This window comes from Salvia miltiorrhiza, chromosome 3, assembly GCF_028751815.1.
Source record: "Salvia miltiorrhiza cultivar Shanhuang (shh) chromosome 3, IMPLAD_Smil_shh, whole genome shotgun sequence".
Taxonomy (NCBI): Eukaryota; Viridiplantae; Streptophyta; class Magnoliopsida; order Lamiales; family Lamiaceae; genus Salvia; species Salvia miltiorrhiza.
Genome location: NC_080389.1, coordinates 55,041,506 through 55,097,064, shown reverse-complemented (window position 1 = coordinate 55,097,064; position 55,559 = coordinate 55,041,506). Strand labels below are relative to the sequence as shown.

Sequence of the window (55,559 nt, the reverse complement as noted above, 5' to 3'; positions counted from 1 at the left end):
GTGAATTTGCCATGCAAAGTTGGCAAGTTTTCACGGGCTTCCTAATGCTGGGAATTCCTTGGTTAGGTGTTCCTTGCGTTGTCATAAATTTCTCGAACATATTGCATAGCTTGTCAATCTTCTAATCTTGGGCAGAAGGGTTTGGAGTTGGTGCATTCCTGACTATTGTTCCTTCTTCATCTCTGGATTCTTCGGCCATATCAGCTATGAGTTTGAAAGCCTCAGCAGCAGATTTGTTCAAGATTGATCCTCCGCAAGAAGCGTGTAACCATTGTCTATCTTACCTTCGAAGTCCTCCCACAAAATACCGAATAAGATCATGATTCGGTATTTGATGTTGTGGGCATTTGGCAAACATTTGTTTGAACCTCCCCCAATACTCGTAAAGGATTTCTCCTGACCTCATCTTGATGTTGCTTATTCGAGTTCTCAAATTATGGATTCGGGCTGCTGGAAAATACCTCTCCAAAAACTTACTCTGCAACTCCTGCCAGGTCCTGATGCTTCCTTCGGGCAAATTGTACAGCCACTCCCTCGCTCCCTCTAATAGAGAGAACGAAAAAGTAAGGAGTCGGATGTATTCCCTAAAGGCTTGGCTTGCAGTGCGCACTGTTCCGCATGCCATCTCGAAATCCTGAAGATGTCTTTGAGGGTTCTCACCGGGCATATCACTGTACTTGGGCAAGATTTGAATCAATGTGTGCTTCAGCTCCCAATTTCCAGTGATCTCCGGTAGCACGATGGCAGAAGGCCGGAGGTTGAGATTGTTCGGAAACATCATGTCCCGAAGAGTTCTGTTGGGGTTGGCATTGCCATTCACTACTTCTGGGTTTTCTGCCATGTCCATTTCTTCTTCTAACTGTCTCTGTCTTTCTCGTGCCTCTTGTTCTGCCCTTCGTCTGTTCCCATTGTTCTGTCGTGCTAGTCGCTCAATCTCCGCGTTGAACAAGAGATCGTTGTTACCTGCACTCCTGGTTCGACGAAGAAACATGCAATAAGGCAAAAACTCACACTTTGATCAGAAAAGAAATTACTAGCGCTCTCAGTTCCCCGGCAACGACGCCAATTTGACGAAGCCGTCGTTTGAGCTTCGCACAAATAAAATATCCTGTGCCCACAACTAGACTAGCTAGTGGTAAGTCCAGAGTCGAATTAACAGGGAACTGAGCAGTAACTCCTCCTGCAATGGTATCACTAAAAAGTGTTTGTATTCTGACGGTTCTGACCATAACGTGCTTATGGGCAGAACAGGGTTTCCAACTAAAACTGAAATAACAAAGGTAACTTAATCAAATAACAAAATAATCCTGACTTGGGTTCGAATCACTAAACATGAACTAGGCACTCGATCATCGGTGCAAAGCTAAATTACTATACTCGCATACCAGTGGTTATAGGCATAAGAATTGTTGCGCCCCTATTGTCACTCGTCATGCACGCAAAAAATCCTCGCCCAATCTATCCTTTCAGTTTATGATCCCTTAGAAGTTATCCCTAATGAAAACCAACTACCCCGGACAACATCCACGTCCTCTGCGATGGCCTATCGCTGGTTGTGCTTTGCCTAGAATGCCTTAAGAACTAAATAGACCCACTTGACTCTTACACAGATATTTCACCGCAGTCACGGCTCCAACACTCGTTGTAACATTTTGGAGGTCGATGGCGTCTCGCCTTTGCCCAAAGTTTACTTGTGGCCAAAACTCCCTAGTTAACTATTGATCAATTAATTAACCAAGTTGTTACAACCTTATTAGAATCAAACCTAGTGTATCGGGAATATGCTCATATAGTTGTTATGCCCAAATTAGACATCTCAAGTTAAGTGTTTATGCTTAGATCATCTCGCCCAAATCAGAATATAAAATTAGCTAGACATAAAATAATTAACAAAAGCAAAAGACATTAAAAAAACACTGAAAATACTTAGATAAATAGAGGAGTACTTACGGCCAAAAGTGTCGCTTTGAACATAAGCAAATAACTAAAAACTACGCCCTCAGCCTGGGCAAGCTTGTACTTAAGAACTGGTAAAAATTAATGCGCATCAACCGATTTTTCCAACACCCTTGGCTTCGGCTGATCCTCGGGTATTTATAGGCGCGACTAGGGCAACGAAAGGCCCAGCCCATGTTGTTGCAGCCGGATCCATGCAAGGCATGGAGATGCTATCCACTTTCAGACCTAGTATCTAGAATATTTCTTTCCTTTTGGATAAGGCAATGGTTTAGCCTTATCGGTCTCTTCTTGGATGCTGCCGCCTTCTGCCCATATCAAGTGCCTACACCACAATCATACTTCGCTCGTCTGTTGCGCTGCTCCCTTCCTTTTCTACTCTTCTCCTAATGCCTGCCAGCTTCCGCGTGGTACTTTTGGGCATAAGGGATGATTTTGCCTCCGAATCCCTCTTGCTTTCGGCACATGCCTCTTTCACGGAAGGTGACAGCAATTCTGACCTCTAACGCATCTTTTGCCCACAAGCGGGCCCTGCCAATGAACTACGCCCTCCCAGGAGACCAGACGCCACAAAACAAAAGGAAATGACTCTATCTAGACCTAAAACAGACTCGAAAACATAGCACAATCTTGGGCTCATCACCTCTTGTAGTAGCAACAATGACCAGCTTGGCATCTCGTGTAGCCAATCTCCAACATAAAACTATCAAACTTCTTATACCACTGCTTCGGAGCTTGCTTCAGGCCATACAAGCTCTTCTTCAATTTGCATAAAAGATTTTCTTTACCCTTCACCACGAATCCCTCAGGCTGTGTCATGTACAAGTTCTCCTCCAAATCACCATGATGGAACGCCGTCTTTACATCCATCTGATGTAACAACAGGTTTTCTGTAACTACCATGCTCAACACCAAACGAATAGTAGTAAGTTTCACGACATGAGTAAACACATCAGTATAATCAATACCGTATCGTTGCTCAAACCCTTTGACAACCAGCATGGCCTTGTAGCGCTTGCTACCATCGGCTTCAACCTTGATTCGATAAACCCACTTGCAGTGCAATGCCTTCATTCCCTTTGGGAGCTCCACAAGTTCCCAAGTGCCATTTAGGAGAAGAGATGCAATCTTATCATCCATAGCAACTCTCCACCTTCGCTTGTTACTACCAGTACCTGACTCTGCATAGCATTCAGGCTCACCACCGTTAGTAAGTAGCAAATAAAAGTTAGAGGGTGAGTACCTATTAGGTGCGCGTCGCTCTCTAGCCGGTCTTGGCAGTGGATTGTTCGATGGTGGGGTGGTTCTTGGCTCCTCATCTGGAACCTCTTGAATATTCTGGCTCTCCTTACTCCCACTCAAGTTTGAGATGTCTAACTTGACTACTTGGGAATCAGAATTGCCAGAGCTCGATGCCTTCAATCTGTCTTTGTACAACACCTGTTCATTGAAAACCACATCTCTACTTCGAATAACCTTTCGGTTCTGCTCATCCCAGAGCCTATAACCGAACTCGTCTCCACCATAACCAATGAACGTGCACTTAACAGATTTAGCATCCAACTTGCTTCTACTAACGTGATCAATATGACCATAAGAAACACAACCAAAGATACGTAGGAAAGATAGGTTCACCTCTTTTCCCGTCCACTCTTCCTCGGGTATCCTATTCTCCAACAGAACGGATGGACCTCTATTAATTAGGAATGCAGCTATGTTGACTGCATCTGCCCAAAACGACTTAGGCGACTCACTTTTCAACCTCATGCATCTAGCTCAGGGGCGGACACACATAGAGTCAAGGGAAGGCAATTGCCACCCCTTGTTTTTTGATTTGAAATACCTATATTACCCCTTATTTATTATTTATTTATAAATATGTCCTTAATATTTGTGTTTGGTATTTAAGATATGAAACATATATAATCCATCCTAGATTTTAGTTAAGATTAAAACTTGTCATACTATCTTAGGGTGGAGATGAGATTTGTTTTCTAAAGATGAACAGTAAACTTAAGACCTTTACATTAAACGAGTCTTTTCTCTAATGTATCTATGATACCAAACGCTTAGTTAACTCAAAATATGTAAGCAATATAAGCTTTATCCTACCTACCAAACATGTGTTTCTAAATTTCTAATAATGCTATTATATATGAGTTTCAAATTATGAAGAATCATCGCCGTCAAATATAGATTGAATTTGATAGATAATTTGTATATATATATATATATATATATAGTTTCGGTTGATATAATTTTTTTTGCCTCCCCTTGATCGAAATTCTGCGTCCGCCACTGATCTAGCTCACTCATTCAGTGTCCTATTCATACGCTCTGCTACTCCATTTTGCTGGGGAGTTCCTTTCATAGTTTTCTCCATGCGAATCCCATTCTCGGCACGATATTATTTGAACTTCTTAAGTTCATATTCTCATCCATTATCGAATCGTAGACACTTCACCTTCAGCCATGTTTCAGTTTCTACAAGGGCTTTCCACTTCCTGAAAGCATCAAATGCATCAGATTTATTTTTAAGAAAATAAACCCATACCTTTCTAGTGGAATCGTCAATAAAGGTCATGTAGTATTCCGAGCCACCAAGGGACTTTACAGGCGCAGGTCCCCATAAATCACTATGGACCAGCTCCAACTTCTGCGTCTTCAAGGTTCTGCTGCCTCTCGAGAAGTTTACTCGCTTCTGCTTCCCGAACACACAATCCTCGCATAGGCCAACTTCAACAGTTTCCATGCCAGACAGCCTACCCTTTGAACACATTATCTTTATCTCCTTTTCGCCCATGTGGCCAAGTCGACAATGCCACAAATCTGCATTGTTCACTGCTCCTCCAAGATCAATGCAATCTTTGGAGTTAGTTATCATATACAACGTGCCCTCCTTTTTCCACGAGCTATAGTCATAGCTCACTAGGTTATCTTCCAATTACTACAGCCAAACGTCACTGTGTAGCTCTCTACATCAAGCTACCCAATCGAAAGCAAATTTCTTTACAGCTCGGGAATATGTCTGACTTGATTCAACTTCAACACGTATCTATTGGATGTCACAACTCGCACGTCTCCATTTCCCATGATTTTCAAGGGTTCATCATCAACAAGATACACCTATCCAAAATAGCCAGAGACGTAGTTTTCCATTATTTCGACATTATTGCATGAATGGAATGACGCTCCAGAATCTAACACCCATGATTCTATCGAACTGCTCACACTCAAGACCAGCGCATCATCTTCATCGTCTGATGTGATTGCGTTTGCTGTCTTCTTGTCTTCCTGATCCTTATTCTTATTTTTCTTCGATAGTGCTTTACACTGACTCTTATAGTGCCCGTACTCCTCACAAGTCCAGCACTGAATTGAACCCTTATCCTTTCTGGATTGGCTCTTTCCTCTGGACTTTGACCTTCCCTGATTCTGCTTTCTCTTCGACCTGTCTTTGTTTTTCGTGCTTAGTGCTGATCCCGAAGATGAAGATCGAGATTGTTTTCTGCGGATTTCTTCACCAATCATCAGATCCCTTACTCTGTTGAATTTCAGTTTCGCATCTCCAGCACTAACTGCAGTCACTAAGTTCACCCAACTGTCTGGCAGAGAAGATAACATAACTAGGGCACGAAGTTCGTCATCGAACTTGATATCAATCGAGTCCAACTGCGCGGTGATCATGTTAAATTCGTTCAGATGTTGCTGCACCGGTGTACCCTCTGACGTGTTCATATTAAACAAACGCCTTATCAGATATACCTTGGTCGCCGTGGACTGCTTCTGATACATCTCCTCCAAGATCTTCAGCATTTCCCTCGTCGACTTTGCTCCAGTCGTGTGATAAGCCACGTCCTTGGACAATGACAAACGAATCGCGCTCATTGCTTTTCTGTCCAGCAGCTCCCACTCGTCCAATGATATCTTTTCTGGTTTTGGTTTGAGGGGCAAGTACAAATCTTTACCATAGAGGTAATCTTTGATCTGCATCTTCTAGAAGCCAAAATCTGATCCATCAAACTTCTCGATTGCAACCTTTCCGTCGTTCATCGTGACTGCTCCCATCGAACCCGATGCTCTTGATACCAGTTGTTAGCAAATAAACACAACATCAATCACGAAAGAAGAACGAAACACACACGAGAATTGTTTACCCAGTTCCTTACATTGTGTAACTACGTCTGGGGGCGATGCCAAGCTAGGGTTTTCACTATATGATTTTTCGGATACAGATTACAATGGGAGAACAACTATATATATATAGCAATATTAATGAAGCCCTAACCCTAATCAAACTAGGAGACATGCTTGGGACCCAAGAATACCACGGCCCAAATCCAATCAGGCTCTATACTCAACAGGTTCATCATTCGAAATAACTTGGGTGAGATCTTGGTTGCAGGCTGTCAAAGAATTGGCTATACAGTCACGGTCCTTCTTGGGGAATTACATGCTATTATGATTGTCGTGGGGTATTGTTTGGATAATGAAACGGGTCCGGTTGTGGTGTACACGGACTCTCTTCTTGCCGTTCACGTTCTGCACGATACACATCATGGTTTGGAGTCCCTTTGTGATGAGTTTTCGGAGGTCATTATGCATGCTCGCAAACATATTGTCTTAGATTTTTCTTCATGCGCGTTGTGAGGCTAATCGAGTAGCTCACGAGTTGGCTTGTTTTTCTCTTTCTTCTACTCATGTATTGATTTGGAAGGCCGATTTTCCTAATTGGCTTCTAGATATTGTTGGTTCCGATTTGATTTAATATTGTGACATTCTTTTCCCCTTAAAAAAATTATTATACTCCATCCTCTTCAAAATATAAGTTCTTCTAATATATTTGATCAATTTCATGTTATATGCCGTTTTAATTTTGTGTACCAAAATTAACCTCACACTAGTGTACCTCCCGCACTATACGCGGTGAATGTGATTTTAGACTCGCATATATATATTTTATAATATTAATATAAACTAATAAAATTAAAATTTGATGCCAAATTTATTGTTTGCAAAATGATCTAATATTTAAATATAACCAATATAATTTAAACCAAAGTGTGCATGTGTTAGCTTAGTGGTAGGATGTTAATGCTCAAGACCTGAGGTCATGGGTTCGAGTCATCCGTCGCGCGGTCTTTGAATTTCTTTATTTATTTATGTAATTTATCAAAAACAAAATACAACTTAACCAGATTTATCATATAAAATAAGTTGTGTATGAATTCGCTATGTGACATCATGAAACTATTTCACCAAAGTTCCTTACAATTTAAGTGATGAAAATGGTTGCTATTAAGCATATTGGTCCTTGACATCCCATATTTTAACACACATTATTGAAATATTAATTGACACATAAAGATATTAGAATTTAATTTAATACCTATTAAAGATAATTATATGAATACAAAAAAATACATACATTAATAAAAAATAAAAAAATAAAAGCTGTAATATTTAGTTGGATTAAGTACCAAATTCTCCCTATCGATGGCGTCTCTATCGCGTACAGGACCCTTGAATAGGCGTATTTATACGCATTTATTTGGAGATTTTGATATGATTTATGTGCTTAATTTATGCTAAATATTATCTTTAGGATATGAATTCTGGTGTTATATGAGTTTCGATGGTATTTGATAGGTATTGAAAATAAGACTTGATTTTGAGAAGAATTATGAATTACATAGTGTTGTGAAGAAGTACCGAGAACAAGAAGAATTTTCTTTGAGGCCGTGAAGAATAGAAGCTTAATTGCGGTGTGATTGCATGGATTGAAGACTGAAATTGGCGAGATGATTTATGGGCTGGAGTTATGTTTCTTTTTACGTTGACTTTTGTTGGTTTATTTTGATTTGGGCTTTATTTGCCCAAGGCCTATGCGCCACTTATTCTATAGTTAGATTAGGTTATTTTATTAGTTAAGGCATGCGCCACTTTTTAGGTTTTATTAGCTAGGTTAGGTTTAGTTTAATACCTTGACACATTATTTCACGCAAATTCTGGAGCAGAATTCTGGACGTGATTTTGGAGCTTTTGAATTCAGTTTTATTTCTTTCATTTGTTTCATGCATTTATTTATTTATTTTATTTAATTATTATGTTTTTTAGCTAAATTTGTTTATTCAGGCAACAATTAAGAAAGTACTAGTAATATAATTATGTGAGATTTAATTTGTTCTTATACTTTATTTTATACTTGCATCTGTTTAATGATATTATTAATTGTTTTAATCCTTTAAATAGTTGTAAATATTATAATTAACTATATAGCCAATTGAATCGGCCATACGTAATCGTGGTTTAGGTTTAATTCGTGGTAAATTGACACGTTAGGGTCAAGGGAAAATCAGTCTTAATTCAATAATCGTGCATCGTAAGAGTTTATTGGTTTTGAATACCGGGTGAAATTCCTAGTTCAGTGGAATTAATTGAGTTCATCAACGTCGTTAAGGCAGCCTGCATCATGTGTTATAGAGACTATCAGTCATTGTAATTTGATTAGGGACGTTGAAGTTGCTGACCACTTGTAAGATTTTGTCTCAAGTAACAACAACGTCTTAATTCGTGGAAAGATCAATTAATTTTGACATTTTGTTATATTTCAGTAAGTGTGTGTTTCTAAAAAGAATAAAATTATAAAAAAAATAAAGTGTTTTTGGCACTCGAACAGAAGACGATATATAACTCGGGAAAGGTATCATAACTTTCTTGAATAAATTTGGAAATTAAAAAAAAAAAAAAAAAAAAAAAGAGTTAGATAATGTATTATTAACAAAAACTGAAACCGGAACAAATGGTATAATTACATTTCCTGAAGAACTCCTCCGATCCATCTCAACTATTAATTATAAGCACAAACCTGCAATTGAATCTGCATAACATGATATAATCATATATCTTCCTCTGTGTGATGGTCGTATTCTTGATCATGAGTAATATAGTTTTGAATGCGTATCTCTGTGTTGCTACTATTCTTGAGCCAGGCCGCCACCTCCAGCATGCTGGGCCTATTCTCAGGCTCCCCATGGGTGCATCTGAGGGCGATGGCGATGACTCTCTTGAGCTGGTCCCGGTCGAAGCGGCCCTTGAGCCTGGGGTCGGCGATCTGCTCAAAGGCGCCCTTGTCGAGGAAGGGAGTGGCCCACTGCACGATGTCGCGCTTGACGCCCCCGGGCAGCTTCTCCAGGGGCTTCCTCGCGCTGATGATCTCCAACAGTAGAATCCCAAAACTGTACACATCGCAGCTCTCCGAGACTTTCCCCCACATGGCGTATTCCGGGGCTAGGTAACCTAGGGTTCCTTTCACCCTCGTCGTCAGATGACTCACCCCTTCCGGGATCAGCTTCGCGAATCCGAAATCCGCTACTTTCGACTCCAATTCCGAGTCCAGCAGCACATTGCTCGCCTTTATGTCTCGGTGTATGATGTGAGGGTTCGCCTCGTGATGCAAGTATCTTCACAATAATCCAATCAATAATCCAATCAATTTCTCAACTTCACATTTTTGGATAAGATTTGAATTACTTACGCTATTCCCTCGGCCGATCCAATGGCGATGCTCATCCTTCGAGGCCAATCCAATAGGCTTTCGGGAGCAAGTTGTCCGTGTAAATGGGTGAGCAAGCTATGATTAGGCATATAATCATATACTATTAGCCTTTCATCTCCGCCGGCATAGAATCCTCTTAACCCTAACAAATTCTTATGCCTAACCCTACCAAGTATCTCCACCTCAACAGCGAACTCCATCTCTGCTTTCGGACTCATCGCCTTCAGCCTTTTTACCGCCACCTGCAACATCGGTATAATTTTTTTAGGGTTTCTCTTTGAGCTTTTCTATTTGTAGTTGAAGGGTGATGAAATTTAAGAAAATTAAGTAGTAAGAGATGAAATGAAATATCAATTGCCTCGACTCCTTTACTTGTTCGGCCCCAATAAACGCTTCCAAATCCGCCTTCACCGATTTTGTTATCGTTGTGAAAGTTGTTTGTGGCGTGGACCAGCTCTTTGAGTGTGTACATCTCCCATGGATAGTCTCTCTGCCTGCTTGAGCTACTTAATTTTTATATCAAAAAATTAACAAGAAACATCTTGAAAATTTTAAAGGAGCACTTAAGATTATAGACATAAAAGGATATATATCAATCAATAATAGAAGAAGTGAAGTTACGTACCTGCTCGTAGGTTGTTTCTCAATCGAGACGCAAAAAAGACATTTGCAGATAAAGTTCATCATGTGTCTGATTTCTGTGGATGAACTAAGCTGAGAATTGAAGGGCTAAGCCCACAAAAAAATGGAAGAGGTTAGGTGTATGGGAATCTAAAGGAGAAGGCAACAAGACGGCAGGCTATCGAGTAAATCAATGCCAAAGTTAATGAGAAGAGTTCCACCGTCAAGGACAAAATGCAGCCTTGGAAGTCAAGGACGACCATATAATAATATACTCCTATATCGTAAGCGTATGGAATATATTTGTTCATGTTTTCGGACCTTTTCAACATGACTTCACTTTCTTCTTTGTGAAATACCTTTGTTTATTTCACAAATTTCAGTTTTTATTAAGGGAAAATGCACTTTGCCCATCTGTCGTTGTTGGACCGTCAGGCCTGTGCAAAGTTAATTTTAGTCAGAGTTGAACATGTATGCATAGTTATTTTAATTAATTTTACAAGAATAAATACATAACCGGAAATTTGTATGTACGTGTTCGTCCGCACCATGTGGATTAAGGTTTATGAGTGATTTATTATTATTATTATTATTATTATTATTATTATTATTATTATTATATAAGATTAGGTTATATTAAGAATGCTAGCTTTCGTGAGAAATAAGAATACTGCATAAGTAAATATATAATGTTGCATAACCTATAATATAATACTGCACAAATTTTTACGTGGGCTCGAATCTTGCAAGGAGCAAAAATTTTATCTAATTAATTGAATTCCGTTATGCAGTCATTACAACCAGCTTATGCAAGATATTCAAAATCAGGTATTTTTTTTTTCCTCCAAATAAATATCAGTCATAAAATATATTAAATCACCGCTTATAAATCAATATAATTAAGATCTCATCACATATAGGGATCTCATTAGAATGCTCATCTATATATATACACGTGTCTTAACATGTCCAAATATTTAAAGAATACACTATAGTTAGACTCTACCTAAGCTCCAAGATAATATAATCTAGGTTTCTTGACAAATCCTGTGCTTCGGCTATGCAGAATTCTCAACTACAATCCAATTGTCACCTTGTCTTCGTCTAAATGGACTGGATGATATCATAACCCATAAATAATTTTATTAAATAAAGTTGTTTCATGTTAAAGAACACACAAACACACACACACATATATATCTTTATCTTTCTACTTTCAACTTCATTTATATTTAATATTAAAAAAAAAACTCATCTAACAAACCATTTAAAAATTGCCTAGTTAATAAATTAATTAACTTCCACACTTCTGATGGATGATGGACGAAGGAAGTATATATATTAGTTTAGTACCATTATTTTTTAGTAATATTAATTTAGCATCATTATTAAGAAAAATAAAATACTACATATGCGAAAAATAAAATATTGGAGTTAATTTAAATGTGTATATTAAATTTAGAGTCAACTTTTGAGATAGTCATATTAAACAATGAAACTCAATATTTGGCCTCCCATCTTAAAAACACAAATTTTGGCAATTTTTTACAATTTCGAATTGTCCTATCCTTAATTTGGGTGAACTGGATCGGATTGGGCGTGCGGGTTTGAGTGGTACATTTGGCACTAATGTTATCATTTGTGCCAAAAGTACCAATAGAAAGCAAAATAAAAAAAATTAAAAAAAAATACTAAGTAATTTGGTACTTTTGGCACAAATGAAAATATTAGTGCCAAAAGTACCAACATAAATAATTAAAAAAAACTAAGTAATTTGGTATTTTTTGGCACTAATTTGATACTTTTTGCCAAATGACAATATTAATGTCAAAACTACCAAATTTATTGGTATTTTTTTGTTCTAAGTAATTTGGTACTTTTGACACAAATTATAACATTAGTGCCAAAAGTACCACCCGCACCCAACTCGATTTGGTAGAGTTCGAGGGTTTTTTAGGACAGTAACTTAGATTGATTTGAAAATTAGGACAATAACTTTCGAATTTGTAAAAATAGGACACTAATTTTTTTTAAGAGTAAAATAGGACACTAATTAATAAGTGTTGCATCCGCAGGACATTTTTCGGCCAATTATCGGCCGAAAAATGTCCTATTTTTACGCCGCTTATTAATTAGTGTCCTATTTTTACTCTAAAAAAAATTAGTGTCCTATTTTTACAAATTCGAAAGTTATTGTCCTAATTTCCAAATCAACATAAGTTATTGTCCTAAAAAATCCTCTGACTCCGATTTGGTATGGCCAAATTAAGCGTAATACAATTGAAAATTATAAAAAAAATGACTAAAATTTGTGTTTCTAAAATAGGGGGTCAAATATTAAGTTTCATTACTCAATATCGCTATATGAATGCACATTCTCTTCAAGTTATTTGAACTATGTATGCGTCAACCTAGGTTGACCTAATTAATTTTGGGCGGGTTCTTTACCAAGCAAATTAAGATATTTGACTAACAGTCTTAGATTCATCTGCAGTCTAAACATGTTATATGTGATCATACTTTGATCCTGACCTCATATCTAATTGGAATTTTGGTTGTCAACTTGACGAGACTATGAGAAAAAATTGCGGCCCAATTAACATACTTCCTAAAAACACCATCTTTTAACTAAACTATTTGGGCCCCTATATGTCACTTGAAGTTATAGATCCAATTCTATATATTTTATTCTTCTACGCAAGACTTTGGGGACTCAAAAGTGAGAAAAATAATTAATTACCCTTTTCTCTCTATTGAAAAGTTCAAGGCCGACGGAACCCTTTCGAGCACAATAAGATCGGCCCGTTTAATCTATGTTAATATAAGAAATATCTTATGTATAAAGTATAGATGGCCTATTATACACTTAATCTTTTTTTTTTTAATGGAATTATACACTTAAAATTTAGAAATAATTATATTATAAAATAGCACTACCTCCGTCATGTAAAAATAGTCCTACAAGGAAGCGACACAGGTTTTAATAAAAATAGTTTTAATAAAAATGATTAAGTATGTTATGAGTGGAAAAAAGATCTCACTATAAAGGTAGTGTTAATAATGATAATTAATTGTATTGTGAATGGAGATAGAGTTCACATGTGGTAGATAGGTAATATATAGAGGGTTGGTCTTAGGTGCGACCGTCGCACAGTGTGCGACGGGTCCGCCTCGGCCCGCGCCCGACCCGGCCCGCAATCCAGACCCGAAATCCTAAATCCTAAATTATTACATTTGTTTATAATAATTATTACTTTTAATAAGCATGAAATATACATTTGTTCGCACAAATGTATACTTATATAAATATAGGTATTTTTCTTCATTTAATATACAGTATTATATTTTCTAAACCCTAAATTCTATAAACTAAACCCTAAACCCTGTAAACTAAACCCTAAGCGTGAACACTAAACCCTAAGTCTGAACATTAAACCCTAATAGGAGTATTTACTTTTAATAAGCATAAGATATACATTTGGTCGCACAAATGTATACTTATATTAATATAAATATTTACCTTCATTCAATATAAAATATTATACATATCAATATATATTTATATGAACAAATGTATATATTATGTTTATTAAAAGTAACCATTATTATAAACAAATGTAATAATTATGAGTATGGGTCAAACCCACGCGGGTCAGGAGGGCGGGTTTGGGCCGGGTCGACCCGTCGCACAGGTGTGCGACGGTCGCATAGGAGAATTAGCGATATATAGAAGGTAATCTATTGTGGGGTAGTATCCATAAATAGAATAAGACTATTTTTTGTAGACACTCCAAAAAGAAAAATTATGACTATTTTGTAGGAGTGGTGGAATATTTTCTCTCTCAGTCCTTCAATTGAATGCTCCTTTAATAATGGCACGTTGTGACGTGGATGTTAAATTGATTAAAGTGGAGTAAATATTCCAACTTTTTATGGGATTGTGTGAAATTATTTTACTAAAAATAGAAAGGGGTAAGAAATTGGGGACAAAAAATGATATGAAATTGGGGGATTGAGAGAGTATATGCATTATGCATATTCCCTTTAATTAATTAGTTGTAAATTTTCATGAAAAAATGAGGGATAAAATAATATGTTCTTTTAAATCTCTTATTTCTTTTTTTTTTTAGAAAAGATAAAAACAAGATAACCATTTCTTCTTCCGCTATTTTAGTCTAAGAATGAATAATATTATCACATCAATACAGCGCGATAATACCATTCCTTATTAAAATGAAAAGAAGCAAGAAAAAAATGGTGAAATGAGAGAAAGAAGAAGACAGACTTAAAGGTAGAAAAAGATTGCATCCCTTATTCCTTATCATAGCTACAGAAATTTATTATAAAGGATAATTCATCGCCTTTCTAGCAAGATTTGATCCAGATCATTTTTTAGCAGAGTAGCCTCCACAAATTTGAGGATTTAACTACTAAAACAATATATAGAGAGAGGAAAATATAATATATGAACAGTTTTTAATATTTAGATTCATCAAAATCTACGATTAATTCATAATTTTATTGGATGAATTTTATGTTCGAATCTTATAAATAACGAAAATTTTAATTTTCACAATTTTGATATTTATACGGAGAATTTATACGTATTTTTCATAGAATTCATATATATCTACATACGATTTTTCTCTATGATTAAATCTCAACCGTTAGATTATGGCTAAATTAATGGTGTAAATTTATTTATTTTATACTCGAGAGAAAAATGATACGTGTATTGACTTAATAATAGAGTGGTTAATGTCTAAGGTTATAGGTCTTGGATTTGAGTCAATCGCAGCGCGATGTTTAAATTTATTTATTTAATTATTAATTTATATAAAAAAAATGGGAAAGGTGGGAGAAAATAAACCTAAAACTGTAACAAATGCAACCAAATTCAATTATTAATTAAACTAGACGGACACAATTGATCTTTAAATTAAAATTAGGAGTAATTTGTAATACCTAATTATATTTGCGTTAATTAGTCATTTCCGTGCATAAGGTCGCATGCAGGAATACATTATACATGCATGCATAAGATAAATAGTTGTATGGATAAGATTTAATTATGTGAGATTATTGCGTAATTAAAATATGTAAAAATTAGGGATTCAAATTTTAATTGTAACTAGTGGATTAAATGGATCATGGGTGATTATTAATTCTTAATTCTCATTAAAGATGTAAATCTCATTTTATCTGCATTAATTAAATCCTTCAATAAAATGAGAATGGAGAAATACTCTAAACCTTTTTATCATAAATATATACAATAAATGCATCATCTTGATGGATGAATGCAGTATTTAGAATCGAATTCTTGAGGGAGCGAATATTCTATTTGTTTTGGATGAGTTGAATTTATGAGTGAATTTATTAATTTATAAAAAAATACATTGTTGTCACCTTCTCAGTATTTTTTTTTTATTTTTCACCACATTTGTTCATTCTCATTTGATCTTCTTTATAAGAAGATGTTCAAATAAGAACCACAATAAGAACAACTATTTTGAACCATTCGATCATCAAGATCTACGGTAGATGCATTACATAAAATTACCAATGACACTTTTAATAACATAAACTTATATTTTCTTAGAGTTCAAATTTTTTGTAAGTCACTAACTTAGGACGCTTTGCAAAATTAGGCCACATTTTTTCGAGCCTGCAAATTTGAGCCATTTATTATTAATTTCGGCATAACTAATTATAAAAGCAAATTAATAATGTGGCTCAGTTACGCCGAAATAGCCCGATCGGTCCCAAATATGGCTCATTTACGCCGAAATTAATAATAAATGGCCCAAATTTGCAAGCCCAATAAAATGTGGCCTAATTTTGCAAAGCGCCCTAAGTTAGTGGCCTACAAAAATTTTGAACTCTATTTTCTTATAAAAGCAAATGATACTTTATATTAAAATAAATGATACATTACCAATGACACTTTTAATAACATAAAATTATACTATTAATATATGCAAATGATATTTTTAATAACATAAAATTATAAAATTAAATGATAGTTTGTATAAAAATAAATACTCCCTTTGTCCCATATAAACATGCATAGTTTTCATTTTTCGTTCGTCCCATAAAAACATGCAAGTCCATTTATAATAATAATTCTCCTACTAAACATCACAATCAATGTGAGATCATTTCTCCACTCACACTAAACTTTATAAGATTTATTCAAACTTGTGTCGTCTCATACTATGCATGTTTTCATGGGACCGGTGGAATAATACATTACAAATAACACTTTTAAATCAAAACGATACTCCCTCTGTCCGTCTTCAAATGGCCCTAAATTTTTCGGCACGAAGATTAAGGAATGTGTGATAAATTAAGGTGTAAAGTGGTGGTGGGACCATCCAAAAAGTAGTGTTAAATATTTCTAAATTTAGGTTAGGTCATTAATTTGAAGTGGGACAACCCAAAATAGAAATAGGGTCATTTGAAGCGGGACAGATGGAGTACTTTTCAGATGGCCGAGAAGGGTGGGGTCAGAGTGAAAAAAAGAAGTAAATCGGTACCAAACCAGGCGAGCTGAGCCGGACATGACCTTCCGCTCCGAATCCGAATGTATATGAGAATTTCCCTAGATAGATCTATAGATTATTGACTAGAATGGGCAGAGCTATATTTTGAACTGGATTTGGCACGACAGTCTTGACAAAGTTTCCTTAAAACAAATTTGCATGATAAGTGGAAATTTCAATATTATGTCTGTTTTGATCGAGATGAAAGAATAAATGAAGAGTGGGATCCTCGGTGTTCGCTTCGAGATATGCTTATTTCCTTCTCTATGAGATGTTCTATAGATCATGGAAAGAGCCATTAATTAATACAACTAATTATTTGAGTGAACTGCAGCATGTACTTAATATTCAATAACGTTTTTTTTTTCTCTATTTGAAAGGTCAAATAAAAATTTATTCATTTAACATGAGTAGAGTACAAGGGGGTCTTAGTTAATTAGCATTAAGCTCTGCCTCTTCGTTGTGTCCATTCAATGTGTAACCAGCAAGCAATGACATGGCTATTGTCAACCCATATTTGATTTAAACATATATAAGATATTTTTTCCCAATTGAATTAATGGGCATAAATTTCACTTAAATTAACAGTGACAGTCCAAGATATATGGTAATTAAGTTATGTAAATGAAAGAGGACTTATTAATTAGGTGAAACCCACATTGCTCCCCCTCCCACAACTGACGACATAAGTATTAATTTTTGATTGTTACTATATATGAATAACATTAGGGTAAAGAAAAATAAATCTTTAACTTTTAAAGCCTAACAAGTTAATTTCTAGATCAAAGTTTAAGGCCCATAACACCAGTATGCATTGATGATCCCATAACAAAATAGGTAATGTATGACATGATTTGTTAATCAATAACAAATGAACAGATCAAACCACTATCGTCTCCATGAGCAAGAAAAACAATGCCAAATCAATGCTGATCCCACTTATGCAAACTTACTCGAATAACTCTTTCAACAGCTCATAAAAATGATGCAAGAATCTTGCATCATACTTGATCACTAAATTTGTCAATATTACTCGTCAGCTTTACTTGCAGCATCTGGAGATCGATACTCGGACTAGTTACATCCTAAAAATGAAATGAATATATATATTATTAATTGGAAATAGCTAGGATTTATTTAATTATAACATACGCGTACCTCAGATTGGATGGTGCAATGCAACCTTCCATCAAATTTGGTGCAATTACAGTGGACAACATTGAGGCCTTCATCGAGCAGCAGCTCGAGGATTCTCGATAGGTGAAGGCTTCGCCCTTCCGCCAAGATCAACACCTCGACGCCGGCCGTGCATCGCTGAACCCTTACTGTAATAGGCAAAGCCTTGCTAGAACTCCCTCTCTCTCTCAACAAACCCTGTTTTTCATATTCTGGCGATTTCTTTATGCTATCCCTCTTCATTTCCAGCTGTCTAACTTTATTCTGCATATACCTTATATACTTTGTAGCCTCATGAATTTGATCTGATGCCGACCGCATGCCCTTGAAAATTTTAAAAAATCATGAAGATCAATTTATGAAGTGGTAGTATAATATTAAATTTAATGTTATTCTTTTTGTGGTTTACCTTGATACACTTGGAAGGGAGGACTGAACGGAGAGAGGCGTGAAGGTCGGCCATTTCTTTTCTCCTTTGCCTCTCAATTTCTCTGTGCACTATTTTCTTATCCAACCGCTCACTGATTCTTGCGCCTTCGATCTCTTGTAATTTACCTGCAATTTTATTTCCTTTATGGTTTTTTACTTCGAGATTGGTTGGATCATTGTGAAATAAAATTTGATCAAAACCGACGTCCCATATCGAGAAATCTGGAACACTAATTGGAATTTCATCTTGTTGTCTACTGTCTCTTTTCATGTCGGTTTTATTCAAAATAAGCACATATAGAGGGAAATATGTATTATGATTTGTACTTGGTATGATTGATATATTTAAGTAGGTATTACTCAGACATTAGGGATTGATCTTTCAAATCTCTAAATATAATTAAGTAAGTAATCCAGTATTTTATTGATATCACTATTGATTTGGCGAATGTCACGACCGGACCTAATTAAGGATAATTAAGCCGGGGAAACCGTGACTAATGGAGGGAGATTAGAAGCGGGATAGAAAGGGGAATAATCAAACAAGAAATGATCGCATTTCATCATTGTTAACAACATGGATATTTATAATATAACGGAGTTTTAGTCGTATAGACTCAAATAACTAGTAAGTTCGGATAACTCCGACTTATCCAAAATAGCATAAAACTTCTGAGTACGCAGCGGAATAAGGTTCTGATTACATGTATGAAGACATGTAACCCTAGAGTTCATTAATACATAATAAGACAAAAGAATTCCGCTCGTCACTTCATCACCATCGGCAGCTGCTCAACCTGCACATTTAGAAATATATGCAGGGCTTGAGTACAAAAGTACTCAGTGGGCACGTATGCCTAAGTATAAAAATACATGCTTCAAAACTGTAAATTGTCATGCCATCATAAACAGTACAGCAAGGGAGTTTTTCGCTAAAAGGCCCAAGCTTACTAAATTCATTTGTGATTCTTAAAGTTCGACTGCAGTCTAAGTTCTGTAATCTATCATATCTGGAACTGTGTGCCGGAGAGGTGGCCACCTCTCACGGTCACTTGACCGGCCAACCCGCTAGATGACTCACGGTCACTGGTGTACACTAGCCCTGACAGGATAGCTATCAACTGCTCAAGACCCGAATTCGATTACATGATAAAAGCCACATCAGATAGATATCATACTGAAATTGAAACATTTTATGGCAAGACAATATTTGAAATAACTTCAATTAATTTAGTCATGAAATAACTTGCTTGAACGTAACATTTAAACTCATTTGATATATATGAAAGTAATGCCCACCTGATAGTGATTTTCTGTGATACAAAAGCTCCTCAACAGATTATCAATCTCGCCCTTGACCTTTATTACGAGAATATATGTACATATATAAGATATTTGCTCGAATAAAAATCCTCAAATGAGAATGTATATTTAACTATGCATGATCCTTATGCATGAATTATTATTCTGAAATAATAATCAGGGAATTTCTATTGTTAATCCAGGCTATCGGATTTAAACAAAAGGTAAGTCTCGTCTCATGAAGCCGGATAATTAATAAAAATTAATCCGTTCTCTTAGGTTGTTCTAATCCGCCAATTAAATAAACCCCGCTCCTCGTAGTCAATAGAAAATAAATAAATACTTCAACTTATTCGCTTTATAACCTCATAATTAATCGTGCTTAATAAATAGGAACAAGTAATATTATAAGATTAAATAATTAAAAGGCTCAACATAAGGCAGCCTAATAATTAATTAAGTAGAAGTGGGCTTGAATAATTAACATGAGAGGCCCAATTGAAATAACTCATCGGCTCAAGTAATTAAATAAATCTTGGCCCAATAAATAAATAATTTGATTAGCTGGGCTCAATTAAATAAATCAAACGAGGCCCAACGAATATAATATAACAGCCCAATTAAAATAAAATAGATGGGCTTCAATTTAAATAAATTCGGCCCAATAAAATAATTTAATAGAGGCCCATCTGAGTAAAATAAATAAGGCCCAATTGATATGAAATAACCAAGGCCCAACTGTAATAAAATAATCAAAGGCCCATATAAATAAATTCAGAGGCCCAATCAGTAATTAAAATCGGCCCATATAAATAAAATCAGAGGCCCAATCAGAATTAAATAACAAAGGCCCAATTACAATTAAAAGGAAAAAGCCCAAATATTTGGCCCAACTTAATTAAATTTAAGCCCAAGGAAAAAATAAGTGAAAGAAGCCCAATTAACATACACTCAGTTCTCTCTCTCTCGACATAATTCTCGTCTCTCTCTCTCGGTCACACTCACACGCACCCACACAAAATAGATCTCTCTCTCTTCCTCTCAATTCTCATCTCTCTCTCTATTTAACAAAACAGTCGAGCTCTCTCTCTCTATTTCTTCCTCTCGTTCCAGCCGAGGCGCCGCCGTCGCCGCTCCGAAATCCGGCGAGTCAGCTTCTGCCACGCCAAGGTCCGACGCCTCCTGTTCTTCTCTTCTCTCTAAGCAAACACGCTCTGCTATCACGCACGCCTCTCTCCATCTCGCTCTACCTTCAGCCGAGGCGGGTGCCGCCGCCGCTCCAGAATCCGGCAGGCGGTCGTCGACTGGAAGCAGCTCCGTCCAACCTCGTCCTCAATTCCTCCTCCGAAGTTCTCTCTCTCCCATATCTGTTGAAGGAAACAAAGAGGAGCCCTAACTTCTGGAAATCGTTGCCGCGTTCTGGTCTCGGCCGCCTCCGTCGATTCTCCGAGTCCCGACACCGCTGCTGTTATAACTTCTTCTCCGGCAAAGCAAACTCGCGACGGCATTTCTGGAGATCCGTGAGCGCCCGTCACTGTGCTCAATTTCCGCCGAGCAGAGGTCCGCCGTTGCTGCTATTTTCGGAGTCGAAGGTTCGAACCACGCCTCCAACTACAACTGCTGTTTCGCCGGGTCGCGGCTTGGAGTTCTATCGCCGGACGTCGCCGCTTGGGAGCGCCGCCGCCAGCCGCTGCTGTTAACAGCAAGAGTCCGGCAGCCGCCTCTCCCGGAGCCGCCGTCGCCGTGACTGAGCAACCGGCGAGCAGAACCGCTGAGGTCTGTACGTGCGCCCCTCCGACGCCGGTGAAAGCTCTGCCGTCGCCCTTGATTCACTGAGCAGGGCAGTTGCCCATTCCCTCTCAGAAGTTAAGTTCCCTACTCTCACTTTACAACTACTACGTATGGTATGAATTGTCTGAGGTATCTTATGTACATGGTTTATCAATTGTGAGATGGTAAAGCTATGGTGTGAAGGTCAAAATCTGTTAAAGGTTATATGTTGCTGGTTCTACATGCTGCTATGTTCATTCTCACATATTGGTTTGGTTTCTATTTCGTCATGAATAACACATAAAACTGACTTTGGTTGATTGCTATGTCCATTATGTAAAATATACTCATCTTCTACTCTGTATTCTTTATCCAAAGTGTGTTTGATGGATGACGCGTGAACTGGAATTGAAATAAGGGAGTTTAGTATTTACCTTGTAATGTGTTTGAACTGGGTTAAGCTGAGGAATTTGTTGAAAAAAAATCTGAAATTGAATTGTATATTGTTCTTCTTAATAATTGTAGGCTAAACAAGAAGTTGAAAGGATTTGCTTCAAGGCTTACCTCTTCAAGGTACAGTTTGGAGTTGGAGGAAACTCTCTCTCCCTTTCTCAGCTTCTTCAGCACGTTTTAGTGAGGGAAGAAGAGACTTGATGGCTGGAACAAATTTGTGTTGCTGCATAATTGAGTGGTGGGGAAAATGGTGGTGAAAGTGGTGGGGAAAAGTGATGATAATGGTGTGGAGAAGTTGGGGAACAAAAGTTGATGGAAGAAAAAGAAATAAAAAAAATGTAGAGAAGAATTAATGATGTATTTTCTATATCTCGGTGATTCTGTAACTGTAATAAAATACTGGCTTCGATTCTGCTTGATACTGTATTTACATAAATCTCGATTTCGACATGTGATATCTCGCTAAAATCTATAAGTTATAAAATGAATCTAAATTAAATGTGTAATTACCTAATTATCAGTAGTAACTATAATTTTTATGTAATTTCTTTGACATTATTTTATTTATGGTATATTTAATTAGAATCAAATTCTCTCTTTTTCCTTGTCTCTTTTTTTTTCGTTTATTTTGGTAATTTGTATATAACTCTCTCTTTCTCACTCTTTTTTGTTGTCATGACATTTATTATGTTGGATTATATTAGTCAATTTTTTATTTCAACTTAATCTTGAGGATTTAAATGCGCTTGTATTTGAATTTTGACACACATATATAGGCCATGTTATGTACATGAAAGAAGTCAAAATTTTTGTCAATGTTTTTGTTTAAATTCTTATTCGTCATTTTTAGTACGTACGTATATTCATAAATATCTCAGTTAATATTCAATAATTTGCCATGTTTGTTGAAGTGTATTTTTTACATATATGATACAAAATTAAAATTTTAAATAATGTTATTTTAACCACACAACATAACTTACAACATTTTTTAAGTTACTTATTGATCTTTAAAATTTTAAATAATATTATGGATTCTTAATAGGTGTATTCAAATTTAATAGTAACATCATAGTTATTATGATCTCAATGTAATAATACGTTGTTCAGTAGCAATTCATACGATATTCAGTTTCAAACCTTTAACATTCATCAAAACCAACTACAATATTCCAAAATTTATTTGTTCGAGTTTAAAAGTGGAACACATGATAAAATTATTATAAACAAATTAATCATGTTTCAAATTGTGCATAATCGTAAGTCATTGCACACCTAATGAATAATATTTAATATGTACTGAATACGACTATAATACAAGATGCACATAATCAGTTTTAATTATGCACTGAATACGATTACAATAGAAGTTGCATATAATATGCCCATGTTCCAAATTGTGCATAATCGTAAGTCATTGCACACTTATTCCAAATGCCTAATGAATAATGCATAATATGTACTGAATATCACTATAATACAAGATGCACATAATCAGTTTCACGCACTGAAGACTACTACAATAGAAGTTGCACAAAATCAGCCTTACACTATGATGATATGCTGATAAAACATTAGTTAATTTTAAACCTTAAATACATGTTGCATAATTCTTTAATAGTTTCAAGTATGAATGACATAAAACACATAGACTTAGAATTACAAGCATTTTCAACAGGAGTCATTAAAATGCTGTAAATGATGAAAACATCCAATCATGTATATAAGCTCCTTATACCGAGTCTATAAGAACCAAAAGTAAAAACAACAGCATTGGCATATTCCACCATTTCATCAGTGATAACCCCTCAACCGAGTAAGTTCTTTCGCCCAATCTTTCACTTCAGTAGAGAAATTAAGAATATACATTGAAATAAAGAACACTACTGAATGTATAAATAAATTTACAAAAATTTGTTATAGAAATCGTTTTGATTTACAACAATTTGTATATATTCAACAAATGTTATTGAATATATATGTATATTGAAATATTATGGGGCAAGTCATAGAAAAAACTTGTTACACATAAAAAAATACAAGAATCTTTGTCATAACATGGTCATTTGTCCGAAATTTGCATAAAGGTATCGAAATTTTGCCAGCAGCAGAGCTGCCAGCAACATTCAAATTCTAATTCACAACGGACCTGTCCATCTTCTTCTCGAACTCGGCATTAAGATTCCTATGTTCAGTACTGATTTCTCGTGTAAATGGGACGCCCTATATCAGGCGACAACCTACAAGAAATCCTACATTGCTGGAAGAAGGCTAATGCATTTCCTCCAACCATACCAGAGCAATAACAAAAAATGCACATTCATAACAAATAGCAAGGCTTAAAAAAAGACATAATTAGCCAGATTAAAGACACAATCGATCATCAGCCATAGAGTATTTTTACGTTTTGCAAGATACTTGCCCAACTACAGGGCCTACTTGCCTTTCTGACCAATACAACATAATAACACAACAAAAACACACAGAGAAGCTGGTGGACGTCGTATCCCACCAAATAATTTCTGTAATAGCTAAGAATTAATATAGTTTAGTAGCAAGCAGGGTCGAACCACAGAGAATGGGTAATTGCAATCAATTTCCTGGAGATCTAAATTGGTGTAGCTAGCACGCCTTAATTTTGAGAGAGAAAATACTAATAAACTAAGAAAGCAAATAAATCAACAAAAATTGCAAATAGAAATTAATCAAAGAAAGGTAACTCGGCTGGAATAAATCCATACTAATTTAATAACTCTGATCATCAACGCAAAGATAAATTAATCCCTATCAACCAACCAGTTATAGAATACCGTGAACGCAACGGACGTACCCCAATTCCTACTTACTGTGTCGATAGACAGCTGGAGACGCCAGACCTGCCTATTTCCCTTATTAAAATATAACCTAGCTGGAGACGCCAAACCTAGATTTAATATTCTAATAGCATTAAGATGAAGGAACCCAATTTAGATAAATTACCCAAGAATGCAAGTAATAACTCGTCTACCAATTTATTCCTACTACGAACATGGTAGCTTTATCACTAATCAGCTCTATTCCAACAATTACGAATTTGCAGGAACCGATTGACTTCCTAAGTTGGCCAGACTTAAATAAAATCATAATTGTCGCCGAATTAAATCGAAATCAACAGGAATCAATTATATGCTCAATTAGGTCTCACATATTATTAAATCAATACTTCATTATTCTCGTCGAATTAAAGATTTAGCTACTCATAATTAAACTAGCAACAATCAAATAAATAAAAGCAAATATAGAACAATAATTAAATTGCAATTGAATTAAATCACCACTAAAAGAAATTGAAAGAAATCGTCTGCTCCAATTTTGATGATCCAGCCGCCTTGTTCCAAAGTAAAAACAAGAGAGAGAATTGAAAAACTGAAACTAAAATCTTAAGAATTAAAAAACGTGTAGCACTTAAAAAAATAAAACCTCTATTAACTAGCGGCTGTGTAGGAATTATAAAAATTAAACCTAACTTCTCCATTCTAATGCATGCGGCTGTCTTTTACTAACACTACAAAAAAATATATCGGACACCGACGGAATTACAGATCGAAAATAATCCGTTGGTAATCACCGACAGAACAACGGCGAAATTCCGACGAAGATGTTTTCAAAATTTTACCGACGGAATAGCGACAGAATTATTAGCGACGGAAAATAATCCGTCGTTAAATATTATTCATTATTTTTAATTATTTTTTTATTTACCGACGGAATAGCGACGAAAAATAATCCGTCGTTAAATATTACTCCCTCCGTCCCATTGATCTTGTCTTGTATTCCTTTTTTGTTTGTCCCACCATCTTGTCCCATTTCTATAAATAACTCTCCTACTTTATCACTTTATCACTTTCTCTCTTCTACTTTATCACATTCTCTCTCCTACTTTATCTACATACTTAATACTACTAATACTCTCCTTAATAACCGTGCCGAAACCAAATGGGACAAGCCCAATGGGACGGAGGGAGTATTTATATTTTTTTAATTTATTTTTTAATTATTTTTTTTAATTTACCGACGGAATAGCGACGGAATTATTAGCGATGGAAAATATTCCGTCGTTAAATATTATTTATTTTTTATTTTTAATTATTTTTTATTTTCTTATTTTTTTTATTTTTTATTTTTTAATTAATAATCCATCGGTAATTCTGTCGGTAAATATTATTAATATTTTTTGTTATTTTTATTTTTTTAAAAATATTTTTTATTATTTTAAATTAATATTCTAATTTATTCTTATTTTTAAATTATTGAGAATATTTTAAATTTATTGTTATTTTCAACAATAATATATAATTTTTTTTAACTAACTATAATATTAATATTTTTTATTATTTTAAATTCGATCGTATATTTACCGTCATTTTTTCGTCGGCACCACAAGTCTTAGATATGACTTCAGCATATTCTAAGGTTATGAATAAATGATATTGTATATTAAAATAGAGTTTAAATAAATTAATAGGTGATAGTTATATCAATAATATGCGTGTTCTGTACTGGTGACCACTCGAAAAGAACTTCAAGGTTAAACGTGCTTGAATTAGAGCACAATTAAGATGGGTGACCCACTGGGAAGTTCGTCTTAACGTATGCAATTAAGTTCAAAATACATTAGAAATTACACAATACTTGTGGAGAATAAAGTTAGATTGATACTCCCTCCGTCCCAAACGAAATGTCCTATTTCTTTTCGGCACAGAGATTAAGAAATGTGTATAAAGTAAATAAAGTGGGTTGGTGGAAATTATTTAAATATTAAGTATAGAGAGAGAGAGTGTATTGCCAAAAAAGGAAACAGGACATTTCGTTTGGGACAACCCAAAAAGGAAAACAGGACATTTCGTTTGGGACGGAGGGAGTATTACAAAAAAAAAATATTATTTTTCGTAAAAAAAAAATAGCGACGGAAATGAATTCTGTCGCTAATACCGACAGAATTTTTCGTCGTTGATTTCAGACGACGCCGGCGTCGTCGTGTGCTTACCTACGTACGGTCCGTCGGTATTTTCGTCGGTAATTATCGACGGATGCAAAATTCCATCGGTATTTTTTTACCGACCACTTTTACTGCGACGCACGGCGGCCGTCGTTGATCCGTCGGTGATCGAAAATAGCGACGAATTTTTTGCGATTAGCGACGAAAAATTCTGTCGCTAATCGCCCAGTTTCTTATAGTGCCGATCACCCCTATGTAATGGGCTTTTCGACCTTAATCAAAACAAAAACCCAAAGTTAATTATAACATGAATTTTGGGTATAATTAAATCTAGAATATAATTAATCCAAGCCCAATCTCTAATTTTCTTCCAAATCAACGTCATCTTAATCAAATTCACGTCTTCCTCCATCTTTCTTCATCCATGAGCTTCCAACCACACTTCATGCAATTCCTGCGCCAAAACACCAACGAACTTGGACAAAATCAAATAAAATATACGATGATTAACACAAATCTAGACAGTTAAATTGCACACATCAGAAGCGTAAAAAACCCATGAAGAATGATCTAACATAGAGACAACTAGGGGTGTAAATTCGGGTTGCGGGTATCGGGTATACCCTCACCCGCCCCGATACCCGTGCGGGTATCGGGTACCCGATACCCGCAAAATCAAGGAAGAGGGTTGGGTGTGGGTATTGTTTTCCTAAAAACTGCGGGTATCGGGTACCCTCGGGATACCCGCGGGTACCCGCATGTAAGTTTTAATTAAATAAATAATTTTTAAAATTATTAATTAATCTTTAGGAAATATTTTTTTGTAATAATCACCAAACTACATAAGGGAGGTAAATTTAATTTACGACAAATTATAAATCACTGGTAAAATTTGACCTAGAGAACTTTTAATTATAGGGTTAACAGTATTTGCAGAAATTGACCTTCAGAACTTTTGAAGCTTTAACTCCTTTTATGATTTAATCCGATATTGTCGAATGGATGTTTGAATCAAGTTCACAAGATAATTAATAATCTTTATCGCAATATATCGAATGAACTCATTAGAAAATGGTAATTATGAGAATACACACTAAAGAGTCATTTGAGGACTCTTGTGGTTTACAATTCAGGTCTCGGTTTTAATATCAACTCGTGCAGTCCCCAAGGGGACACCAAGCGGTGCAACCTCCTGTGTGTAAACAGTGAGGTCTTGGGTTCAAACCCCACTGCTCTCCCTCCCCAACTCCCCCAAGTCAAAAAAAATATCAACTCGTGCACATTAGTTGTATAACTCGGCGACATTATTGAACGATAAAAGAATTAGGAATATTTTTACCTAGATGAATTTACTATAAAATAAAATAAAAATATCCTTCCTATTTTTTTTTAAATAGAAATTATATTTTTAAAAAAAAATTGTGAAATGAGGGACAAAATACCCACGGATAAATGAGGGACAAAATACCAATTGGTGAAGGTGGCTTTGACCAACATAGAGATTTAGTATGAAATGAGAGAAATCTAACCTATAAATGAGACGCCGGTCTTCTTTAATCAGTAATAGACCGAATCAGAGTCTTCGCTAGAATTAGGCTGCTTCCGGGTTCCGTGATATGATTCAGATGGGAGATAATGGTTTGTTTTAGAGTGTAACAGTAAGGAATTCAAATGCAAATAAATGCCAAGTGTTTTTAAAACTAGAAAACTTGTAAATTAAACTAGCAAAATTTTTCGTGTTGAAAATGCAACGTGCCTTTGATAAATATGGAAATAGTACGACCAAAGGTAATTCCATCTTTTGAACTTCCTTCTTGATGTTAAGGGGTAATTTGGTATGTTCAACCTTTTCTTTTTTTTCAAATGTGCCGATAATGAAATATTCTTCTTCCTCCCATCTTTTTTTTTTTTTTTTTTGGTCAGGAAAGGAGAAAAATTTTATAAAAGACAAACAAGGTACAAGAAGTACCAAAAGGAAAGGAGCAGCATCAAGTTACCACCCACGCAGGGGAAGAACACCAGAAGAACACATGGGGAGAAAAAACAAGGAAAAAGAGCCACTCAAGAAGAAGCCACTAAAATTCGAAACAAGAGCAGCCGCAACACCTTCAATTCAGGACCTTTGGAGAAGAAACCCATGAACGAAAATCTGAGTTCGCCGCTCCCAACTTGTAAACTTTAGACCAACTCCATAATCTCGACTTAATCTCGGCCACCATTTTCTCAATGTCACCTTTCCCTTGGTTGAACACAAACTCATTCCTCATCTTCCAAATACACCAAGTAGTACAGATCCAAACACTAGAGAGAAAGTTGGCCATCTCTTTCTTACCAATATTAGTGAAGGCAAGAAAATGCTCGATCGGAGATTGCTGAAGCACCGCTTGAAAGCCAAGCCAGTCCAAGATACTTTTCCAGATGTTCATCGAGAAAGAGCAGGAGAAAAGTAAATGCTTCAAGTCCTCCGGATGAGATTTGCAAAGGGGACACAGAGACGCCGCTGTTGGAACTTGAATCTGTCTTTTGTGGAGGTTGTCCCACGTCGCAAGGCGGCCTTTGAAAATTCTCCAAGCCGTTGATCTCGCTTTGTGGGGGGCTGCCGCTTTCCAGATACTCGCAAACTCCTTCTTCGTTGTTTGGGAATCACTCATTCCAGTGGCCTCTCGGATAGCAATGTAGGCGGACTTAACGGTGTAAACTCCATTGGTGGAACGTTTCCAAATCCATCCATCCTCCAGGCCAACCTTTAAAGAGAAATTATTTAAAAGGTTCAGGAGGTCGTTGGCTTGACTTTCCTCTCGTCCTCTAAGCCCGCGAGTCCATTCCACCCTCCAAGCCCAATTATCCTCGGCCCACATCCCCATATCGCTGAGCATGCCCCTTTGATTACGAGATCACTCTCAGATGCACTCTTTTTTTAACTATAAATTATTTCTTATCCTCTTCCTTAGATCTGCTGCATTTAGGTGCTCCTATCAATCAGCTCTGCCTTGTGATGATTATTATTTTACAGAGTCACTTGAACAACTCCTTTCCGTAATTTGCTTGATATCTTCTATTAGCTCTACCGTGCCTTCATTGCTTCTCAAACTATTCTTAAGTTATTTGTAATGTATCGAAATTATATCATTTAATTATGAAAATATTGTTCATTATTATTACTATTATGTTTATTTTAAAAAAAATCAAAATATACGAAATGTTCAAAAAAAATTAATTCAGAGGCTATCACCCCCAAACCTACTTAAAAGTTCAATTGAGTAACCCATTTTATTTGTTAATTTATTGTTTATGCCTATTTTATTTAATTTTCATTTTAATATTGCGTTTCACTGCAAATACATAGTAATTAAAAATTACGTATTGTGTACTAATAAAGTTTTAATCTATTATCGGCTAATTTGACATATAATTAATATGGAGATTCACGGAAGTACGAAAATATATACAAATGGCCATTAAACTAATGGTTAAACGTACAAGAAACAAACGTGTTGCCAACTCTAGATAATCGAACTATACCGTTTACGGCTGAGTTTGTTTGTTTGTTTTTTTTTAACTATTTTCTTCTTTCTTTTGTCTTCTTTTTTTTTTTTTTTTTCTTTTTCTTTTTCTTTTGAGGCATTCTATTTTTTGTCTTTTGTTTTCCGGTGTGAGTAGATTAAAGTCTCGAAAATTAAAATCCAACCGACAGCCAAACGTACAATTGTCAACCAGATTCGTACTTGACTACTATAGTGACAACCAAAAACTTATTAGAGTCAAAATTTAAAATACTCACCTCTATAATCTATCTATAAAAAATATTCATTTTCATAAAACATATATCAAACCTACTCAACTCATAATTAATGATAAAACTATCCTTTAACAAAATCCTCTAGTAATTCATCATAATACAATTCCATAGTCAAATTGAAAATAGTCGGTGAAAACTTATCAGGCCCAACATGCTTCCGTAACATTCAAAATTAATCTAAACATAAACCAACATTATACATTTAGTCGAATGGTCTTCTTCAGAAGTCAGTACTTGTTGCGTTTTACGGACCGTCTGCCCCCAGCACTACAAAAAAAGCGCTGATTACCGACGGCTAAATGCCGTCGGTAAAAAAAGACGGCCGCCGGTAAATAGTGTTACCGGCGGCGATAACGGCGGCAATCTCCCGCCGCTAAACGGTTCGTCGGCAACGACAATAACGGCGGCGAACATCCGCCGTCGGCAGTTAACGGCGGCGCTGCCGCCGGAATTGTCGCCGTTAAACGGCGGAGCCTAGCCGGAGAAATAGCGGCGGCAGACACCGCCGCTAGTTACCGAGGGCTATCTTGCCGTCGGTAGAGAGCCACCGGAGTCCGGCTGACCTTGCCGGAAAACTACCGACGGCGATTACCGCCGCTAACTAGCGGCGGCGAATCGCCGTCGGTAAAAATCTACCGCCGGCCGGTGGTTCACGCCGGAGGATGGCCGGGTATTTACCGAGGGGAAATTGCCGTCGGTAACTACCGACGGCGTTTTGCCCACGGTAATATTTTTTATTTTATTTTTTTATTTTATTTTATTTTATTTTATTTATTTATTTATTTATTTATTTATTTATTTTATTGTATATTGTATATCCACAATTTATTTCCGTATTTATACGGTATTGCATACTTTAGACGAACTTCCCAGTCGGCGACCCGACTTCCCAGTGGGTCACCCATCTTGCTTGTGCTATGTGTCAAGCACGCTTAACTTTGAAATTCTTTTCGAGTGATCACCAGTACAGAACACTCGTATTATTGATATATCTACATCTATTAATTCATTTAAATGCTATATACTCACTCATATAATTATAATCTTTGAATATGTGGAGATAATACCTTAAATATGTTGTTAATTAGTGAGCGAGTTCGTTTCGGTCCTTATTTTTATCGTCGGTAAAATATTTAATTAATATTTAATAATTAATTAATTAATTAATTATTATTATTATTATTTTTTTTTTAAACATTAATACACCAAAAGTGTTTTAATTTGGTTATTATAATGTGATTTGAATTTATTTGTTTATGTTAAATGCAATCATCATCATCATTGCCATAAATATATAAAACATTTATAGTTTTAATAATTAAAGCACTTGAAATATATAGTTCAATAAAACATAAATTTGAAAAGAAAGTGCAAATGTAATTTTGTTTGAAAACATAAACATAAGTCTAAGCATCATCATCGGCATCAGGGTGTGGAGGTGGCGGAGCATTATACATCCTCATAAACGCCTCCAATTGAGCCACGCGGTCCTGCATCTGTTGGCGTTCTGCTTGCTCTGCCGCCATGCGCTCCTCTATCTGTTGGCGTTGTGCTTGCTCTGCCGCCAATCGCTCCTCCAGCGTGGAGATCCGTGTCTCATAAAGCTGCTGAGACACCGCAGAAGTGCCCGTGCTGCGGATAGACCCCCTACTAGCCTGACTCTGCCCGGCACTCCCGACGCCGTAGATCCGTGACCTATCAATTTGCACCACCTCCAAATACACCTCGTCTAGCCGCTCCTGTCGTCCTGTGGCAGCGGCCAGTCGATGAACCTCGGCCTAATACATACATAACAATGCATAATTGTTAGAAAATAAATACATTCACTAAATATTTGAATAAACTTAAACACTTACGTCAATTCTAGCATCTCTCTCCGACGTATATCTTCCGTCGGCGTACGTGTGGAGGCGGAGGAAGGTGGCATAGTTCGGTGCATCCTGGGGAGTACCAGGATCCAAGCTCTGTATATGCATTTATATAAGATAAATAAGTTATATTAGTCAATATATTAATTTAATTTATATACTTAATTATTTGTTAATTACATACCATATACTGCTGCAGGATACGAGTCGACTGGGACCCGCCCACGTGCCTACTGATCCATGTACCCTCCCCATCGGGCTCGGACATCCGGTTGGCACGAGCTCGAGTTGAAACAGCCTCAACCTCGGGCTGATGCCAGTAATCCCAGAGTCCAGTCCAAAAATCGGGAGTCATCCAGGCGGGCCTAGACATCTCTCTCCCTTGGCTGATACACTGCTTGAGAGTTGTCTTGTAGTCACTCATCATGTCGGAGTACCTTTTGCGGGCTTTTGTCTCCCACATGATCCTCACGTCATGCTCATCATCGGGCTGCCACGTAAACTCTTTCTGTTGAAAGAAAGAGAATTAATTTAATATCAAACATTTTAACAATTTAATATGATATATTTATATGTATTATAAATTTAATTGTACCTGTAATTCATCAAAAAATTTATCCTTCATCGCCGGGGGCGTCAACTTCCATGTGTACCCGCCTGGGTTTTCAAACATCTTAAATGTGCACGTGCAAGCTTTGGACAGGCCAGTGGGCTCCAACAAAACACTGTGTACAAGTAATTGATTAACTTAATCATGGTGTACGAGAAACAATAATTTTAACTAATGTACTTACCCAGTCTCAGGATGCCTCTGAAATACCGTCCTCCCATCAGGTGCCTTAACCTCTCTCTCTCTGATAGCGGCAGCTGTAGGGCCCCTAGGCCTTCTAGCCCGTGAACTACTAGAAGCCTGGGGAGTCTCGGGAGTCCCAGAAATATGCGTCCCAGACCTATCAGATGTATCTGCTGTAGCTTCTGGCGCATTAACGCCAGATCGCCTCCCAAATCCCAACAAACCTCGAGAGGTAGACATGATGTTTGTTGCATACAATTAAATTAACAAATATATAGCGACACATAACATTAACAGTAACAAACAAACATAACAAATTTGCAATCAAATTCAACCAAAATGTGCATTTACATTTATTCATAAGCATCACTACTATCATCATCACTATCGTTAGATGTCAACGGGGAATCATCGTCTTCTGCTTCATCGTCATCTTCAATCTCAACGACTCCACCGAGGGGATGAAGGAGAAGTGGTTGTTCAATGCCTACACTTGTGTGAGTAGGCATAATAGTAACCACTTCTTCTTGAAATGGTTGATCTAATGTTGATGTAGATGCTGCAGTAGACACTTCAACCTTAGATCTTGCGTTGACTTTGCATGCTGACCACCAATTTTTCTTTGATTGGTTCGTACTGGGATAGGGACAGTAAAACACTTGAACTACTTGACTCGCCAAAACAAAGGGATCATACTTCTTATATCTTCGTGTGTGGTTCAGTGAAACTAACTTGAAGTCTGTATCAATAGAAGTTCCCTGAGCCGACAAGTCAAACCATTCACAGTTGAACAAGACTGTCTGCTTAATTGGATACCCCGGATACTCCAGCACGCAAACCTCTTGCAGACGCCCATAAAAGTCTAGCACATCTCTATCACTACCATAGACCGAACCTTTTATGCAAACGCCACTGTTCACAGTCGCACTCTCTCTATCATGATCAGTTGTGTGAAACCTGTAGCCATTCACGAAATAGCCGGAGTATGTTTCAATCTCCCTTAATGGTCCAGCTGCAAGCGATCTAATATAAGGGTTCAACTCGTCGTTACAAGGACGACAAACCTGTTTCACACAAATATCATTTAAGTTTGCTAGCCAATTTTAGAGTAAGTAAATGTATATTTAACATAAATTTATCGTCTCTTACGTAATGGTTAAACCACAGAATAAACTCGTTGTGAAACGCGACTTCAAACTCTGCATCAGTCATGTAAGGATTTGCATATCGTTTTTCCTCCTTGAAGATCCTTGGATACAAAGAATCAAATAAATATGTTAACACCTATATATGATGAACACTTCTTATACGTAAATTGAACGAGAATACTCACTTGCTATATGTCTCTGCAACCTCTGCACAATTGCTCAAAATATACATGTGTGCAGCATGCCATTCGCGCTCATCCATGTATCTCTTCGTCCCTCGGCCAAGTGAACGCCCAATAGGTTTGAATATGGCGAGACAAAGAGGATCATCATTTTCAGCAACGGGCATCTCAATATTGCGAGGCAAAGTTGTCCACTTTGTAGATATTTGATCTTCAAAGTAAAACGAAGAGAAGGTTGACATTTCTGCAAGTAAGTATGCATTGGCGATGGACGCCTCAACCTTGGCTTTGTTTTTTATATGATTTTTTAATGTCCTCAAATATCTTTCAAAAGGATACATCCACCGATATTGCACTGGACCAGCCAATCGTGCCTCATCTGCCAAATGAACTGGTAGGTGCTCCATTGAATCAAATAAACTAGGCGGGAAGATACGCTCAAGTTTGCAAAGAGTAACAGCTATCTTCTCACTCAGTATTCTCATGTCATATATGGCCACGTTGCGGGATGTTAATTCTCTGAAGAAGAAACTTAACTCTGTAATTGCCTCCCAAACATTCTTAGGAAGAAGTTCTTTAAATGCAACAGGCAGAAGGATTTGCATGAACACGTGACAGTCGTGACTTTTCATGTTGTGCATCTTCAGGGCGTTCATGTCAACGCATCTACTAATATTTGACACGTACCCATCGGGAAACTTAAGACTCTTGATCCATTGGAGTAAGATCTTCTTCTCTTCCCTGTCAAGCGTATAACATGCTTTCGGATACCCTCGAGTTCCATCCACTTTCTTCAACTCTTTCCGCTTGCAGAAGGTGTTCAATTCTTCTCTAGATTTTTCTGTATCTTTTGTCTTCCCCTTCACATTCAGGACAGTATTAAACACGTTATCAAACACATTTTTCTCAATGTGCATAACATCCAGATTATGTCGAATCAAAAGATATCTCCAATAGGGTAGATCCCAAAATATGCTTTTCTTTTTCCACCCTACATCTTGATATTTGGCGAGTTGAGCGTTCCTGCCATCGAAGTCTTCGGTAACCTTCACGAAGCCTAACCCCTCGATTTGATTCAAGATTTGTATTCCTGATCTTTGTTCTGGTGGATCAACATTGCATGTCTTATTCCTCAAGAATGAAGTTTTGTTTCTCCTAAACACATGGTTAGGAGGTAAGAACTTCCGATGATTATCAAACCACGATTGTTTTCCACTCATCGGCAAAGTGAATGCTTCTGTATTCTCCATGCAATGTGGACATGCCAATTTCCCAGCTGTACCCCACCCAGACAACATAGCGTACGCTGGAAAATCACTGATAGTCCATATCAGAGCTGCTCGCATCTGGAAATTTTGCTTCAACGATATGTCGTAAGTGTTCACACCAACCTCCCACAGAGATTTTAACTCGTGTATCAATGGCTGTAAGAATACGTCCAACTTCATCTTTGGGTTTGATGGGCCAGGCACGAGGACTGTGAGGAACATGAATTGTAACAACCCGCTCTTTTATATTTATTTAAGTCCAATATTGCGTGTTTATTAATTTTTTTTAGTAAATGAAACGCTTTATGAATTCCAACTATGTTTCTGAATTACGTAATTTGGAAACAGATTCGCTACACTAGCAGTATGCATTTATTTATCTTCGCGTGTTTAAAATCGCGACGTTAATCTTTGAATCAATGAATAATTATTATTCAAAGTTATAACCAACTTAGCAAAGTTGTGTTATTTATTAATCAAGATGGAGTTTATTTTATATTGTTACTTAAGTCGTGAATTATTTCAGACTTTGAAGCCAATTAAATCTACGGATTTAATTTAGGTATTAGAATGACGAACGAATTAAATCTATGGATTTAATTTAGCAATCTCGATAATAATACAAATTAGATTTTTACTACTCCACCACCTGCCACCCCCCCCCTAAGTTCAAGAAAATGGGAGACATGTGCTGCACACTCCCCTATCCCCTCTTGAGCTTGCTGCACCTTTTCTTTTCCCACGCCTATGCAGCAGGCTGCCATGCCCAAGTACACCTAAATATGTCAATCAGCCACCCTAGAATGTACCTCCTCCCATGTATACAAGCTCCCAGCCAAACCACCTCGTCATTCAAAACAGCCAACATTGTTGCATTCTCTTCATTCTTCATTTGAGGACTGCACAAGGAGAAGTGAGCCTTTAATTCATCCTACCAAGTATTCTCAAGGTAAGCTTGTCTTCAATGCTCCACCTTCTTCCCTTATTCCACCTGCATTAATGCAAGAACAACTTTATTATTTCAGTTCGATCTGCTGCTTCATTTAATCCAACCACAACAGCCAACAAACACCAAAGCAAGCATCATTCAAGGTATTTATACTACCTCAGTTATCCAATCGAGTTCGCATTCATACCAACGAGCATAATCATGTTTTACCACTACATCAAACAGTCCATGTTATGTATAGCAATAGAAAGACTTATGTGTATACTGCCACTGCACTCTAGAACACAAACCATGAGGACCTCACACATAGCACATGAATGAACGAACAAGGATAGCGATAGCATGCTCACTGACAGAGTGTTAAACCCTGATTCTTTCTTACTCATAGAAGCTTAAGCTTATCGATACTCAGACATGGTAGGAAGAAGACGAGTCAAGGATATAACTTAGCTTGATTGAGAGGGAGCGGGGCTACTGCCCTGCTCAGGAACTGAGGCCGACTGTTCTGTTCGGTCGAGCCGAGATGACGAAGTTAACGACGACGGTCGAATGCTGCCTCGCCGGACTCCAGACTGAACGAACGGCGACCCACCGGAGTAGAGGCAGCGGCGGATCGAGACTCAAATCAAGAGAGAAGAATTTGGGCTCCTCTTCGTGTCCTTCAGCAAATTCGAACGGGGAAGATGACGAACTGCCGAGACCTTCGCTACGACGAACGACGACTCCGGGAGTCAGTTTTGGGCGAGGCAGCGGCAGCCGACGGCGGCGGCACCAAACGGCGAGATGGCCTCTGTCGGCAGCAACAGCCGCGACTCCTCGACGAACAGCAGCAGTCAGCGGACTCCTCGACGAACAGCAGCAGTCATCGGACTCCTCGACGAACAGCAGCAGTCGGCGGCCAACTCCAGAACAGCAGCAGTCGACGGCGATGGACTGGGCGATGGCGGAGCTGATGAGGAACCCGCGAGCAGTTGTCTACGACATGTTCTCCGCTGGCACAGAGACGTCTTCGACGGCGTGCTTCATGTGGAGGAAGAGAGAGGCGACGAATAGAGAAGGGAAGAGAGGGAGAAAAATCGAGCAAGAGAGAGAGAGAGATATACTTAAATATGTGTGTGCATGTGTTTGTTGTGAAAAGAGAGAGAGAGATGAAAAAGTGTGTGTGCATGTGTTTTGATTAAAAAGTGTGTGTGAGTGTGTTTTGATAAAAGAGAGAAAGAGATGTCGGTAGAGAGAGTGAAAGAGGCGTAAATTTGAAAAAAAAAAAGGAGAGGGTTTTGGACCGGTTTGGGCCGGGTTTGGGCGAATTTTTGGGCCCTCTTATTGGGCCTAGTTCATTTTATTTGTTGGGCCAGAGATTAATTCATTTTGGGCTTCCCATGGGCTTCTATTAATTTTCTTATGGGCTTCAAATCCATATAATTGGGCACCTATTATTTATTTATTTAGGCCCAATAAGAATTATTATTTTAGGCCTCATTATTAATCCTAATTATATTTAATTAGTGATTAATTTTAAGACTTACTAATTATTAATTAGTAAGTGAATTAGATTATTTTTAAGATGAGTAGATTATTAAATATTAATAATCCGACCTCATAAGACGAGCTTTATTTCCTTAAATAGGATTAGCATCTCATAATATTATTAAAGGAATATGAGTCACGCATAATCATTTCACGCATCCTCATTTATTGAGATTTTTCGAGAATTAGAATCTTATTTTATTTTCTCGGATTAAAGGTCAAGCACCAGAGTTAGAGCTAAACCGTGAGTCTGCTATTCAGGTGGGCTTTCTTACGTATAAACTAAAACCATATAGTAGAATTGTTAAGACTTTATGCTTATGAATTTTGAATAATATTGTCAATGCCTAAATGCTTTATGTTTTGTTATTAATTGCCTATCTGATGTTAATCGAATTCGGATTCTGGATGGGACCGCAAATCCCTTCGGAATTAGTGTACACCTTGTGATCGTGAGTCATCTAGCGGGTTGGCCGATCATAGTGTCCGTAGAGGGAGGCCTCCCTCTCGGCACGAGTTACTGATATGGTGATTAATGATATTAAAATGCCTGCGCGGGTTATTGATGAAAGAAATGATATTATTTTTGGTAAATACGAGTCTTTAAAGGAAAACCCTCGTATCTTACTACTGTTGAAAGGCTTGACAATAAAATATTATGCATGTATGTAAATTTCGGCAAGTGTCCACTAAGTACTTCCGTACTTAGCCCTGCATGTATTTATAAATGTGCAGGTTGAGCTGTGATCGAGGATGTAGTGTGCAAGCGGAGCTTTTGTCGATCTAGGATGAGTACCTCAGAGTAGAGTATATGTCTTCATACATATACTCAAAATGTTATTCCGCTGCGAACACTGATTTCGTTATGATATTATGTTATTTGTCAAACAATATGTATTATTTAACAATGTTCTCAAACTCATTGAGCACCCTTTTTCTGGATATTATTATGTACGGTCCCCTTGTGGCCTTCTTGATATCTAGATATTTCGATTGATTTCCTTATACAAGTCGAGTCATTAAGAGACTGAATATACCCCTTTCTAAATCCCGCTCCTAAATTCCCTCCCTTAGTCGCGGTTTCCCCGAATTTGCTATCCTTAGCAAGTGCGGTCGTGACATGAATTGTTCTTTCATGCACAACCACGGAGGCAGGTTATACGGCGTGACAATAACTGGCCAAGAAGAATATTGACGCCCTGATTGTGCAAATGGGGCAAAACCATCTGTAGAGAGGCCCAATCTCACATTTCTGATCTCATCGGCGAATCCAGGAAAGACTGAATTCAAATGTTTCCATGCCGGAGAGTCGGCCGGGTGGCGCATTATCCCATCGTCTGTGGAGGTCGCATGCCACCGCATATGTTCAGCAGTTGCAGGAGATGCAAACAATCTCTGCAATCGGGGCGTCAAGGGAAAATAGTGCATCTGTTTAGCGGGCACTTGTTTCTTTCTGCGACTCCCAGATGCACGCAAACTTTGTAATTCAGGACAAATCCACGCCTACTAACATGTTCTCTGACCGTAGGTACATCTAAATACGCTTGATTCTTGCACTTCTTACACGGGCACCTAATGTTACCTTGTCCATCTGTGTACGCCGTTTGATTGAACGCCCACTCAAGGAAAAACTCAAGCCCCGTTTCAAATGCGGTACGATCATTGTATCTCGCGTACATCCACGTACGATTATCACTCATTCTTGCAAATTCTAATTGAAAAAAAACAAATAAAACATAATAAATTACTTGAAATCTAACAAAATTTCGACAGCATAACCCCACTATCCTAACTACCAAGTGCTCGACTCTACCAGCAACTATAGTGACCATAGTGGTCCTAATTTACTAAGCCTATACTAGGTCTACCCGACCCCCCAATGTCGAAGCAATAATACAATACAAATAAAAGCAATAAAAATCATGGTAATTAAATTAAAAACAATCATTTGTAGGGAGAAGATCCTTAAGAAATAATCAATTTCTATCCCAAAGGGAGAAGATCCTTAAGAAATTGATTAAATCTATCCCACAATATATATATATATATATATATATATATATAATATAACATTTCATAAACACATAGCACATAACATTGAATTTAACAAAATTATCCAACATATATAAATTATTCTAACAAACAACTTAAACTAATTGATTAAAATTAATATAATTTAAAATTAATCATGCTTCATAATTTAAAATTAAACTAACAACATCATATATTAAATGGATTAATATAATTTAAAATTAATCATGCTTCATATAATTTAATTATAAACAAAATCTATTATAAATTAATTAACTATATATAACAAATAATTAAATCTATTTAATTAATATATAATTAAATACATAAATAAATTCATAATTAAATAATTAAATAAATAAATTAGAGAGCGTACGGTGGTGGTTTCCGGTGGGTGTCGTGAAGAAGGCGGTGAAACGAGGTCGTCGAACTACAATAAATAATATAAGTGAAATTATATAATTATATATATATAATTAAAATTAATTAGATATATATATATAGGAATTGGTTCAATTGAGATTTATATATATTTTGAGATTTTGAGATAAATGAACATATAAGTACATTTTGATGAACTTGTCAATTAATTTTTATGAACGCGCGTTGGTCTGGGGTTCAATCCCTACAAGTGGCATGTTTTTTAAATAAATTAAATAGATTCATATGTTCATCAGTTATATTGGTTATGTTCAAAGAATTTATTGATATGTTCATTTATCTCAAAATCTCAAAATATTTAAAATCTCAATATAAGCTAACCCTATATATATATATATATATATATATATAGATCTAGAGAGAGAGAGAGAGAGAGAGAGATACCTGCTGGGTCGGCGGCGGTCGGCGGCGGCGGAGGCGGCGGCGAAGGAAGAGCAGCAGCAGCAGGGGAGGGGCTGGGGGGGTAGTTTCTGTGCTGCGTGGGGGGGGTTGGTTGCGGCGCAGATACTGAAAAAATGGGCAAACCCGCTGCCCTATATTTTAAAGGTTACCGACGGCAAATGCCGCCGCTATCTAGCGGCGGGGATTTTGCCGCCGCTAAGTCTATAAATTTAATTAAATAATGCGTATTTTAACATTAACGGCGGCGACGCCGCCGTTACATACCGGCGGCGAGTTTGCCGTCGGTAACTGGCCGGTAATTTCGAAATTTCGGGTCGCCTGCAATGCCGCCGCCTTGCCGCCGTTATCTACCGACGGCAAAATCGCCGCCGGTAGTTTTCGCCGGTAAATACGCGCTTTTTTGTAGTGCAGGCTCCGTCCAACCACGCGTGTTCGGGAGGGATTTTGTTGGAAAATGATTTTTTTTTTACTAAATCGAAAAGTTGAGCAAAAACAAAACGTTTAAAGATGAATTATAAAATACTTAATTTATTTCATAAAATCTCCCTAAGGGAGGAGACAAACTTGTTTAGCTACTCATTAGTAGCTTAACATTTGTGTACATAAAATAAAAGAACTAAAATTAAAACTTTGAAAACTAAAATTTAAATATTACAAAGATAGATTTCTAGAGAGAGAATGTGTTGTGTGAAATTGTGATGGTTTTTCGATGCCCTTTTTCCTCTCCAGAGCTTGGTTTATATAGAGGTCTGATACCCTCTATTTCCCTCGGCCTTGGATTCTTTTTCCGAATGGCCAGCTTGTGTTGAATGTGATGGCCATTTTCTTTTGTCGGCCATGATTGCCAACACTTGTTAGTGCCTTCACATGAGGCTGGACCCTTCCTTTGTTATCTTGTGATAATGCTGGTAGGGGCCGGCTACTTTTATCCTACACTCACCTCTGTCGTCTGCTTTTGGTGAGTGGCCTGTATTTCCACCAATTTTTGTCGTTTTCTTTTGGTGGGTTGTCCGCCTGTATGATGGCCCACTCACTTTTGTCGTTTTCTTTTTGGTGAGCGGGTTTCTTGTTGTGAGTCACATGACTCCCTTTTCTCTGTCGGGCATCTTACTTTTTTGGTACCCGAGGTGCTCGTCCACGTGGATTTTTGTGTTCCTCGTGTTCATCAGACCGAAATCTCCTTCGGTCAGGTTTCGAGTGGAAACCCTTTCCGAACTCCGGCTCCTTCTACGTTGGACATTCCGCGCAGATATGCTCGATCCAATGACCCAAGTGAGCCATGTTACAGAACTTGCGACGAGTTTCTTTGCTCCCCGTGATCTTATTTTGCTAAAGTGTTGGCCTTTTTTCTTCAAAGGCCTTCTCGGCAAATTTGGTGGTGGTTCCTGTCATAGAGTTTAACAGGAACGATTCCAAACTTGAATTCTATAAGATTATAAAATTTGGTGGTGGTGGTTCCTGTCATATACTTGAATTTAATAGGATTTTTGGGTACATGTAAGTTTCTTGTTTTGAAGAATCAATAAGATTATAATATAAGTAATTAATGTTATCCCTGTAATAAACAACTTTTTTTTAAGCCTGTAATAGACAACTATAAGGGAGAAAATGGGATCATGGAATAAACCACTTTTGCATACTTTGACAAATGCGATCTTCGTTTTGACTTCCAAGATTTACTTAAATTCTTGATCCTTTTTTTAAAATAAAAAATAAAAAAACAAAGAAAAAATCTGAAAGTTTTTATATCTATTTATATTGGAAGTGGCTAGTTTTAGTTTTTTGTTTGTAAGTGAATCCTTTATCGTTCCATGTTGACCCTAAAACCGAATAATGGAGAGCCAGGTGGCCGGCCAGCACACTAACATCAGCATTTAGCAAGTTATGATGGAACATCAAACAATTTTTGGAGCAACTTGCTGTTTCTAAATGACACATATATATTGTAAAATTGTCCATTTATGTCTTATCAAATAAGCTATTACATGAAAACAGCTCACGCGTATGAAATATATTAGTACATTTATTGAGGTGGGGTATAAGTATTCACTCTTTTATTCATATGTATACTGTAAAATGTATATGTACCGATGCAATTATATATAAATGGGTGAACAAGATCGTATCTATAGAAATTAATAGTATAGAATGAAAGTATGCATAAATAATATAAATATGCTATAATCTATTTAGTCTAATGAATTCAATGAGGATTTGAAAAATCAAATAAAGAAGCTCATATAAGAAAGTACTTAAAACAAATGAAAATTAATTAGAAGATTTATTCTTGGAATAAGATTTCAAACTACGTGTGATGCATCGAAAATAATTTAATTTTTTAAAATTTTAAATTATACCATAAATATGAATAGATTTAGAAATTATGATTTGCAGTAAAAATTAATAATGTGATATTGATTTAATTGTTAAACTACCAATATATATTGTATAATTTTAAGTTGAAAAAATATTTTAGAACTACTTCATCATAGTTATATAAATATAAATGAGATATAAATTCATATTCATTAAATAGTTAAAATATTGTACGAAAATAATCAATATTTCATTGCAAAGAAGAAAAAATTGAAATACAATATGTTTCAAAGTTCGTAACATACATAAAAAGTACTAATAAATATATCTACAAATATGTGTGGACGTTTATTTCACAAAAATCTATTCAAATAATATATAGATATACATTTATATTATATTTATAATATATATATATATATATATATATATATATATGTTTAAACTTTATAATAACATTTGTCATACAAAAAATAAAATTGAGTGAAATGAGTTGGTTAACTATGAATATGTATGTATATATATATATATATATATATATATTTAAACTCTATAATAACATTTGTCATACAAAAAATAAAATTGAGTGAAATGAGTTGGTTAACTATGAAAATTCTTTATGCAAATTAATTATATATGCATATAGCTACATACATATTAATTTAATTAATAAATGAGTTAATTATTATTAATTAATGATTATATGGTGAATGGAAAATATTGTACTCCCTTCGTCCCCAAAATAAGTTCCTCTTTGGGGACGGCACGGGTTTTAAGAAAAAGTGGTAAAGTGTATTGATAGTGAAAAAAATATGTTATAATTAGTATTGAGATTGATGAAAAGGTGAAAAAGTGTTATAATTAGTATTGAGAGTGGTGAAAAAGTGAAAAGTAAGAATAAATAAAGTATTATTAATGGTGGGGTGGTTTTCCAAAAATGGAAAGAAAGAAAAGGAAACTTATTTGAGGGACGTCCCAAAAAGGAAAAAGATGAACTTATTTCAGGGACGGAGGGAGTAATAAGTAGTTATATATATATATATATATATATATATATATATATATATATATATATAGGGAGAGGTTCAAGAAAGAACCACAAATAAAAAAAGAACGGAGAACCAATTTCAGCCATTCGATCATCAAGATCTACGGTGGATGCATCATCTTGTTGGATGAATACAGATCCTGAGTTCGAATCCTGAAGGGAGCAATTTTTTTTATTTTTTTGAGTGCATTAATTTTAACAACGAATGCATTAATTTTTACAGTGGATGCATTAGATTTGATGGTTCTCACGTTCTCACAAATAATGTAGTTCTCTCTAGAACCACACCATATATATATATATATTGAAGATCTACGGTGGATGTATCATTTTCATGGATGAATACAACATTTGGGTTCGAATCGTGGAGGGAACGAATTTTTTCTAGTGTAGTAAATTTCACTATGAATACAGTAATTTTATATGTCCAGTGCAGTGTTCTCACATTCTCACTATAAATGTAGTTCTTATAATAATCAACTCCTATGCATATAAGGATTCTAGAATTCATTTCCTCTAGAACTTGTGAGAATTCAATTTTTTTTATGAGAACGTGAGAACTCTGGTGCTTGTTATCGTGAAGACATGAGAATAATGCATATTTCCTATAAAAACTAATGCATTCACTGTTAAATTTAATACATTCGAAAGAAATAAAATTTTCACTTCCTCTAGAATTCGGACACATGTGTTGCATTCATCCATCAAGATGAAGCATCGTCGTAGATCTTGACAATAGAAAGACTGAGAATGGTTTCCCTTTCTTATTTGTAATAAGGACACCAAGAGATGTGTTACAAAATTTGTTACATCTTTAATTATAACAAAGTTTAGCTACACCCACACATATATCTATATAATTAGTTACACATAAAAATATAATTAAAAAAGTTTGTTACGTTTAAAAATGTAACAAATTTGTGACATCTATCCATATAAATATTTTGTGATAGTGACATCTATCACAAAATATTTTTAGTACTACACATATGTGTCACAATATATTTTTGCTCTCTCTTTGTATATGTGTGTGTCACATACACTCACAAAAACCCAAATATACACACACAAATATTATTACTTACTTTAATTATTAATAAAATTATTTTTTTGTAAATAATCAATTATAAAATATATTGTCATAAAAATAGCTACACTTTCATATCACAAAAGTAACTACACTACATGTTACAAAAATAATTACACCTATAAATGTCACTCGTGACGTGTACTACAATATGTCACAATTTTATTTAGTGACATTTATAAGTGTCACTATTTATAAAATATTATATCACTACTGAAACGTTTTATTGTAGCGCGAAAATCTTTTTTGTAAACAAATAATCTTGACATTAATAAACGATTTTATATACTTTCAGATTTTTGTGTGATTTTAATAAATATAAAGATAATCCGCACAATAACTAATAATCAAACTAGTATAGAGTATATCAATTAGGGTGATTCTATTAATAGCCTTCATTTTACTCTTTATAACTCTCATATTTAAATAGAGATGGTCTTGGGTGTAACATGTTGCACCATGCAACATAATAGTGTAAAGGGTCCGAATCGGAGCTCCATGCCGCGGATCGATCATGTTGCATGGTGCAATATGTTTGCACCCAAATTTTTATCATTTAAATTTAAAATAAAATTTTAATTATTATTTTAAATAGTGACTATAAAGAATAGAATGGAGGCAATGAATAGAATGGAGGCAATGAATAGAACTACCAGTACCAAATGAATGGAACCAAAAACTCTGTTAAAAAGAGTTTTTTGAAGCCCCATCTAAATTTGAACCCATTGGCTCATGGAATTTTAACTTTCATTAGGCAGCTTTCGTTAAAACGGTGCTAGAATTGCAGCATATCGCTGAAATGCCTCATCTTCCAAGGTTTCTATTGAGACTAGGGCAAAGATGATTAAATATTTTTAGTACAAATTTTTTATGTACAATATGAAGATATATTTCTTACAAGCTGTACTAACACATTCTTGATCGACGACGATTCAATCGAACTTAATTTCCACTAAGAACTCCAAATTAATAAAAACCCAAACATCCAAATATTTACCTCCAGCAGACTATTTAGAGAACCCCAAGCAAATTTCGATTGATCTTGCCACAAAAGTCAAAATTGATCCCCAAAAGATTCAACGACTATTAATTGATCTCATACGTGAGCCTCTGCTGCAGCTCAGCCAGATTAATATATGCCAAAGCATTTACCTGCAAATCGATGATTCCCAGAAATGAAAAAATGTAAAAATAAAATATATAGTGTACGATAATAGAGTTACCTGAGTATGGATTTTGTACAAGAATCTGCCATTCACTTTGTTTGAAATGCAGGTGACTACATCGAGTCCGTTGTGAGTCAATTCCACAATCACTCTTGATAGGGAAAATCCATAACCCTCTTTGACACCACAGTTGATCAAAATCTCAAGCCCATCACAACAACAATTCACCGTTACAAAATTTGGCAGATCAAAAGTAGTATTTGAAGCCGATGCATTTTTCAGCTCATCTCTCCGCAACTGCAATTCCTCTATCTTCTTCTCCATATCCTTTATGTAACTTGCAGCCTCGTGCATGTGATCAGAGACCGACCGTTTCCCCTACCATGTAGATTGATTTAGGGCTTCTTTAAAATAATATTTAAAAGGAAAGAAACATATATATACGTACCTTGATGTATTCAAGAGGGAGAAGTTCTCGAAGTGAGGCGTAAAGAGTAGACATTTCTTGCCTTCTTTGCCTCTCAATTTCTCTATGCGTAGTTTTCCTCAGCTCATCGCTTACTTTGTTTTCTTCGTTTTGTTTGGGACCTGATTTTGATGTTATTCGCCTCTTTTTCGAGCTGTTCGTTACAAGTTGAGGGCTTTCCAAAACAGCCTCATTCGATATCGTCAAATCTTGTTCAAGAATCATTTCGGAAAAGCAGCTCATAATTTGGAGGAAACCTATTTTTATGATGATGAAAATAAATATTACAGATCTTAAGCTACATGTTGATGGAGCATATACATATATATAGGAGAGGAAGATGTGAAAAATAAAAATAAAAGAATCTAGTGAATGCAGGTTACCAATAGATGTCAGCATTTCACAATATAGCTACCTAACCCTTTCTCTTCTTCAACTATTTTTTTTTTATTTTGTATTTTGTTATTTTTTTTCTCACTATAAAAAAAAGTTTCACTAGTGACATAAGATTTGGTAACTATCATGTGTCATAAAAATTAGTGGCATTTGATTATGTACGTGTAACCAATCACTAATATATATATACACTTTTAGACGCCACTAATTTTTATGAAACGAATATCAGCTACCAAACCTTATATCACTAATAGAAACTTTTTTTTTAGTGTTTATTTGGTTTTGGGAAGAAATTGATGAGATGGATATCATTAACAATCATTTTAATAAACATATATCTGTCTTTTATTATTATTATTAGTGCCCACAATACCTATCATCATATAATTATGAAGATTGAATAAGTCCACGTTTGTTAAAGAAGGTTATGTCAGAATCACTACATGATTTAACCAAAGTTTTTTTATTTGGAATCTAACAATGTTATATAGCTCATGGCCTTAGAGTAGAGCGAGTGAACATATAGTTTAGTGGAAAATATTGAGTTCAGTCACTAGCTAGCTGGGATTTCATTTAATAAAATATACATTTATGGAGATAAAGCAAAAGGAGAAATAGATATGGCATTTGGATTAATTTTCTATTAATTCCACTTTTGATATTCCATTATTATGTTTTGTTTTATTATATTTCTTTAATTTTAATTTTCTATATTTTAGTTTGTTGCATGATGGATGATTTGAACTTTTGCATTAGGTGATGGTGATTGATAATGAGTAAACGTGTGCGCAGACTATATATTTTGGAGAGAGAAGCCAGTATCTGATTTTGCTAGGAGTGGACTAGCAACAGCAATTTCAAGGTTCTCTTATTTTTTTCATTACAACTATTGCCGATATACAACATAGTTTTAACGTCACGTAATGTATGCACACTCCTCCGATGAAACACGTTATATTTCGAATGTCGTTTAGATATTTAAGTGTATGTACATAGGTTGAAACAGCAAATTAATCAAATATTTGAACTTCAAAAGTCTCGACTAAAATGAAATATTGTTTAATGTGGTCGGAGATAGCAAATTACCCAGACGACTCTTTTTCCCAGATTCTTTAATGTGGCTAGTTTATAAGATATATCCAAAACAGATTCTTGAGGTAGATCTATGTATCTATATGTGTGGATTTAGATATACACCTTTAACAAAATTGAGTACTTTTATTTGAATTAAATATTTGTCGTCAATATATTTATGGTTAGTATTTTATAGAAACATCAAAGTTGAACTGAAGAAAATATTTTAATAACTTAATTGAATTAATACTTTTTTATTTTTACAAAATTAATATTATGTTTTTGTCGTTTAGATATTTAAGTGATTGACAGAAACGCTTGTTATATAATTAATTTGTGGACTTCAAACTCGTAAAATCTAATATAATGTTAACTCTATTTTTAAATGATATATTAGGAACCTTATCTAATCATGAAAATTAATTATATCCAATTCCTAATCGATGATTAGCCTAGAAAAAGACTTGTTATCAACTTTTAAGTGAGCAAAAGATTATGCAGGTGTGGTGGACAAGAACAGTACAGAGCTATCCTTCCCGACCAAGAGCATCAACTAAAGATTTTAGCTGAAATTTTGTACATGTTGTCCGATAAACAAATAAACTGACATCAGACATGACCTCAGTAATCATAATTTAAACAAATAAAGCGGCCTGACCCAGTAATCAACTTACTAATATAAGTAATTAATGACAAAACGAAATTTTTATAAGTACTTCTATTTGGTTTATTTGGATCCTCAAATTCTGTATTCCGTAATAGATATATCTTGATGTATCAGCAAATACTCATAATTAATTGGCTCCAATGACACACCACAAATTTTGAGGTCCGCACTAAACCATATAAAATTGGATAGCTTTTACCCATTTTTAAAGGCAGAAAATAAAAAAATACCTATTTTTAAAATTATAAAACTACTCATTTTGAACTTAAAAGGGTAAAATTCTTTTTATTTAACTAATTTAAAATTTGATCTCGCTGTTTTATATTATTCGAATCGCGAACTTTTCTTAACATGCTCGATAGATGCGAGTCGACCTAATCGAGCATTAGTGTTAAATGAACTAATTCTCAACATGCTCGACTATGTCAAGCATATTGAGTGTGGTAAATGCACTAATGCTCGACCTCTGTACATTAATGATAAACACTCATTTTGTATTGTTTTTATTGACATTTTAATTAGTGCTTAAAGTGTTAGGATTATGCATGATAGTGATGTCATTGATGGTGTAAGTTTTATATTCTTTTGTGATATTACGTTTGGGTATATTTTTGGCTGTTTTGGTATAGGTTTGAGTGTTTTGAAAGCTTAGCACCGATAATGAAGTACCAAGGTTCGAATTTCAAGTGTTTCAAACGCGAGACTCGAGAAAATGAGCTCGAAAGGCTTGAAAAATCAAAAAATTAGATGTAGCATCGAAGGAGCGGGGACCGCCAAATGGGTCGCAACGATGAGGAGAAATTTTGCACTATGCCCGGCGATCAGCACGGCGACCGCCAGCTGGATCACTGAAAATCGGCGTTTGTGGCGGAGGAGCGACGATCACCGCGTGAAGAAAGAATTTTGTGCTGAAGGTGGCAACTGTCATTTGAGTTGTCGTGGGTCCGAGTTTTTTGTTTTTATGCGTTATTCTGTATTTTTTGGGTTTTTAGACTGGGTTTTACCCTGACCCCTAAATATGTCTTATTATTGACCTATTGAGGGTTCTAGACTCTTATTTTCTGTTTCATATCCTTAGAATTTTATTGTTTTTTGGTCTTAAGAACTTGGATTGGATTTCTGCAAGATTGAAGATTCAAGTTGTCACTTTGGTTTTATTTCGAGTTTTATTTAATTCAGGACTATTGTTTTCTTTTTAATTATGTTTATGTTTTCTTTTGTGGTGTCTGGCTAGTTCGTTATCTGATTCCAGGGTTTGTAAATAGTTGATTGGATTTATGTTATTGATTTGTTGATACTTTTTTGCCTTTCACTTTCTGATTTATAATTCTTGGTGCTTGATTTCGTGGAAATTACCTGATCAATAATTTGCATGTTTAACTATTCAGTTTGTGACCTAGCGGAAATAACTGTTTAGTGAATTCAGAGATGTATGATATGATTTTAATCTTGAGACCTGGCGGAGATAAGTGGATCATAGGAAACTATTCATATGTGCTTTTGTGAGTTAGTATATATTTCTTTTTGATACTTACGGGTGATAGATAGTATATTAATCTACTGTCATAGATTGCTCTATGGAGAATATATGGCAAGTTTTGTGATCTCTCATTAGGATTGGATTAAACTTATAATTAAGATTAATAGGTTAATTGTGTGGATTTAATTAATAAAATTACATTATCTATGATCAGTCTTTTATTTATCTTGTTTTATTTTTTAATTTAGTTTTGATCATCTATTATAGTTGTTTGTTTGGATATTGCTTGAGAATTTATTAGGATTATTTGGAGAATTTTCGCTTATCAGTCCTCGTAGGTACGATACTCTGTTAAATGTATAGTGTTACAATTATACTATGTTAGTTCTCATTTTTGTTGCTATTAAAATAATGATCAATCGAGCATTAGGGGTAAATGCATTAATGCTCGACATTCTCGATCACTGCGAGTCGAGCAATCGAGGAATCAGAGAAAATGCACAAATACTCGATATACTCAAACACTGCAAGTCGAGTAGTGGAGCATTAGTGGTCGAGTATTAATGCAAATATACACTATTGCTCGAAATCAATCTAAGAAGTCTTAAATGGGTATATATTTTTATAAAATGTGGGTATTTTTTAAATTTTGTTTTTCAAAATAGATAAATACCATTTTCACCCAAATCTGAAGGAACTATACAATTTTTAATTTGAAATCAATTTCAAATATATTTTAAAATTGAGTGCTAATTTGATTATAGGTTTATTTGCAATGCATATATACTATATTTTTCTTTTATTTCCTTTTCTTTATTTTCTTATTTTTTTTCTGTTTTATTTCTGTATTAATGATAAATATCACTTTAAATTTTAAATTATTTGCTCATTATCATTCATATTTTAAATTATCCAAAATATTTTTATAAAATTTAAAATATTTTCATTATCTATTAATTTTTGGTGCGGAAATGTTGATATGGTTTAGCAGATACCACGATATATTTAGATTTTTGTAAAACTTACGTGGCACATTCGGATTCCCCGTCCAATATTTAGATTTGGTACCTTGCTAATTTTATAATAAAAATCCACATCGAATTTCAAAGAAAAATGCTGGAAATAAACTTGTAAAAACATTCTAAATATTAAAGAATTTGTCTGCGCCGTCGAATTAGAGATCGTCTTCTCGATTAAGAGAGAGGCGAATTGGAGCAGCAGATGGTCAATTGGATAGGGTTTCAGAGAGGATTTCGTCAGGGGAAAGTGAAGGTATTTGGGACTTTGATTTTTAGTGGGTTTCTTTTTATTGGAATGGTCTGATTTTGAGTTTTAAAGCCCAGACTGCAGTTGCGAAGATAGGATGGTTAGATTAAAGAGAATATGCAATTGACCATCTGTTGCTCCAATTCGCCTCTCTTAATCGAAAACACGATCTTCAATTCGACGGCGCAGACAAATTCTTTAATACTCCCTCCGTCCCACGATTCATGACACAGTTTCCTTTTTGATCTGTTCCATCAAGCATGACACGTTTCTAAAAACGGCAAAAAATTACCATTTATTCACATTTTCACTTTTTCACCTATCACATTTAACACACAAAATACTAATTTCTTAATTCGCATGCCGAAAAGAAGTGTGTCATACTTCATGGGACGGAGGGAGTATTTAGAATGTTTTTACAAGTTTATTTCCAACATTTTTCTTTGAAATTCGATGTGGATTTTTATTATAAAATTAGCAAGGTACCAAATCTAAATATTGGACGGGGAATCCGAATGTGTCACGTAAGTTTTAGAAAAATCTAAATATATTGTGGTATCCGCTAAATCATATCAAACGGTGAAATGAATTCACAAGTCCATTTTTTTAAAAAAGAAAAAAAAACAATATAAAACATGAAATGAATTCATTTTAATTTCTTATATTTTGTTTTTAATGGGAACATTCAAACGGTGCGAATTTCTAGATGTAAAAAATAAAGTTTAGAGTTTAAATTCCATCGCTCTCTCCCTCCTAAGTAAAAAATAAAACAAAATAGATATATATACATATTTTTTCGATGTCATGTACGCTATTCACTTGTCTTTCCGTCATGCTAGTTATACGAAGATTGGGGCCGTTGGTCCCCTTGGGATGGCCTAGTGGTTGGGGTGGTTGCCTGTTGTCCAAGAGGTCACAGGTACGAGTACTCTCGGCCACAATAACCACTAGGTGGGGTGTGTGTGTGGTTTGTATTATTTATAATGTAATTTCATCAAAAAAAAAAAAAGATTGGGGCCGTTGGGCCCGAATCCAAAATTAAAATGTAAAATTTGGATACGTTTATAGGTAAATTTGCAATCATTAAAACACCCATACGTTAAGGTGATAAGTAAGTATTTTTTTCTTAATTATATATAATTACTAATGATATTATATTAATACATAATATCAAAACTGAATTTTAAAATAATATAAAATGAATAGTAAAGATAGCACTGACTTTTATGATTTTATCTTAACTTAAAATTTCTTTATAATAAAACATGACTCTAATCATGCTAGGGATAAGAATGGGTGAGAAAGAAAATAAGATCTCTGATCACAACTGTTGGAGAGTGCAAATGGGCTTTCAAATGGACTTGTGATTTTTTTTTGTTTGAGCTGTTCAAATGCTGTTAGATTAGAGACTAAAATATGTCGCTCAAATAGTGATAATATTATATATTACTCCCCTCATCCTTCAAATGAGGATTTATATTTTCTTTTTGGTTCGTCTTTTAAATGAGTATGTATTTCTCTTTTTAGTAATTGTACCTAAAGTTGTAATCGAACTGAATCCTTGCGAATGTCTCAATATTTAATTCGCATTCGTGAAATTATTTTTATATTCGATTCGATATTTAATTAAGTTTCCAATTTTAAATATGATCCAATATTCGCTTCAATTCAAATATTCGATCCGTTTTTTGAAATTACTAAAAAAAAATGAATATTTAATTCATTTCCCATGCTATTCAATTCGATTAGAAATTATTCAATTCAAAATTGTAAAGGAAAAAACATGTAAAATATATTCTAAAGGGATAATCACGCCAAAACCCATGAACTTTGGCCTGTTTTCAAATTTTTCTATGAACTTCAATTTTTACCTTCAATTCCCTGAATTTAAAGCCTCGTTCAATTTTTCCACACTTTTCTTAAATCCTCAAATTAGAAGTTGACTTGGCACTTTTTAAGTTGCCGAAAATATGACATGGAATTGTCGATGAATGAATAAAACGACGTCATTTAATTGAGTAAAACGACGTCGTTTGAGCCCAGACTCATAAACCCTGGGCCCCCAATAAGATCGATACATAAGTCATTGTTCAATCAAAAGGTGATCGAGGCGATATCAGGGCTGCCGCACATCGAGATTAAGAAGTAAAAGGAGGAGAAGGAGCGGACCATGGCGGAGGTGTGGCGGCTACAGAACGTCGGGGCGAAGCTGCCGTCGGACCTGTGGGCATCGGCGCTGCAGAAGAGCCGGAAGGTGAATAGGGACGGGGGACGGGGGGCTGCCGCCGAGGTCGATGAAAGGGGTGAGCTTCAAGCTGTCGGGGCAGATGGCGAAGAACATGGAATCGAAGAATCTGGAGAGGAACAAGAGCCAACAAGATGATAACGAGATAGTGCCAATGGAGATTTTGCATAAGCTGAATCACCGTTAAGTTGAAGAAGAGTTGGAGGAGGCCGGTGAATTTTCCAATCACCTTCCCCTTTCCATTTTCCTTTCCCTATTATGACGCGTCACGCACGCTAAATCCCTTAACTCAATCCTTCATTTCAGTGTATAAATCCAAAAATTATGAGTTAATGGATTTTAACTATTCTGTCCATAAGCTTCCCCTACGTTGGCTTCTCGCTTGAATGAGTTATGCCCATAAATCATTAAGATTTAGAAAGACCCAATTTAACCTTTCGAATGGGCAAAGCCATGGATAGAGACTCCAACTCCAGTTATACTCTTTGGAGGCTAAAATTCCTTTCGCCTTTATGTGCGGCCAAAACCCCTTTATCAATTAGTGATCAGTTAATTAATCAAGTTGCCCAAACCATTGGCATCAAACCTAGTGTATCGGGAACATATTCATGCAGTTATTAAGGATCAATTAGACCTCATGAGTTTTAGTTAATGTTTAAATCACCTTGCCCAAATCAGGCTAATAAACTTAGCTACACATAAATGAAATAAACAAGGAACAAAGGTAAAATATATATATTGGAATTAAATGAAACTTCAAAATGAAAATTGTACTTACGACCAAAAGTGCACGCACTTACGACCAAAAGTGTCGTGCAAAACATGAACATAATGTAAAAGTATTATGCCCAACACAGTCATAATCTCTCTAAATAAAGCACAACAGCAATGGTCTCTGAATGGTACCATCAAGTTTGAAGCTTTCATGTATTTATCAACGCGAGTTGGGCTCGAGATGGCCCAGCCCATAGAGAGTCGTCGGCTAGAGCGAGGAGTCTTTCATCCTCACAATTCATCCATATCTTCAGGCCTAATCCTGCAGATCTGAATCTTTGTGGATAGGGTAGATGTTTAACCCTATCGACCTCTTCAGAGATGATCATCACCTTCTGCCCTTGATCAAGCGCCCACATGTCAGTCCTACTGCATCCA

At 35.7% G+C, this 55,559-nt stretch overlaps 5 protein-coding genes and 1 long non-coding RNA gene across 7 annotated transcripts; all 6 read right to left on the bottom strand.

The window, feature by feature from the left end:
* Positions 1–8,743: 8,743 nt before the first annotated feature.
* On the bottom strand, positions 8,744–10,365 carry LOC131014513 (PTI1-like tyrosine-protein kinase At3g15890). Its single transcript, XM_057942507.1, has 4 exons — positions 10,140–10,365; positions 9,873–10,017; positions 9,494–9,756; positions 8,744–9,419 (listed from the first exon to the last, which is right to left on the bottom strand). The coding sequence occupies exons 1-4, from the start codon at positions 10,199–10,201 to the stop codon at positions 8,855–8,857; spliced, it is 1,035 nt and encodes a 344-aa protein (XP_057798490.1). The 5' UTR covers positions 10,202–10,365; the 3' UTR covers positions 8,744–8,854.
* Positions 10,366–17,372: 7,007 nt separating this feature from the next.
* LOC131014512 (transcription factor bHLH36-like) lies at positions 17,373–18,645 on the bottom strand. Its single transcript, XM_057942506.1, has 3 exons — positions 18,266–18,645; positions 17,839–18,180; positions 17,373–17,765 (listed from the first exon to the last, which is right to left on the bottom strand). Exons 1-3 carry the CDS (start codon positions 18,554–18,556, stop codon positions 17,682–17,684), a joined length of 717 nt encoding a protein of 238 aa, XP_057798489.1. The 5' UTR covers positions 18,557–18,645; the 3' UTR covers positions 17,373–17,681.
* A 10,251-nt stretch (positions 18,646–28,896) lies between these two features.
* On the bottom strand, positions 28,897–29,652 carry LOC131019017 (uncharacterized). The gene has a single exon (XM_057947705.1). The coding sequence runs from the start codon at positions 29,650–29,652 to the stop codon at positions 28,897–28,899; it is 756 nt and encodes a 251-aa protein (XP_057803688.1).
* Positions 29,653–33,564: 3,912 nt separating this feature from the next.
* On the bottom strand, positions 33,565–36,069 carry LOC131014511 (uncharacterized). Its single transcript, XM_057942505.1, has 3 exons — positions 34,582–36,069; positions 34,398–34,497; positions 33,565–34,312 (listed from the first exon to the last, which is right to left on the bottom strand). The coding sequence occupies exons 1-3, from the start codon at positions 36,066–36,068 to the stop codon at positions 33,602–33,604; spliced, it is 2,298 nt and encodes a 765-aa protein (XP_057798488.1). The 5' UTR covers position 36,069; the 3' UTR covers positions 33,565–33,601.
* Positions 36,070–39,834: 3,765 nt separating this feature from the next.
* On the bottom strand, positions 39,835–41,601 carry LOC131014510 (uncharacterized). The gene is made up of 3 exons (XR_009098236.1): positions 41,179–41,601; positions 40,730–40,783; positions 39,835–40,033 (listed from the first exon to the last, which is right to left on the bottom strand). It is a non-coding gene; the product is annotated as an uncharacterized LOC131014510 (long non-coding RNA).
* Positions 41,602–46,438: 4,837 nt separating this feature from the next.
* Positions 46,439–47,660, bottom strand: LOC131014509 (transcription factor bHLH36-like). Of its 2 annotated transcripts, XM_057942503.1 has the most exons (3): positions 47,262–47,657; positions 46,871–47,191; positions 46,439–46,799 (listed from the first exon to the last, which is right to left on the bottom strand). In XM_057942503.1, exons 1-3 carry the CDS (start codon positions 47,520–47,522, stop codon positions 46,734–46,736), a joined length of 648 nt encoding a protein of 215 aa, XP_057798486.1. In that variant the 5' UTR covers positions 47,523–47,657; the 3' UTR covers positions 46,439–46,733. The 2 variants fall into 2 exon arrangements, with proteins under 2 accessions (XP_057798486.1, XP_057798485.1); XM_057942502.1 differs by having other exon boundaries at positions 46,439–47,191; positions 47,262–47,660.
* Between the last annotated feature and the right edge of the window lie 7,899 nt (positions 47,661–55,559).

Bases quoted from the DNA above. Each gene is read 5' to 3' on its own strand.
- LOC131014513 (XM_057942507.1), bottom strand. From the start codon at position 10,201: ATGATGAACTTTATCTGCAAATGTCTTTTTTGCGTCTCGATTGAGAAA. The intron at 9,757-9,872 runs GCAATTGATATT...CCGATGTTGCAG, and splicing joins GAACAAGTAAAGGAGTCGAG to GTGGCGGTAAAAAGGCTGAA. The intron at 9,420-9,493 runs GTAAGTAATTCA...ATTATTGTGAAG, and splicing joins GGATCGGCCGAGGGAATAGC to ATACTTGCATCACGAGGCGA.
- LOC131014512 (XM_057942506.1), bottom strand. From the start codon at position 18,556: ATGAAAAGAGACAGTAGACAACAAGATGAAATTCCAATTAGTGTTCCA. The intron at 18,181-18,265 runs GTAAACCACAAA...AAAATTTTCAAG, and splicing joins TCCCTTCCAAGTGTATCAAG to GGCATGCGGTCGGCATCAGA. The intron at 17,766-17,838 runs GTACGCGTATGT...TTTCATTTTTAG, and splicing joins ATTGCACCATCCAATCTGAG to GATGTAACTAGTCCGAGTAT.
- LOC131019017 (XM_057947705.1), bottom strand. From the start codon at position 29,652: ATGGGGATGTGGGCCGAGGATAATTGGGCTTGGAGGGTGGAATGGACT.
- LOC131014511 (XM_057942505.1), bottom strand. From the start codon at position 36,068: ATGTTCCTCACAGTCCTCGTGCCTGGCCCATCAAACCCAAAGATGAAG. The intron at 34,498-34,581 runs GTGAGTATTCTC...TTTGTATCCAAG, and splicing joins GTTGCAGAGACATATAGCAA to GATCTTCAAGGAGGAAAAAC. The intron at 34,313-34,397 runs GTAAGAGACGAT...TGTGTGAAACAG, and splicing joins TTCTGTGGTTTAACCATTAC to GTTTGTCGTCCTTGTAACGA.
- LOC131014509 (XM_057942502.1), bottom strand. From the start codon at position 47,522: ATGAGCTGCTTTTCCGAAATGATTCTTGAACAAGATTTGACGATATCG. The intron at 47,192-47,261 runs GTACGTATATAT...TCTACATGGTAG, and splicing joins TCCCTCTTGAATACATCAAG to GGGAAACGGTCGGTCTCTGA.